The sequence below is a fragment of the Magnolia sinica genome, chromosome 13 (assembly GCF_029962835.1).
Source record: "Magnolia sinica isolate HGM2019 chromosome 13, MsV1, whole genome shotgun sequence".
NCBI lineage: Eukaryota > Viridiplantae > Streptophyta > Magnoliopsida > Magnoliales > Magnoliaceae > Magnolia > Magnolia sinica.
In genome coordinates, this window is record NC_080585.1 from 18,472,213 (window position 1) to 18,544,301 (window position 72,089).

Genomic DNA, 72,089 nt, shown 5'->3' on the forward strand with positions numbered 1-72,089 from the left:
TGCACCCCCAACATGATGATCACCCCCAGAAAAGAAAAAGGCCGATCAAATCATTAGATCAATTGCTTGTGAATTTGGACTTCTGGGTAGTTTATATTGTTTTCTCTAGAGCCGTACACGAGCAGCCTAAGCTCGGTAACTCGCTCGACTCGACTCGGATTGAAACGCTGTTCGAACCGAGTCAAGCCATATTTTGGGCGCTCGGAACATTTCGAATCGAGTCCAAGCTGGATGTAGCTTGACTCGGTATTAAGCTCGACTTGGCTCGACTCGACTTTAAGTTAGTATATAAAAGATTTTTAAAAAACCCTACCCAGTCGCTCGACCCTACCCAGTACGCCCAAACCAACAACCCTACCCGTTCTCCCTCCCTTTCGCCCAAATCGCCCCATTTCTCCCTCCAAATTGCCCAAATCGGCCATCCGTCCGGCTACATTTCCCTCTTCCAGTGACTGTCCGGCGACATTTCTTTCTTCTAGCATCTGTCCGGACGAGCATTTCCTTCTTCCAGCGTCTGTCCGAACAAGCTCCGCCCAATACTCTCCGCCCAGCAAGATTCCCTCTTCCAGCGTCTGTCCGGACGAGCTTCTCTTCGAAAGCGAGTCTTATCCTCCACTCTCTCCATTTTTTCCAGCCGTCCGAGTAATGGAACCTATCAAACCAGCGACCACTAGCCAGGCTTGAACTCGACCAAGCCAAGCACAAGCTGCTGTTCTGAGCTCGAAGGCCAAGCTGAGACTCGAGCAGTCCGAGTCGAGCACGAGCAAGGCAAAGCTCAGCTCGGCTCGACTTGTGTACACCTCTAGTTTTCTCTATGGTGCGTCCCACCTATTGATTGAATCTCCCTGTTTTTTTGTTCTTTTGATCTTTGGTAGGCAAGGTATTCCGTAATGGTAACGGTAGTCGTAACGGCCACAATCATTACCTTTACGATATGGGTTGTAATGGCAGTTAACGGCTGTTATGGCCCTATGTAACTGCCGTTACAATCTCTCTCTTCTTTTTCCTTTTTCTTTTTTCAATTTGAAAAAAAAAAACTCAAAAAACCTATGTCAGCTTCATCATTAACCATGAGGGGGCCATTATGGCCTTTATGGGGGTGTAATGGGCCGTTACGGGGGTTGTAACAACCTTTGTGGGTTATTGTTTTCGTAACAACCGTCACAACCTTTACGATCCCGTAACATGCAACGGTTGTTACCGTTATCTTTACGTAATGTCCTTTATGGCCCCATAATGGCCATTATGGCACACCATGTTGGTGGGCGCATTTGTTGGACAGGTTGGATGGCGTACATATGCCAATTTGGGCCGTCAATTCTCAACTTCACTTCTCAAAGAAAAAAAACAAAACAAAAACCGAATGAGGCATTTTGGGAATCTCACCCCTCCAAGAGCACCACCCATGAATTCCAAATCTTTGAGGCATTATTTGGCAAATTTTGACCTGGTGACGAATTTTGCAGCAAAAGTCCCTTTATTTTCTTATGTTTTATTTCTTGACTTTGCAATCTGGTTTTTACAAAAAGTAAGTTTGATTCTTATTTTATAATTTGTTTTTGCATTTCCCAAGAATTCCATTCCCTACCTTATTGTCAGTACCTCAAACAACTTGCCCCAGCCCCCAGCTTTTAGTTGGGGAATTCAAGCAGAATTTCAGGAAACATAAACACAAGGCCAATTCTAACACTCTTCAGTAAACATAAAAATCAGAACAACCAGACAAGGTATTAATGATAGAAAGAAAGGTACCTGATGGGGTTTGGGCGAGCGGCTAGCACCACGGGTTTGCTCCCTATAGGTGTAGGCTCAACTCCCCTCTTCGGCATTATTCGATGCACGTGGTCGTGGGTGATTGCGTGGGCAAGGACACCCAGTGTTCTCAAAAAATTAAAAATAAAAAAAAGAAGAAAGAAAGGTATTAAAAAAATACTAAGAAAATACTAAAATGTTGTTCATTGTCCATGTCAAGATAGTTCCAATGGCACGACAAATGGTTCTAATTACTCCAAAGGGTAATGATTATCGTATTTCTATAATTCTCTATTGATGTCAATGTAATTTTACCATACATAAATCATTGTAGTTTAGAATGTAAAATAGTAATCTTTACAATTTCCTTTCCTTCGACTGTATTTGAATATTGATTTTTGTTCTGTAATTCTTGTGTTAACAGACACTTTCTAAAGATAGTGATGGCTCATTTACTTGTATTTACACAAGAAATTGATAGTGATGGCTCATTTACTTGTATTTACACAAGAAATTGAAAAAAAAAAAAACATAAGTTGGGTATTGCCGAACCCATAATGTGATGGATGTGTCATGACCACTAAGGCCAAAGTCCAATCCATATGATACAACCAACATCTCACCACTTGTTAGGGTTGTCGGGCCTGACAAAATCAAAATTTTGAATAGGCCCGACCCAAACAGTTCAAAACCCGGACCAAAGCCAACCTCACTTCAAAAACCATGATCCACTTGTTGTATCATGATTTTTATCATGGTTTTTTGACTCTATGACTCGTGGACCTGACTCGCCCAAGTCAGAGGTGAATCTTGATACTGACCCATATTGGTCCTGACCAAATTCATGCTGGATAGGCTGAAGTTTTTTTTTTTTGGTCGAAAGCCCCACAACTAGCTGTAAGCCCACTCAACCAATCTCATTAGTAAACGCATGGTCGCAACTAATAGAAAAATTCAACAACTAGAGAAAAGTCGCTTCTAGTCTTAAGCTTCTTCAGTTGTGATAGTTGTAAGGCATTCTGGTAGGAATGCCGGCCACTACACCAGTACAGTGTCTTAGAAAGCAAGCAGCAAGCATGTAACTGAGTCATTTTCAGTTAAATGAGTGAGGATTCGGTTCCTTCACATCCAAAGGATGTGCTCTTCCCTGCTATAATCAGTTAGTTATTTCACTTTTTGTCATGTGCTGTTGCTCTAGTGCCTTCAAACTCCTGGGACTTAAAACAAGTTTAGTTCGAGTGTCAACCAACTGACAAATCCGTAACCCAAGTGACTCACTGCCTCCCTCTCACCCAAATGAAATGGGATGAATCAAATCAATAAGCTTTTTGATGCGGAGTAAAGCAAAATTCAAACAAGGCTGCTGAAGCAAAATTCAATCAAGGCTGCTGGATGGTGAATCTCAATGGAACAGGAAGAGGAGTTTTAAAAACAGAAAGACCACGAAATCGACTCGATGGGCTAGCAATGATTGTGTGGTAGTGGGTGGACCCATATATATGGTTGTATTCTACCAATTGACCTGTGATGTTGGATCCCGTATGCCATAAGAAAGAAAAGGAAACTTAAAGAAGTTAATGGCCAAAATAAAATATGGGCTTATTTTAAGTTGATCATAAATCACAAATCATACTCAACTGATGGTCTGATTGGCAGATTGGTGGATATCTGATAGACAATCCGGATGAATTACGGGTGGGCAATTAATCTGATTTTAGGGTTATGATCTATTTGCGGTGGGCCCCACGATTCGGACTAATTTTAGTGCAGGTGCATGAACTCTTACGCTGCCGGAGTACCAAATAAGACCCCCAATCATTGAATTTGACGAGTTGAACGGTTGAAGCCATCCAGCTACGAGTACCAAACGGCTACTCTGGCACATGTGGCAGTTTATGCGCGGTCGAGATCATTTATCTTGTGGGCGCCATTTTGTATGTTCTGGTGATCCAAAATCAGATTAGTCCGGTCCACCAGAAGCATCCTGCAAGGGGAAACGGATTAGGTGGGGACCCAAAACCACCCAGCTAGCTGGTGTTGGTTGCTGTGCGGCATATGTTTTATATCCATGCCATCCATCCGTTTTTCCAGTTCATTTTATTGCATGAACCCAAAAATTAAATAGATCCAAAGCTCAGGTAGACCACACCACAGGAAAAAAGGGAGATCATGACACCCACCGCTGAAATCTTCCTGGGTCCACCGTCATGTTTATTTGGCATCCAACCTGTTGATAACGTCACACAGGCCTGGATGAAGGGGAAAACACAAATATCAGCTTGATCCAAACCTTTGTGCTCCCTAGAAGTTTTTAATGGTGCGCATTCAATCGCCAGTGCTTCCTGTGGTGTGGTCCACTTGAGATTTTTATCTGCTTTCTTTTTGGCCTCACGCCTAAAACAAGGCGTCAAAACAGATGTACGGCATGGATAAAACACATACATCACAGTGGGACCCACAGCACCTAGCACCACCACCTAGCTGGGTGGCGTTGGGGTCACCACCGAATCCGATTCCCCTGCAACCAATCATTGTTCATGGAAAATCTATGATGGGGCCCACCAGAAGGTGTCCAGGTCACCAGATCCATTACTCAAGAGGTATGGTGGAAATGACGCGGGACCCAGCTGGGTCCAGCTGGCTCGACGGCTCTACCATAAACAATCTCTTAGAATTTTCATAGATACAATTATTTCATAGTGGACCACATCTATAATAAAGATTCGGCTATTTAAAATTATTTTAATCTCATTCTTTTAATTTTGAAAAGGAGAGATGGTAATATCATTCACATCCAGCAGATGTATATGAACTTCTTACATGCAATCTCCTTTTTCCTGCCAACGTGTCACATGTGTAGAGCACGTGATACACTAAAAAAGGTGGGCCACACCGTGACGTCACTTGGTACGAAAATAAGGCTTATCTGCTTACCGGGCTGGTGATGCGAGTCATACAGTCCGCTGTTCAATGATTTTGAACTTTCATACCGTTCAATGGTCGGATCAGTCTGATTTCATACCAGGTGATCGTCGTGGTGTGGCCCACATTTTTGAACGGGTTGGATGTTTTACACACGTGTCATGTCAGTTAGAAGGAATGGCTGTATGGAAGGTTTACATACATGCTCTTAATGTGATCATGTTTACTTTGAAAACAGACCCTCGTTATCTTAGTCTTACAGTTAAATAAAGAGGAAAACTTTGATACTCTGGCATGAGAGTGGATTAGGTGTGTCCCCGGCCTCACGCAACATGGTGCGTCCTAACCGTGGGCCCACCTTGATGTATGTATTATAGATCCCCACCTTCCATCGGTTTTGCTAGCTCATTTTAGGGCATGAACAAAGCAGATCTAAATCTTCAGCGGCAACACCACGGGAGACAATGGTGATTGACTGTTAAAAATTATTGTGGGCCACTTGGAAATTTTTTAATGGTGGCCGTTCAATCACCACCATTTCCTATGTTGTGGTCCACATAAGATTTGGATTTGCTTCATTTTTTGGACTCATCACTTAAAAGGAGTTGAAAAATCTAGTGGATGGTATGGATATACAACATATACATCAACATGGGCCCATGGTGAGGGCTTCACCGAGTTGGGTGAGGCCCAAGCTGTACCTAATCTGCTCCGGTCCAAGTTATGGTCCCAGATCGGACGGCTAAAAATGCAAAGTGTCGAGCTAAAAAGATAAAGTATCTCTTCTTATTTCAACAAATAAGTGCCATGAATAAGTGGATAGGATTGTTCAACCAATCTTCTTTTGGGATATAGTAAGTCAAAGTAAGTAGACTGCTCAATTTAGTTGGTTTGATTTGAGTTAACATATGGCAAGTGCCTGCGCATCAGGTGTCGTATGCTGCCAGAGTACGAAACGCCTCCCCATTCAACAAAAGCAATAAAGACGTAAAAGGGTAGTTCTGTAAATAAAGTAACCTAAACATTCTCTTTATTTAAAGGGACCATCCGACCAACAACCTCTCTTGCCTTCTACCATTTTTTCACTCCATCTTCCTAACACACAACCGTAAAGTGCACTTACGGTAATCCTGACTGTTGTCTCCAAGTTCACTAAATCAGCCATGTGGGGCCCACCTTCCGTGCCTTTGAGATTGGGGGCAGGTGGATCCCTGCATGTGGAGCCTGCCATGATGCGTGTGCCTTACATCAACGCCGTCCATCTGTTTTGACAACTCATTTCAGGGCATGATCCAAGAAATGAAGCTGATCCAAATCTAAGGTGGACCACACCACGTTAGAAACTTCTTGTAGGCCACAAAAGTTTTGGATTAAGCTGATATTTTTGTGGTCCCTTCGTCCAAGTCTTTGTGTCCTTGGTAACAGGTTGGATGGAAAATAAATATTCCTGTGGCCCCTGAGAAGTTTTTAATGGTGGGTATCCAATCACCGCTATTTCAGTAGTTTGGTCCACATAAGATTTTGATCAGCTTCATTTTCAACATCGTTACCTAAAATGAATTGTCAAAATGGATGGATGGCGTTGATGTGAGGAACATGCATCGAGGTGGGCCCCACAGTTGGGGATCCCGACGGAAGTTAACCCTTGGGATTAAGCATAATATGCTCTAGAGAGTACGACAAACCTTACACATGCACACGATTCACCCTACACGTGGGGCATCACTTAAATAGTAGCTAGAAAGGAAAAGTCAAGGAAAATCGAGCGGATTAGGTGTATCCCTAACCTTGAGCCCATTGACAGATGTCTTAAATTTGTTTTTGAAATAGGGTATGTTGATGTCATCATCAGACTACTGCTCAATGCCCATTGACAGAGTATTTAAAAATTTTTTAGTTGCTCGCTGTACAATTTTGGAGATACTAATCAATGTCTTTGAAAGTAGCTTTGATGTTATTGGCTGGTCTTTGATAACTGTCGACGCCATTTAAGGTCCCATCAACGGCACGTGGAATTGTGCAAGTGCACAAATTGTCCTATTCTGATTGAGATTATATATCGTGTGTAGTCATGATTAAGGCATTGCAAAGGTTTTCTAACACATTCGTATGAGTTAAAATAGCAATGCTAAGGTTTTCACAAAGGGGGTTTGGGGTTGCTAGGATTAGCAAGTTCACATATCTCTTGTAATATTAGTTTATAGTAGATTGCTTTTCGTTTTTATATTGCGATTTTTTTATTATTTTTTTTCTGTGAGAATTTTTTTCATGTTAAATTCATGTATTCTTTGCGTTTGATTTTATCTTGTTTGATTGAAATTAGGTTAGCTTTTGGGCGACCCCAACAATACCTACCTTGATATATGTATGTATTGTATAACCAAGCCATTCATCCATTTTCCTATTTTAATTATAATGGTATATATATCAAGTGTAATCATGATTAAGGCATTGCAAAGGTTTTCTAAAACATTCATAACGGTTAAAATAGCAATACTGAGGTTTTTACAAAGGGATTTCAAGTTGTTAGGATTAGTAAGTCCACACATCTCTTGTAATATCATTTTCCAGTGAATTGTTTGTTGCTTTATGTTGTGGTTTTTTTTTTCGTGAGGATTTTTTCACACGAAATTCATGTATTCTATGTGTATTTTGATTGATATTAGGTTTGCTTTCGTGCGACCCTAGTAAATTTTACCTTAATGCATGTGCGTATTGTATATCCATGCCATTTGTCCATTTTCCCCACCGGATCCAAATCTAAGGTGGACCAAACAATCTAACATTCCCTTTAAAAATCAATATAAAACCCTTCTAATTTTTTTTTTTCTTAACTTCTAATATCAACCACACCCATTAATTACAATGTTTTGTTTTGGTTTTTAAGCCAAGATATTCCCAAACTTCAGCAAACAGTAGAATCAAACAAATTTCAACATTAGGCCTGCGGACCGCAAGCAAATGCGCGGTCGTCCACCAAGCTTGAATTCATTGATCCTTACATGAAGCGCTAGAAATCTAGTTCCTTGTGGGCCACGATTGTAGGTGTTTGGATGATAGTGTTGTGCACTGCATCAATGTCCCAGCCAATATTTGGAGTTTTAAGCTCTTAATTACATAGCCATTTTACTATGTTTGCAATGGGTTGAGTGTGTGTATATAGCTTATCGTACTTAGATGGCATTGTAATTTTCTTACAGACTATCGTAACGGTAGTAACAGTTAGATAAACCTGTTACCGATGCCCCTTTAGTTAAGAAGGTCTAAAGGGCCCACCTGAATTAAGAATTACTAATGAAAAAGTGTTATTAATGTGATTTTATTATTGTATAAGAATATATTTTAAAATTAAAAGACAAGTAAAGAAATCTCTAATCATTGTACTTTTTAATTATATTTCTATGCAAATCTCAAATCTAAATAAAGATGTTAGTATATAAATTTAATAATTTGGCGTCAAAGTATCAGAAAAGTTCTATTAGTGTGATTGTATTGCTTATAATCATCATCAAATACATATATTTTGAATATTTAAGTAAAAGAGTTTATATTGAATATTTAAGAAAAAGGGTTTATAGTCCCTACTCATGACTTAGTGGTAAACTTCTGAGAGTTTTAACACTAACATCGTAGATTCATGTAACCATAGAGCTGGACAGAATCCAACCCGATCAGGCGAATCCGACTCGATCCGGCGAGTTTGACCCGATCCGAACCGAACCGAACCGAAGGCCGGGATCGATGCGGATTGAGTAGGACCACTCAGATCCGACGGCACATTGGATCGAGTTCAAATCGTGGTCAATCCAAACCGATCCAATCCAAAATCTGAACGAATCCTAGCCCCTCTTTCTCTACCTGAAGGAGGTGCCGCACCCACCCATCTCTCTTTCTTTCTCTTACTTTTTCTCTCCCGATTTCCCTCTTCTCCTTCCTTCTCTCTTCTTTTCTCTCATTTTTTTTCTCCCGGTTTCCCACATCTTCTCTCTCCTCATTTCTCTCCCTCACTCTCCCTAAACTCAACTCAATTTGGTTTCCTAAACTGAGTGGGACTCGTTTCAGGTCAAGCCAACAAGGGATCGAATTGAGTCAGTCCTGTTGGACTCGGTCCTAGATCAGATCGAGTTCGGGTAAGGTTCTTGAAAAATCAAATCGAATCGAGTTGGACCCAATCAGATCCGACTCGACTCGATGCCCACCTCTGTGTACTCATCGTGGTAGAAAAAAGTAATTATAATAGTTATCTTTTTTTATGGCATAGCCGAGCAAACGTTAAATTGTAACACTTACCTTGGTGGGTATTACAATTACCATGAGGTTGGCCTTAATGTCTAGTGGCATATCCATGCCGTCCATTTGTCTTTTCAGCTCATTTTAGAATTCATTTTAAATAAAAAATTAGGCAAATCTAAATCTCAAGTGGGCCATGCCACAAGAATCAGTGGTGATTGAACACCCACTATTAAAAAGTTCTTTAAAAACTTCTACCGTAATTACCAACATAATGTTTCCTTTCCATCCAACCCCTTGATAAGGTCAATGAAGGTAAAATGTAAAGATGAAATTGATCTTAAACTTTTGTGGCCCACAAAAAGCTTTTAATAGCCATTCAACACTGCTTCCACTTTTGTTGTCCACCCGAGTTCTATTTCCAATTTATTTTTTGTATCACGTTCTAAAATGATATGTGAAAATGGATGGACAGCATGGATATATATAAAAAAATCATCAAGGTGGGCCACACACGATAAGGGTAGCACCCATTAAGGTGTTACCCGGGTAATACCTAATCCGCTCCCAGTCGTGAGAAGGTTCAACCATATTGAAACTTCCCTACGGGCTATGGGTGATTGGAGGGGACCATTCCTCTTTGATGTCCGTTCACTAGGTTTGTCGTTATTCGTTAATTCAAGTGTAGGTGTATCCGTTGGCACGTTTCATTATTTTTGTATAGCGGGCCTTTTTATCAGGAAGAATTATAATATTCCCAGAGCTGAGGATGCGCAGTACTATCGATCCTTGGGTTTGGATAGGTGGGGCCCACGGATCAACGATACGGATTGCCGATGTGGATGGTGGTTTTCCAACCACCTGATCGAACGAGCCTAAAGTTTCTAACATTGACCTGAAAATAGACGGCTAGGGAGAGAATACAGCACAGATTGGGTGGACCCGTCCTTTCCATTTGAGAGAATTTTGGGGCACTATCCATCTAATTTAGTGCCATTAATCAACGGTCTGGATCGCTGAGATTTGGTCCACTCATCGAAAATCTCTAGGTTCGAATGCACGTGCCTCGTTGGCGTGTGCGATATGGAGGCAGTTTGTCTGTCTCATCGGACCACATAATCACGCGCATGGGAGATTGAAGAGATGAATCACAGCATACGTGTCAACTTGGTACACGTGTGTAAGATTATGTCCAATCATCCCAAAGTCTATGTACAATATTCCATTGTGGCCCACCTGATGAGTGGACCACCATCAGCCTACTGGACGCGGATTACGTCCTACCCAGCTCGTCTCTAGAATCTAGCTACGAACGGGCAGTTCCGTGGGCGGGCCCACCGTGATGTATCTGCTCATCCACGCCGTCCACCCTTCTTTCAAATCATTTTAATATATGCATTTAGAAATGAGGCAGATCCAACGCTCAAGTGGACCACACCAAATAATAAGCTGGGTTGCATTAAATGCACAATCATTGGATGCAAGTTGCATTAAATGCAAGAGTCATCTGTGGTGTGGTCCACTTGGGCGTTTGGATCTACCTTAGTTTTTGTACGCATACCCTAGAATGATTTGAGAGAAGGGATGTACGGCGTGGATAAACAGATACATCACGGTGGCCCGCCTGCAGAACTGCCCGTTCGAGGCTCGAGACAGGCGGGGTACGACGCAATCCGTGTCCGAGCCTACCTAGTAGATTGCCTGGATTTTGCACTTGCTGCAAGATGGCTGCTATCCACTAGTAACTATGAAGTATAGTCCTCCTGAATGTGAAATTTTGGAAGTTTTCTTTTCAATGGTCTACGTTCAACCCTATAAAGTAGTGGTTTGATTCATCCGTTATGCTTGAGTTTTGGACTGTGGCCCATCCACAGTATTCTTGATAAGGTGAATGGTTCAGATCGCAGTGCATGTCAGAAACTCAGCGATCGGGTACAATGTAGGGTGTAACACGGGCAAGATCTGAGTCATCTTTAAGGTGGACCACACCAGGAACGTTGCTTGGCTCAAAAATAGGCGGGCACAGTTCATTGTGGACTGTTGGTATCATTCTAGCCATCCATTTTTCTAACTCACCTGTGGCTCACCTGATGACTGGACGTGATTTAGGGACAACATCTTTACACTAAGAGTTGCCTGATGAATGGCCTTCGCTCCACACACGTGTGCCAACCTCTGCTAACTTGCTGAAGAGTCACAGTCGACTATACAAGTAACCGAAAAGTTACGAGATGGACAGGGCATGGGCCCACCCCTCCTATTCCGTGTCCTTTGGCGAGCCCCAATGAGTGGCCCTCATTGTAAAAAATCACACGAACAAACTATCTCAGCCATACAATTAATAAACTGTGAAGCATTGACCATTGATTAATTTCAGGCCATAGAGATGCCCACAGTTCATCCAATATTGATTGGTCTAACTCGCTGACAATGGGCCATGTATGGCGTGTGTGTGGGAAAAAAGGTAAGCACTGTGGGCCCCACCGTGATGTTTGTGGACATCCACACGATCAATAATATCCAGCCTTCCATAGTGGACGTGGCCAGTAAATCAGACTAATCCATAACTTAGGTGGGGCCCACACTATAGACAACGGTTGAAAATGGATGCCCATCCATTACAACCTTCCTAGTTGTTTATAAATCCATGTGGTTAAGATATCCAGCCCACCCATTGTGTTTGTCCACTTAGATGAGGGGTCACACTAACTTTCAGGTCAATCCAAAACCCAAGAGCACAACACCAAATGTTTTTAGATGTTTCATGAATGATTTCGTAAGGTTTCAGATGGTGTAGCCCACTTGCTGTCAAGATCCATATTTATTTTTTGACATCCTATAAGCTAGAGGGGACCCACCAAATGCATGGTGTGGATGTCTGATACATCACAGTGGGACCCACTAAATGCATGGTGTGGATTTCTGACACATCGCAGTGGGACCCACAGAGCTCGACCTCCCCCACTTCCAAATTTGCAAGTGGGGCCCATAGTTTAGTAATAAGACCGTTGGTCCTTTTGTTTCCACCGCCTATGGAGGATGCCCAAAAGCACCGTACATCGGCAGACTCCAGTTACCAATTATAGGACCCGTTATTTTCAAATGAATGATACTCATTGTTCTATTTCTCCCACCAACCGTCTATCCACACCTGAGCTGCGCATCATGCATTACTCGTCTTGGATGGGCCACTTTCCCCAAGTGACACAAACAATCTTTAACTGTCCAAAACAAGGGACTTAATGGTACTGCAGATGGACGGTTGCATGGGAAGTGGGATGGCTGTTTCACCGGATTGTTCTTCTGTCCTGATCCCTGAACCGTGGCCCATCCGATGTGAATCCCACTCGATGAATGGTCGAGATCTTGTACCCATGTGCCACGTTTGCAGGATTAGAGCCAGTTATACAGGTTGTTCAGGAGAGAAGGAAATTAATACTCCCGGAGCCCCGAGCTCTGTGGGCCCTACCATGATGTGTGTGGTCATATCCACTCCATTCATTCGTCTCACCGGATCATTTCATTCGTCCGTACAAAAATTTAGTCATATCCAAAGCTCAAGTGGACCACAACACAGGAAACGGTGGGCATAAAAGTGCCTACTGTTGAAACCTTCCCGGAGCCATCGTTATGTTTATATGCCATCCAAACCGTTCATAGGGTGACTTGGACATACATAAAGAAAAAACATATTTATCAACTTGATCCAAAACTTCGGTGGGCCCCAAGAAGATTTCAACGATGGGCGTTCAATCTCCCTTGTTTCCTGTGGTGTGGTCTGGTTAGCTTTGAATCTGTCTCGTGTCTAGGATTTGCCGTAAACTGAGCGGGAGAAACGATCAACGGAGTGGATATAACATATACATCACGGTGGGCCCACAAAGGATATTCACGAAATCGCAGTACAGGTGTCATGGTTGCACACGTATTCGGCATGCAGGGAATACATCACATGGGCCCCACACCTAACACGACCTGGCCAAAATATTCCGGTCTAATCATCGACAAGTGGGAAACACGTTCACGAGTCCCGACTTTTGGTTCCTGGAATTTTCAAAGCGCAGCCCAGTCGAACGGAACGGATATCTCCCACGTGCGTACATACGCACGTGTGCCGCGGGTTCTATCTTAAAAACGGGAGCGGACCATGTGTTACCTAACACGGTAGTTGGTGTTTCCCTGACCGTAGGGACCACCTTGCTATTTGTGTTGTATATCCATTCCGTCCATAGATTCTTAAGATTATTTCTGTATATGCTTTTAAAAATAAAGCAGATTCAAATCTCAAGTCGACCACATAATAGAGATTTAATGATCACTAACTAAAATTTCTTTGGGACCACATAACTTTTATATATATATATATATCAACACGTTGGATGGCAAATAAATATTACGATGGGTCGTATGAAGATTTCAATGGTAGGTGTTCGATAGTTAAGATTTGGATCTGCATCAACTTTGGAATCAAGCTTTAAAATGAGCGGAAAAAACTGATGAACGGCGTGGATATAACAACACATACATTAAGGTGGGTCCTACAGTCAGGGAAACACCCACTGTCGTGTTACCCGGGTGACACGTAATCGGCTCCCGTTCAAAACGCCCACGCGCGAGTGGCCTTTGTGTTTCCGTGGTTGCCAACAAAGACGCACAAACGAAGACGAGGGATGATATCATCCTCGGCCGAGGACATTTTTCACCATGTCGAATCGGGGCCGTGTTTCAGTAATCCAAACCGTTGTTCATGAACAACGGCGCGAAAATCTCAACGATTGGAAGATCAAGACCTTCCTGTTTGTGGGCAGCAAATGGATGGTCAAGATGCGAAATACAACAATGGTCCACATTCGACAGAAAATAAAGCCCAAAACTGGTTGCTGTGGATTTTATTTATCGGTTACTTTTACATCGACGTCCATCCACGTTGATTCCCTGCAGACCGACGGTCTGGATCCATCGCTAAATGATGGACCACAGTCTTACAAACTAAAAAAACCGTAAAGTGTAGCCGGAAGGGAAACTTTCGTACACGGGCAGATTGGGAAGGATGATACGTGGGAGCTTAGAAATTAACTAAAATTGTACGCGTTATACAATTAATTTAAATTAAACCGTACAAATTATGCTTACCAGTTTAGATATATTATGGACCAAAAAATTACTCTTATTTAATCATCTGGCTATCAGATTGGTGGACATTCATTGGACGGTTGATAATGAAAAGTACCCTATGGCCTTATTTCAAGCAAGTGTCCCAGAATTAGATATTAGGATGTTTCAAACGATCTCCGAAAGTGGTTTCCACAATTTGTTTAGCTTAAATTGAGTTAATAAATGCCACGTGCACCATTTCTAAGTGCCTGCGTATCAAGTGTCACACGCAGGCGGAGTATCGTATCAATAACTCCTCTCCGTGGATATCCTCGCGCCGAAGGGAGAGAGTGGGAGAGAGATTGGAAATGGCGGGCGAGTATTCTAAACGCGGTTTCGTAGGATCGTGATTCAATCAACTGCATCATCATCATCTCCTCAGAAGAGAAAATCCCCATTTTCCGTTCGCAGATTCTCCTTCCAGAAGATAGATCTGATCTGATTTGGTCTGAAATGAGATCTCGTCCGTCGATCTTGATCATGCCCCCTTCCCCAAAACTCTCAGAGAGGTGGAGGTAGCCCCAAAACGAAAAGGAAATACTTCTCTACTTTCCTTCCAATTTCCCTTCGGATCGAGATTTCCTTGGCATTGAGATAGAGATAGAGAGTTTGTATAGAGAGAGAGAGAGAGAGAGAGAGAGAGAGAGAGAGAGAGAGAGAGAGAGAGAGAGAGAGAGAGAGAGATGGCGTCGGGGAAGTCGTCTCGATCGTCTCGTGCGTCGGCCGGCTTGGTGTCGAAGGGGAGCGCGGGTGCTGCACAGGACGCAGATTCGCAGCTGGAGGATAAGCTCAAAGGCTTCAGGACCGACCGCTTCGATCCTGATGGTTACCTTCAGTCCAAATGCCAGACCATGAATGAGAAGGTGTGCCCTTTCACCAGTTCCCTGGTTTTTCTTTTTCTGCAATTATGTCTTTGAATTCGGTTACATATCTTTTTCGTGCGTTTGCGATCCGATAATTAGGCTAATGTTTTCTGGATGAGCATTCCGTGCATGCGGAGCCCGTCTTCCAATGATCCAGATCGTTTGTCTGGTGGGTTATTCCGTTGGCTAAAAAAAATCTCCTCTGTTGCAAGCTCCCCATGATAATGTACAGAGTTCTTTGCAGCTGCCCATGGACCATTCGCTGTGCTTTTCTCCTTTTATCCGTCCATTTAGCAGGCCAATTATTTGATGGTTAGGATTGTATGGGGGAAGCTTTGTGCTGCAGCAGCGCACATCTGTTGCCCTTACCAGGTGGACGGTTTGGATCGCTAAAAGGTGGTTCTTATCAGTACAGAGTGTGGGCACTGATTAGAATGCCATAATTCCAGCCTATCAGTGTGTATTTCCTCATCATGAATATGGGACTCTTTTTATCTGTACGACTATAAAACGATACAACCACCACTCTGCTGGTTAGTGATCCTCTCGTTAATTCTACAATGCAGCGCTGGCATCAAGTGAAGAACAAAAACAAGCACAAAAGAGAAACCGTGGGATGGGCTAAACATGAAAATTCAAGGGAACCAGATACATGATCTGTGCAGCCAGTTGTGGTCTTCCAATCCGGCTGAAAATTAAGTAGGAGATCCCCTTGAACTCAGGTCTAGCTAGACTAGACAGTCCATAATCATAAAGGATATGCTTCTCTTGATATGATCAACCAAAGCAGAATTTCCTTTAGAAAATTCTCCTATTACTTTAACACGATGAGGCACCATCTTCCATATTAAGTTTTTTCTTGGCTTTAAGGGACCCATGTTCCACCCACTAACTAGTTCAGGAAGATTTCCATTAAGGAACCAGCAGACTTCAAAGATATCCAAGAGGAACCCCTATTAGTTTCAGGATCCTACGAACTAGGTGTCGTGCCTGCTCTGAATTGCGTTTCAGACTCTCTCACCTGCTCCCACTTTCTTGCCTATTTGTACATGCTTACATTCTGAACAGATGCTTCTCTGCTTCTGCACTCCGATTGTAGCCACTTTACTTTGTGCAAATATAGAACCCCAAGATGCTTCTTGCTGCACCTCATTTAGGGAAAAGGTGGTTTAGTGTGGTCCACACTTTCCACATGTTGATGACACAAGAAGCACATGTTGGTAAGGGGCCATTCAACACTTCTTGAGGTTATCCACCATAAGAATCTTATTGGCTGTAGCTAGCCACATAAAAGCTTGCACTTTGTGTGGGACTTGGGCTTTCCAGACTCTAGCATACACAGAGAGCTTCCATCACTAGATGAGAGAGTTGGAATAGAGACTTCGAAGTGTGACAATTGAAGTTCGTATAAATTGTCCCTGCAAATTCTACCATGACAAATGAAGTGTGCATGCATGGCACCCTTCTCGGGAACCTGGAAACATCAAAGCACCCTTAGGGCCTGTTTGGTCCATGGGATTAAATGGTATGAAATTGTATTAGATGGATTAACCCCATTATTGTACAATGATTGCATGTCTGGAAATACCATGGTATTTTGGCCATTCAATCCCCATGTTTGGGATAAAATTCTTGCTATGGAAAAATACTGGATTAAGCAAAATCCCGTTTGGTGGACCATGGAATTGTTGTTTTTTTTTGGAAAAGTTACTGATTATATTAATAGAAAGAGAGAAAAACAGAACAGAAGATAGGAGGCTGAACCACCGAGGGAGTGATTCAGCCTACTACATAGAAAGAAACAGCAAATTACAATCCTTTAATTTGTCAACATTGATCGCCCACTCAACTACTAAAAACCTAGCTCTAGAAGCGACGGAATCCGACAAATTTGAAGTCCCCTTGAAGCATCTGCCATTTCTTTCTTCCCACACTGCCCACCAAACAGCAAGAAGACTCATTCTCCATAGTTTAGTCCTTTTCTTCCCCAATATTATACCACGCCAAGCTTTTAGGAAGTTTCCTGTCGAGTTAGGGACGGACCAAGCCATACCAAAACGTCATAATATATGAGACCAGATGTGGTAGATGAATGGGCAATGGATGAATAAGTGATCCACCGATTCCTCACTGGACATACAACACAAGCAGACATTAGTGATGATCATCCCTCTTTTTCTCAAGTTATCTACCGTGAGAACTCTTCTCTTGCCCACCAGCCAACCGAACCCCACAATCTTAGGAGGGGTTTGATACTTCCAAACCTTGTTGGTGAAGATCTCTTCTCCCTTTTCGGATACATTGTCGGTATTCTTGTAGAAAGTTTTAACTGAGAATTCCCTTGATTTATGGTAGTTCCACACTAATTTGTCTGCACTTTTCTGATCTAACTTGACATTTTGAATGCGGTTCAGCAGGGCAAGAAATTCTTCAACTTTGTGATCTAGCGTAACCAAATTCACTATGGTTGTCTGTCACTTGTACACGTGTATAACTAGAATGTCACGTGTAAAGGGCGCATATGGATCGGCATGCATAAAACACATGCATCAATGTGGGGCCCACATGTGTAGTTGCTTTCAAAATCCACTGGAAATCTTGCATGGGACCAAATACAATTCCATCCCACCTAATCCCAACCCTTCTCGCCCTCCCCACACACCGGATGGAATTTGCACGGGACCAAATGCAATTCCATCCCACCTAATCCCATCTAAGCCCACGCAACAAACAGGTCCTTAGTTTTTCACAGAGTAGATTTGCCATTTCAGATTGTTTGAAAAATGATCCTGGATTAACAGAAAACATTTTGGGTAGTGATCAAATTCAGCATTAATCTTTCCTCAAAAAAAGAAAAAGGAAAAAAAGAAGAGAATTTCAGTAAATTCAAGAGTTGGGTTCGTTTTGCATTTAGGCATCTTTCCTTCTCGTAAGGATTTCTATAGTAATTTCCAAATCCTCGCAGGTGGTGCCAACTGTTAAAAACGTTAATGCCATCTTCCCTTGCTAGGTGGAGTATGAAATAAAAGAACTTCATATGAAATTTTGTATGAAGTGTTTCCCGTAGTAAGACTCAGAAAGTTTTAGTCATTTATGTAATCTTAAGCTGAGGTGAAAAGTCTTTTCCTTCCTTTTTTTGTTATGTAGGAATGATCATGTACAGCTCATAGCCCCTCCCCAATCATATAGCTCAATGTGTTACATGTGTACATTTGAGTTCCATAAAAGGTTGGCCCCACCACGAAGATCAGCTGGCATGAAAATCAGGCTGATCGGAACATTAAAAAAGTGGCCTAAATCTGTGTTCCTTGACTGATTGTTGCCCATCCGTTGACTTCAAAGGCATAGCCTGCTTGATGAACGGACCAGTATGATTTTTGCTCTTTATGGTGGGACCAGTGTTTTAAATAGCGTGTGGTGTATAGTGTAGTGTTTGGCCCTCTATAGTGCGTAGCATAAACTACACGATGTTTAATATTTTAATTGAAATAATAGAAAGATATGATCAAATTTACAAAATGCATAATTCCTACGAGTTCTTGACTGTGAATTGGATCGTCAACCACATATTTCCGTGCAAAATCTGTCTCTTTGCCTTCAAACATCTCTAAGTGTGACTTCTTCTTCTTCTTCTTCTTCTTCTTGTCTCTCTCTCTCTCTCTCTCTCTCTCTCTCTCTTTTATTATTATTATTATTATTATTATTTTAATTTTTTTAATTTTAAATTAAAAATTTTTTTATTGAAACATCACAAATTCACGATATGGACCACAATTTGGATGGTCCAGATTACTCTTCATAGCATTTTAACTATGCTATGCTACATAGTACTACATGGTACGCTATGAGCACTGCTGAAAACACCGTGGGACTCACCCTTTGTACAATTTGGATGCCCTACACATGTTACACATTGGCAGGAAAGAAAGGTGCATCATGCTTTAGCTTGCTATGAGTTATACGTGATCATTTTTCTTTGTTCCGTGGAGTCTTTTGATAGATCCAATCATGTAGGGTGACTTTCCATGGACAATTACTGGCATAAATATATCTTGTGTGGAGGGAAAAATCTAGATCATTGATATCTTAAAAAAAATCTAGATCATTGATATCTTTAAAAAAATCTAGATCATTGATGGGCTTGCTGAAAATCTATCCTATTGCAGACCCCAAAGCTCTTCAAAAGCCTAAATCTCACACTTGCAAAACAATCCTAGATCATGTGGTTTCTAAAAGATTGATGTCCGGCCTTCTACATTGATATGAGAGTGAGAAATAATCTAAAGATTAACTGCTGCTTGTGAATTTTGGCAACCATGGTGTCGTCAACTATTTTTATAGCTGGATCGCTGTATTGTTTTGTTTACAGTACTTTTTATGTGGTAGGCTTGGTGAAGGTAGCAAAGAAAAGGAGAGAGGGTTCCCTTTTCTTGATATCTCTAGAGGATTACTGGGGTTTCCTGTAGAAGCAGCTTCAATTTGGGACCCAATGGTGAGTGGTTGGAAAAAAAAACAGTCGGAAAGGAAGTATCTATGTGAGGAGGATTACTCTTATTAAATGTGTTCTTTCAAACCTTTGGGTCTATTCTATCTTTTTAGATGCCAGCGGTGGCAAAGAAAGTAGAGTGAATTCATAAAAGCTTCGTGTGGAAAGGGAATTGTGAGGGGAACAAATTTCATCTTGTGAAGCGTCGGGATGTCCAAAAGCAGGAGAGAGATGTGGATATAGGGTGGAGATGGTTAGAGAAAGGAATTGGTTATCTTGGCAAAAATGGTGGTGGAGATACAGGGGAAACCAAAATTCTTTGTGGAAGGATATTGTGAGAGGGAAATATAGTGACTTTAGATGATGTTGAGATTTCCTGGCTTGCATTCTAGAAGATTCAAGTGGGAAACCTAAATTCTTTGTGGAAGGATATTGTTAGAGGGAAATATGGTGACTTTAGATGATGTTGGGATTTCCTGGCTTGTGTGGAAAGCAATAAGCTAGCAGGATAAATATATTGGGAGACTGGTAGAGACATCTCTGTACTGTGGGGAGTTCCTCTGAAGAAGGAATTTGCTTTGTTGCTAGTAAGGGAGACAGGGTGCTGTTCTGGTTAGACAAGTGGCCAGAAAATTTCCACTCTATTTTTCACTGTTAGTTTGCAACAAAATGATTGGAGGCTTTCCTGTGTGGAATATTAATCTGAGAAGGAATTTATATGATGATAAAATGGTTTATCTAAATCTCTTGGGCTGCTGCATCAATTATTCATTATTTCATTATCCTTCTGGAGAAGATAATCGGTAAGTGGTCAAAGGGTTGGAAAAATAACTTGAATCTTTTTCCTGAAGTTTCCAGCTATGGGATGTACCATTTCCTCCCTGCTCTGTGAGAGGTTCCAGTTCTGCCAGGACTCAGTGAAAGCCTTTTTTGGGTTATGTTGCTCGGATGTCCTCATCAAGGTTGGACTTGGAGATGACTAACAAAGTCCTAACTTCGGATAATTTCAAGAGGAAGCAAATGGCATTCCTAACATGTCTTGTGTTTGTGGGTGTGATGAGGAATTGGTGGACCATTTGTTTATCCACACTAGGGTCAGTTGGGGTCATATTTGAAATGTGTGTGGTATGTTGGACACGAAATTGCTCCCATAAGGAATTTATTGGGTTGGTTTTCAGGTTCATTCTTGCCTAGAAGAGGCATTCTTTGGAATATATCTCCTTTTTTTTTTTGGGGGGGTGGATTTTGGGATCTGTGGGCTCCTTATTGCAAAAGACATCAGCTGAAGGATTGATGATAACATCAGTCATTTCATGGGTCTCGTTGCCTTTGTAATGAGTTCTTTTGGAATAAAATATGTCATCTTCGTAAATTAAAAAAAAAAACTTTAAAGGTTGAAAGAAACCTTCTAACAACCCATATTACAATTATAGACCATTTTGATTCTATGTATTGTATCATTCCCCATTAATTCAAATTCTTAAATGCATTTGTTTCCAACAACTGTAATAGAGTTATACATTAAAAATAGATTTAAAAAAAACAAGAAAAATTACTAAAAATAGACCACCAATGTTTTCTCACCGACATCCTTTTTAACTTATGGAAACTATTGACATGGTTGTTTTTAACTCTAAGGACTCGTTTCCTTGTTTAATGTTTCAGTCAAGATTTATTTATTTGTACTTTTTTGTGCGCAGTTTCCTAGGCAAGTCTTACATCTTTTGTTATTGCATTACTATGTGCATGAAACGTATTCACATGCCTTTGATGATGTGTGCTGTGAGATTGATTCTTTTTTACCCTCTTCTTTCGAAAATTATTTTTTCAATATGCTATTGTTGCTTTAGTTAACATTCTCATGGTGATAAGGTCAATGGAAGGGAAACCATACAAAGCTAACTCTTCAACTTTTAGTGCATCTATTTGCCTTATGCCTATCAATGTGTATTTGCTTAGTATCAAACATCTTTTACTCTTACAAAAGAAACTATTTTATTTTATTTATTATTATTATTATTTTTGGTGAGGATAACAGTGCTTTGCATTTATTTGCAGGAAATAAGGCACGTGTGCTCTTATCTTCTAGATTTAAAGAAGGCTTCTGCAGAGGAATTGCGTATAAGTGTTTATTCTAATTATGCATCCTTCATCCGGTGAGTGCACTAATGCTCTATGTTAGTAATGATTTTTGGAGTGATAGATGGAGATATCACTTATTATCTCTCTAAATGACCAACAATCCATTCACATTTTTTACTTTGTGAGAATTTCTGATGGTAACCTTCACTACGTTGCTCTCTTTTACTGTCCTTTAGCTTCTTGTTTGAGCTGCTTTGTGACACCTTTCTCTTTTTTGAATGGTAGCTCAATTTTATTTCAGAAAAAAGAAAAACAACTACAAATTAAAAGCGAAAATGAGATGATGGGTGATCATAAAGAAATATACAGATACTCCCCCAACAATAAAAATACGGTTTACAAATCACCCCTCAAACTTGAATCCCATGAAGATAAGATCTAATGAGGAGAAACCCCAATGATGGCTAAGGCTATACATGGACCATTCCAAGACCATACTACCTTCCTTTGAATTCTCCTCTTAAGGAAATTGATCAGGACACATTTGTCTTTGGAATTCTGCAATTTTTTTTTTCCAAGTTCCCCATGGGCCTTCTGTTTTTATATATAAGTTGAGGAAACACCATTTCCATGTAAACAACATTCTTGTTGATTGTTTTTGTAAGTTCCTAGAAACTCTGTTTCCGTCTCTCCAATTCCTAGAAAATACACCATTTAAATTTCCATTCTCATACTTAAGAAACACATTTTTTGTGAATTTTAGGCATGTTTTGATATTTGGAACCGAAGGGAAAAGAAAGGAAAAAATAATAATAATCATTCAATGATAATTTCCATGGGCACTAATAAAACATGGATTTTAGAGTTCTTGTTTGGATAGCAATTGGAAATCTCATAGACCATAGTCCTCTCCCAAAAATCACCTAGTTTCTTGTGCAAAGAATTTAATTTGTGGAAAAGCATGATGATAACTTTGTGGAATCCACCTTTTCCTTTGCCATCCCAACAACACAAATTGTCAAATCAAAGAAAAAACCGTTTTCCTTTTCCATTTTTTGGTATGGAATCCATGGTATCCAAACATGTCCTTAGGAAAAGGAGAGGAAATTACCCCTACCTACAAGTGCCCCACATGGCAGCCACATGTGCCACTGACCATCTTCAAATGGCCACATGTGCAAAATGGACCACCATCCATCTTAAAGTACCATATATGTGCAACATGTGCCACCAACCATCTTTGAGTACCACATGTCCCACACCTTGTCTTCAGGTGGTGTGGTCCACTTTAGCTTTGGGTTCATGTCCTAAAATGATATGATAAAAAATAAGAACGGTATGGAACTAACACATACATCGTGGTGGGGCCCACAAAACTTTTGACATCAACACGGTACCCCACAAAGGTGCCTTGTTAGGAAATCCACTTTGCATGCGGATTTCTTTCAAAAGCTTTTGAAGGAAGTTCCTGCGATGGGAAGCTAGGTGGGGCCCAACATCAGAAATCCACACCGTCTATCCATTTTGCCTACCTTTGAAACCTCCTTGGGTTCCACCGTGATGTTTATATGCCATCCATATCGTTCATAAGGTCATTCCTATTAGCCTGATCCAAAACTTCTGTAGCGGCCCTACAAATGTTTCAATGGTGTATGTTCAATCTTCACCGTTTCCTGTCGTGCGGCCCACTTGAGTTTTGGATATGCTTCATTTTTGGTCTCATGTCCTAAAATGATCTGGAAAAGCTAATGGACGGGGTGGATTTCTCACAAACATCATGTTGGGCCCCACCCTCCCATCGTAGGAACTTCTTGTGAGAGGATTTCCTAGGAAATCCGCATCCTTCCACTTTGAGCGGGAGCGGATTACGTGGTACCTGGGTTTCACGGTAGTGGGTATTTCCGTGATCATGGGGGCCCACTTTGATAAATATATTTTATATCCACGCTGTCCATTAGTTTTTCTAAAAATGAAGCAGATCCAAATCTCAAGTGGACCCCACCACAGGGAACAATGGTCATTGAACGACCACCATTAGAAACATCCTAGGGCTCATCATGTTGTTTATTTGCCATCCAACTTGTTTATAAAGTCATGTAGACTTGTATAACGGGAGAAGACAAATATTAGCTTGATTCAAAACTCTTGTTGCCCCCAAAAAGTTTTCGATGGTGGGAATTCAATCCCTGCGGTGTGGTCCACTTGAGATCAGAATGTTCTTCAATTTTGTGAACATATCCTAAAATGATCCAGAAAAATGGATGGGTTGTGTGGATATACAACACATACATTAGGGTGGGCCCCACGGTCTGACGTTACCCCGGTAACACCTAATCCACTCCAGCTTTGGAAGGATGCCAACTAGGTGGGGCCCACCGTGATGTTTGTGAGAAATCCACCTCGTCCATCTATTTTTCAGATCATGTTAGGGTATGAGTCCAAATTGGGGGCAATTTGGTAAAATTGCCAAATTTCAGACATTTTTACCAAACATAAATTTTTGGATTCAGTACTAAATTTCAGTGTGCAGGAATTTTTTCAGACAATTTAACAATTAGGCATTCCAACACTTATCAGTACTTAAAATTCAGCACACAATGGATCCAAAAATTAATTTCAGACTTTTTTTTTTTTAAATTTTTTTTAAATTCAGTTTACCAAACACACCCTTAGATGATGATGAAACATACTTTTTCCATATTATTGTTTTAGATAAACACACACACACACACACACACACACACACACACACACACACCCACCTAAAGGTAAAAAAAAGGGTCTGAAATCCATTTTTGAGAATGGTTTAATCACCCAACTTGGCCAATACGGCTGCAGATCTATCATACCCAGATCTTTCAAATAGTTGGACTACCAGACTCTAATACTTGTGATAACAACAAGGATCTCCCTTCACTGTTATTTTAAACTTAGATCTTCCTAGATTCGAACTCTACACCTTCAAGGTATTAGAATTTAGAATGCATTGTACCATTTGCATTACAAGCCATATTGAGAATATTGTTGGAAAATACTTCAACATGATTATGCTTATGAGTTGTAACCTGTAACCAGTCCTTAACGTACTGGTATGCTGAGAAGTCTGGGTTTATCCTTGTTGTACTCAATACCTTTACTCAGTTAACGTAGCAGTGAATTTGATGTATGCAAACTAATCGGTTGGCTGATTGACAACTAACCATGAAAAGGTTGCCTGTCCACAGCTTATTCGGATTTCTTATCTCTTTTTCCTATCCGATATTACTGATAAACTAGATAGTGTTGTTTGTTCTTTGCTTGTGATATATATATATATAGTAAATCAGAATATGTGATTTATCCAATATGACTGACAAAGTGGCTAGCATCATGGGTTTGGTCCCCATAGAGGCTTGTTTGACTCCCCTCCCCATGCTTTACCCAATGCACGTGGTTTGCAGGTGATTGCAGGCATTCACAGGGAATAGTCTCGCCTTAATATGGGGTGCGGACACCCTGTTGTCATAAAAAAATCTGATGTATTCTTCCACATGGTTACTTTTCTGGTAACAAATAAGCGCAATCCAAAATTGGGGAGAAGCTTTCTCCATCGAATTAGGAAGGAGCCTGGCAAAGTATCTGTTATTAACTCAAAAATTACAAAACATGAGGATGGATTTTCTCAAAGCCAATTTGGTGAAAATGAAGTTACTGTATTTGTTGTTTGCCTTTAATTTTTGATGGCTAAAAGATCTTCCTGCAGTCGGAAGCAACCTTCAAAATTCCATCACTGGTATCCAATAGTGATGTACTCTTGGAGCAATGTTCAATCTGTACCCACCTCTAATGGATCCCTGTTTAATGCTTTTCTGCTTAGTACTAAACCTTCTCACTAGAAATATCTTCATTGTCATATTTACAAGATGGTCTATGCATTTTTAAATTGTTTATTGACATCAGTTCTTTTTCGTAGACCTTGTTCTTTTGTAGTGAGATCAACAAATCCGTTAAAACTGAGGATTGAGACTGTTGTCTTAATATACCCCTGATAATTGCTTTTGACACAGAGTCGACTATTTCTGTCTATTTACAGCACATCAAAGGAGATATCAGATCTAGAGGGCGAGCTCCTTTCCATCAGAAATCTGCTATCTACTCAGGCAGCTTTAATTCATGGTTTAGCTGAAGGAGTCCATGTTGATTCTCTATCTACTGGTCCTGAAGGCTCTGCAGCACATGATTCATCTGACGTGGAAGACAGAGAACCTACTGACATCGAGAACTGGGCTGCGGAGTTACCTGATATCCTTGATGTTTTGTTAGCAGAAAGGAGAGTGGATGAAGCTTTGGCTGCCCTTGATGAAGGGGAACATGTAGCTGCAGAAGCAAAAGAAAAGAATACATTGAGCCCAGCTGCACTGATGTCATTGCAGACTGCTATTGCTGAACACAGACAAAAATTAGCTGACCAACTTGCGGAAGCTGCATGCCAACCATCTACTCGTGGCGTTGAGCTTCGTGCTGCTGTTTCAGCTCTTAAAAGACTTGGAGATGGGCCCCGTGCTCATACGTTGCTACTTAATGCTCATTACCAAAGGTTCCAGTACAACATGCAAAGTCTTCGTCCATCAAGCACCTCATATGGAGGAGCATATACAGCTGCGCTATCACAACTAGTTTTCTCTGCCATCGCTCAAGCTGCAAGTGATTCGTTGGCTGTCTTTGGCGATGAACCAGCATATGCATCTGAACTTGTGATGTGGTCTACTAAGCAGACAGAGGCTTTTGCACTTCTTGTAAAGAGGCATGCCTTAGCCTCATCAGCAGCTGCTGGAGGTTTAAGAGCTGCTGCAGAGTGTGTTCAAATAGCATTGGGTCATTGTTCTTTGTTGGAAGCTCGAGGGTTGGCGCTTTGTCCTGTCCTTTTGAGACTCTTTAGACCAAGTGTTGAACAAGCATTAAATGCTAATTTAAAAAGAATTGAAGAGAGCACTGCTGCATTGGCAGCAGCAGATGATTGGGTTCTCACCTATCCTCCAGCTAGTACCCGCACATCCAGTAGATCTTCTAATGCACCTGGAATGACTTTCCAGCCTAAACTTTCGAGCAGTGCACACAGATTCAATTCAATGGTTCAGGTGAGTGATTCATTTTCTGTTTAATGTGTAATCTATTGTGACATGGGAAAATGCTCCAATGCTCTCAGAGCACTATAAGATATAGTGCTCCTAGTTGCAGTGGGACACTTAGCCAGTCCAATCCATTGATCTCAACTGTTCATTAGGTCCAAGGCACATTTAATGGGCTGCCATGCAAATGTCACACCGATCTGACAAATATTGACCATTTTATCAATTTTCTCTAATATACACGGTCAGGATTGTTTATCCAATCAAGAATTTGTTCCATCTGTTTGTCAAGGACCACATGGATTGCTTATAATTCAATAGAATCACTTTTATTAGGCAATCACAACCGTCCCTTCCATGGCTTGGAAAAAGGATGGCTTTAGAAAATAAGGCGAAATCAAGGACGGATTGGATCATTTGTTCAGTGTGATTTTTGCATGGTGGCCCCTGAAATGTGTTCTGGATTCAATGGACAATTCAGATCGATTCATTGGAGTGCCCAAGTTAACCGATGCAACTAGGAGCACTATAACTTTATAGTCATCCAAGAGAACTGGACTCTCTCTCTCTCTCTCTCACACACACACACACACACACACACACACACACACACGTGCGCGCGCGCACACTTTTGTTAGCAACATCCCCAAACTTTTTGAATGACATCTGGGATGCCCAATCATCAGCTGGGAATGTTCATTCAATAGTACCATTGGGAGCAAGCCGTGGTGCAAGAATCATGGGGCCGATTTGTTACAAGTGTACATTGTTTATGAGCAACAGATCACGTGGTTAGAATCACTAAATCAAAACCTACTTCGGAATAAAAAGCAATACAAAGTGGGATTTATTGAACAGATCTCTCAAGATGACGATTGGAACTATTTTGTTTCTCCGCTCAATCTTGACCGTCCATTTTCCATGCTATTGATAAGATGTTTAGGATCATCCAATTTGGTGTGATTTTCCACCATGGCTTGCTCCTAGTTGTATGAATGATGAACAGTTCAAATTGGTGACGGGTCATCCCATGTGTCATTTAAAAGCTTTGGCTATGTTGCTGATGTTCCCATGAAAGGTGGTGACATTAGAAAAACCAATATGCATTATGCGTATGTAGATATTGTATTCCCTATTTCGGTGTCACGCCCTTGTTGTTCTTTTGACTTCAGGTGGCCAAGTTACTGGTTTCACATATTACATGTTAATGTTAGCAATCCTGATAGTCTTGGTATTGTAACTGTTCTTTATATAAACTGACTTCGTGATGCCATAAATTGTCAAAATCTTATTTACTGTTTCTCTCATTCATCTGAATGTAGTTGATATGTTTTTAAGAGCTCATTTTCACATTTTAGTTGTTTGATTGTTTAGTTATCTTGGCTATTTGTCAAAGTGTTAGAGCATATGATTTGCTAATATTCCAATATTCTCTTGACCAAAATTCTCATGTTTCTGCACATCCTTCCTTGACATCTTAAAGAATTCATTTATGCAATATCTTTCCACTAATTTCTAACCATGTGTCTCAATATAAATATTTGATGCATATGGGCCTATTTATTATCAGGATTGGAGGTCATTGTGATCAATTTCCATCATTGAAGGTCTTTGACCTGTAATAAATTTAACTTCATGTCATGCATGTTTTTGCAGGATTTCTTTGAAGATGTTGGACCACTATTGAGTATGCAATTGGGTGGTCACACATTGGAAGGTCTATTTCAAGTATTCAACTCCTATGTCAACTTGCTGATTAAGGCATTGCCAAGTTCAGTGGAGGATGATGGAGACTTTGAAGGTTCTGGGAATAATAAACTTGTTAGTATGGCTGAGACCGAAGCTCAGCAAATAGCTTTGTTAGCAAACGCATCTTTATTAGCAGATGAGCTGCTTCCACGTGCTGCGATGAAGCTTTCCCCACTCCAGCTGGCTACTGGCAAGGATGATTCCCGTAGAAAAGCTTCAGACAGGCAAAACCGTCAGCCAGAGCAAAGAGAATGGAAGAGGCGTCTCCAACGCTCTGTTGATGGGTTGCGAGATAGTTTCTGCAGGCAGCATGCTCTTGATCTTATTTTCACAGAAGATGGTGATACCAATTTAAGTGCAGAGATGTACATAAGTATGGATGGAAGTGTATACGAGCCTGAGTGGTTCCCATCTCCAATATTTCAGGTATTTTAATGTGTGCAAGCTTGTATCATGTGCAGTAGATCGTCCCTCCTCTCTCCTATGTTAACCGTCGCTATTTATGGACAGCTCAAGTGAAATTGCATGTTACAGCCAACTTCTATCTCCCAATGTTTTCTCCAGTTCTACCTAGTATTTCCATTTTCACTTCACTAGCAAGTATTCTCATTCTATCTTTATCAAAATTTCAAGTTCCAGCCGTTCGAAAGCTGTTTCCTGACTAAAGGTGGTTGTAATCACCATGTTCTCTTTTAATATTGTAAAGTCCAATGTTTTAAATATCAACGATATTGGCTGATATATTCCACGATATATCTTGTATCCCATTTGTGTGATGTGAAATGCATGGGTAGTGTTGATATATCCCACATGTTCGATCTGGTGAGCATTTTCAGTTTCCAATCCTTTTTTTTTTTTGTTGAAATTATGTTAAATTAGTGGGAAATGGTTGTAAATCCACTAGTTCTTCATGTTTTGCATGAAAAATTATGGAGTTGGGGCTTTGATTTCAATATCCATTGGTTATTCATGTTCTCCAATTTTTTTTTCTTCGAAATTTTCCTTCAACCAGCTGTCAATTAAGACTAATTTCGAAGTGTTTAGGAGTATTTGATGAATGATCATCATATACATTCTAATTTCAAAATTTGAGTGTAGGTGGTCCGAGTTGGGGAAAATTCAAAATTTCTCCAATTTCTCCCAAATTGCTTGTAATGTTGCACTCCAAACATGAAATCAAGCATGTATGAGGGTTGATCTACTGATTTGTTAAGTCCTTGTCATTTTTTGGAAAATAAAAATATTTTTTTAGTTAAAAATTATTAAATTTTTTTTTTTTTTTCGAAATTTCTCTTCAACTTGCAATTGTCAATTGAGACTAATTTCGAAGTATTTAGGAGTAGTTGATGAAATGATCATCACATGCACTCTAAATGTTATACATTCAATTTGAATATAGTTGCATTAGTTCAGTCAAACAACGCACAACTTGGGATCCTATACAAAGGAAACCTATTATGTGCACTTCTTTTTTGAGATGCTATGATTTAAAAGTGTATATTATGGTCTTTGCTAACAATCTCTGAAGTTTTATTGAAAAATTCAACCATTTTCCTAATGTTTCCCCATGTTTCCCAAAAAAAGTGCGATAAATTATCCTATACAAATGATATTATATCCCGTGCGATAACCGATATGTATTTGTATCCCAAAGATGTGATATGTAACGCGATACGGATATTTCAAACACTGGTAAAGTCCTGTGGCAGTTCTAGTTTTTGTAACCCATTCACTGCCGGAACTGATTTTTATCTCTTAAGCCAACCTAAAGACGGATACGTTGACAATCATTTCTACCCACATCCTCAGTTTTCTTGTAAGCTCACTGCATATTGGGTGTAGACATTATTCTGTAATCGAATTCATGTGGGGGCACATTGTATCTACATGTATGTCCAAGATGCACACCCCGACACTTTTTGGAAATCTGAGAATCGATAGATTGACATAATGATTTCTACCCACTGCATCCTGAGTTCTTGTTAGCGTACTGCATATTTAGTTTTCTTGTTAACTTCATATTTTGTGCACACATTATTCTGTAATATGTGGTATGATTGAATTCATGTAGGAGTACATTGTGTCCATATGTATGTTCATGATGCACATAACAAAATTGTTTGAAAATCTGAAAATTGATATAATTGACATAACAATTTTAAAGCCCTTTCTGCGTTGTAGTATAGGTATAGCATTTTGTTTGTTCTTTTTGGAGTTATTTGTAGTTTGCTGTGAGAATTTCTCATCTTCCTTTTGTTTTCTTTTTTTGAATAAAATTATCGTGATTTCAAAAAGAAAAGAATATTGACATAATGATTTCTACCTGCTTCATTCTCAGTTCTTGTAACCTTACTGTATTTTTAGTTCACTTTTTCTTTTCTTTCATTTCCTTTCTTTCCTTCCTTTTTTTTCCCCTGCAATGTCTACCCCTAAAAATAGTCTGTGATATCTCTACTATATATAGTGCCAATAGCTTTGTTCATTTTGCCCTTGCAATTAGTCTTCCCAACATTGGTTAGAAGAGGGTAAATTCGTCATAAAAATGCAACAGATGTACTGAGAAGCTTACTGCATATTTTGTGCAAATTTTTCTTTAATATGTCAATGCTTAGGAGAGAGGAAAAAAAAAGGAAAACGAATCTGTTATATTGCATACATTTGAATTCATGTAGGAGTAACTGTTTGCCCATATGCATGCTCGTGATGCATGCCACGAACGCTTTTGGAATTTTTTATAAATGACAGAGAAAAAACAACAATCACAGAAGTATCCTGGACTAAATTTGCTTCCAAACTCCAAAGACATTTTCTTTTCTGAAATATCTCTCAGTTATGAAATTGGCTACTTAGCTATCCAAACTGAATCTGAGCAGGCCTGTCAGCGGGAATGTGGGAGTCGAGCACTTTGAGGCTAAGTTATCAAATTCTTTCTTGTTTGACTGGAAAAGCTGGAACCTTATTTTCTTATCCATGTTAAAGTTGTTCTTGGGGGTACTAAACATTTTGGATGGATAGAACACTCCAATAAGGTTACTAAATATGTGACATGCATGCGCTTGATCATAGCTATTGTTCATTAGGTAGGTCTGACCATGTACATATTATTGCTCAAAGAATGGACTGGTCCAGGGTTTGTATGGACCCATGTTTATGTTGATGTGGACGGTTGTCAAATTCATTTTAACCATCCACTTTTTCTTCTTCCTTTTTTTTTTGTTTGTTTTGTTTAATGTTTTTGCGATTTTACATGTTGCATTCTATGGTTTTGTGCATCACATGTGCCTTTTTATTTGTGGATATATAAAGATTACACACATACCAACAAAAAAGAAGAAGGAATAATACATGCATACATATAAATGTCATCATCATCATCTAAGCCTTGTCCTGAGGACCATATCCGTAGGTAAACCATGGGTCATCAAATCTTTTCTTACTACCTCCGCCTGTGTTCTTTTGGGCTTCCCCTTTTACCTTTTAGAGCCTTCAACCTGAACCAAATCACTCGGCCTAACTGGTGCAGTTCTTGGTCTTTGTTATGCATGTTCAGGCCATCTAAGTCTACTATTCCTTATTTTATTTCCTATTGGTTCTACTCCTAAGTTTCCATGCACGCATTTCTAATTCTATCCATCCTCATTTTGCCACTCATACATCTCAACATCCTCATTTCAACTGTGCTCATCCTATAAACATGTTGTTCCTTGACTGATCAACATTCTGTCTCATAAAGCGTGGTTGGTCTTATAGCTCAGCACCACCACCATCGTCTAAGCCTTATCCCAATTAATTGGGGTTGGTTAAAAAAAGAAAAACTTGCCTATTTTTTACTGTACTCACTTCTGATCCAATGTGTTGCTTAAGGAACACTCTAGCATGAGTTTGGAATGTCATATTGTTCAGATCCATCATGGAAGTTATGGCATAGGTTTGATGCCAGCTACCAACCCGACGCAACTCTCCTTTATTTGGCTTGGTACTGGCAATGAGAGCACAAAACTCCCGTAGGTGCAATGTAATAGACTATCTAATAGTTTGTTACAATCAAGTGCTATCTAAGAGTCTATTATATAGGTTGATTACAATCAACGAGTTGTCTGGTCTTATGGCTATCCTATAAAATTTCGTCTTTAGCTTCATTCATATGTGGTGATGACATTAAACTATAGAGGCACGGCTCCTCTTCATCCACCCAGCTCTAATTCTATGAGCAACATTCTTCTCAATCTCTCCTCTCCTGATTTGTTTTTCTTTTGAAGGATAGTGGGAAATATTATTAAAATCAGCAAGAATAGAAACAGGAAAAGCCAAAAAAAAAAAGAAAAAGAAAAAAAGAGGAAGAAGAAGAAGAAAGAAACAAAGACAAAACTAGCTCTTGACATAAAGAGAGCTTGACAGCAATAAGAGGACTGCACTGCAGTGAGAGGCTAACATCTGAAAGAAACCTAAAACTACTGAATGGAAGATAAACAACTCATCTCTGCTCACTCCCTCTGCCAAAGATCAGCTTCTGAGTTCTTTCTGTACGTGCTTAATGGAGAATTCCCAACGTTTGCACAGATCACGTGCTTCTTCTATAAAATCAGCAATTCTCCACAAATAAGCTCCACCTCCCATCCATGAGATGACATTTCTTGAATCCCCCTTCAAATAAAACCGGGCCAGATGTATTATCATTGGGGATTCTGCATGCTTGAAGAAGGCAGCCACTTCTGCATGTCTGGAGTCCTGAATACCAACTGGACATGAAAACTTGAAGGTGGTTCAACCACAACAGTTCCGAAGGATACTCCCGATTCCCAAAGGCAATGGGTTTCCTACGAATACCCATTGAAGTGATGTAACCCACTGGAGGAGCTTTCCTAGTCACAGGAGGGTCCGAATAGTGCCTGCCACAATGAAGAACCTCGCCCATCTGACTTGCATTGAGGGTGAAGAAAGACCCTTGAAACTGGCCGTTTGTGACTTCTCTTAAAATATCCTTCTATTTCTCTCTAGCCAAAGAGATCTAACATCTTCCACAACAACGACCTATTCGGACCCAAGCATTAGCAGTCCAACTGGTGCCTTCCAAATTGAATGCAGCATGATCCATGTCATCCCAAACTTAGCGGAAACAGCAGTCCATATTCCCCTCACGCAAATGCAGCAGAGTAAATGTTTGGCTGATTCTTCCTGATGGAGGCAGGAAAAGCAGCAATTTACTATATACATCCCCCTCCTTTCAAGCTGATCAGCGGTGAGAATTCCCTCTCCTTTTAAGCTGATTCTTCCTGCTGTGGTTCTCCCCCAATGCAACAGATGGCTATCTAACTGAAAATAGGGATGCAGCTTGGGTTCGGGTTAACCCAAAGCTGACTGACCTAACACCGTGTTTGGTTCAGGTTGTCAGGGTCCTCGGGTTGGGTTTGGGTTGAAATACGCCAACATGATTTGAATTTGCATTTGGGTTGAGCAAATTTGGCTCTGGTTAGGTTGGGTTGGGAACAATCACATGTATTTGGGTCAGGTTGTGTTGGGTTGGGTCAGGTCGGGTTGGGACAAGTATGGAGGACTTCGGGTTGGAATTCTGGTCGGGTTGGGTTGTGAGATGGGTATTCTTGAGGTTGGGTTGGGCTTGAGTTGACCCTCAACCCGATCCAACCTGCCCGAGTTGCACCCCTAACTGAAAATACTCGGTCAACCTCCACCTGGGGATGTATGCACTAGTTAAAACGGACAGCACTCGAGTAAGGCCTCCAATCTCCTTATATTTAAGATTTCAACAAAAGGAAGGACACCAAACTGTTGAACCTCTGACATGCTGATAAATTGAGGACACCAAGACTCCTTGACAGCTAGAAATGGTGAATAGATCTTCAACAAGATATGTCAAATGAGCTTCAGCAAACCATATGTTTTCCTATCACCCATTCCGACCGTAAAACGGAGAATGTTAGAACTGAAAAGGGGTGGTATCCTAGATATTGCTCTCCAGACTGACGAGCCAGGTCTGACAATGTCCACATTGACATCCCAACTGTTTTCAGCAATCCTGTACTTCCCAATCGAAAGCCGCTATTTTGGGGTGTGTGTGTGCTTGTGTGTGGGTGGGTGGGGAGTGGGGAGCAAGGACAAAAAAAGAGAGAGCGTGCACATCTCTCTCTCTCTCTCTCTCTCTCTCTCTCTCTCTCTCTCTCTCTCTACTGAAGGTCTAAACATGTTGTAGAAGGAATGAATTGAAAAGCACCCGATTTTTCCATGTTCCACACCCTTCTATCTCGTTCTTCCATGAACCACCGGGAAACACTACGGAGAAGCCCCTGTAGCTTCACAAATTCCTATATTTCCTCATCGAGCAGATTCCCACAACATGGTTAGCAGTCTCAACTAATTCCTCGTTTCCACTCCTGTTACTAAAATTGAATTCCATATATGCTATTTTAGGCTGGCTGATTTTAGAACATGTACACTGTAAAGTGTCCCTCCATAGTTCTAGCTTTGCTTGTCTCCTCAATCAAAATTATGTCATCTGCTGTTGATTCATACATATAAATGACAAACATGTAAGTTCTCATGCATATATGAGTATTGAGGAATGGTCACATACATCACGTGTGTGAAAGTTCACATGCAGGTGCGGCCCCATCTTTCCTGCCAACGTGTCATGTGTTGAACATCTGAGCTGTGCAAAAGTTAGGCCACACCAAGAAGGTCCCCCTGTTCAAATATCATGACGGTTCACTAATGGTGCAGGACACACTATTCAAATGAATGGACAGCCAGCAGTTTGACCTAAGTCACTGGTGTGGTCCACCTACCAAGTAGATCATCCTGGTTTTCATCCCAAATGATCTTCAAGGTTGTATCCACCTTTTGCAAAACTTGGATGTGCAGCACAAACGACATGTTGCAGACAGTTCTTATGCATTCACATGTGTAATCATTAAATATACAAACATGCATGCACAAGCTGACATGTTGGGATTTGATAGGTTTTGAGTTTGAAATACTGGAATTATGATGTTATCCTTTGTTGTTTAATTGTAGAACATTCTGTTTTGAAAAATGCTAGCTTGTGGTTTATTCCAAGGTAATATTGCTTCTTACTGACTGTTTCTGGATGGCTCCATGTCATCTGCTATTGCAAGAAAATCTTGGAATACCTCACACGCACACCGCACATCTGTGCTATACGCAAATCTCCTCTCAACTAACAATGGGTGTAAATTGGACAAATAATTTTAGTTTTGGAATTGATGTGAAATCTAAATTGTTCAAATATCTTCTACTCATACACTAAAGATTGAACTTACAATGTGTGGGAATGGACATAAATAATTTTAGTCTAGGCATTGATGTAAATATAAATTGTTCAAATATCTTATATTTTTACACTAAATATCGAACTTTTCAAGTGCTCCACTTTGCAGCATGGAAGGCGTACTTTCATTTATAGGCTACATTCACGTTGTTTTGGTAATTTTTGTTATCAAGCTCTTGTGCCTCAGTGCCATTGCTATTTGTTTTCAGGAACTTTTCACGAAGTTGAACAGGATGGCAAGCATAGCTGCCGACATGTTTGTAGGCAGGGAAAGGTTTGCCACTGTGCTATTGATGAGACTCACAGAGACTGTCATCCTGTGGCTTTCAGACGACCAAAGCTTTTGGGATGATATTGAGGAGGGGCCAAGGCCTTTGGGTCCTCTTGGTCTTCAGCAGGTATATGGGGGTGATTTGCCTAACCAGTTTCCTGCTTGGCGCTTGTTCCATGGACTGACATTTTTGTTCGTATGGATTATTGTGCAGTTCTATCTGGATATGGAGTTTACAATGCTCTTTTCAGCCCAAGGAAGATACTTATCTCGAAATTTGCAACAAGTTATCAAAGACATCATATCTAGAGCTCTGGCTGCATTTGCTACAACTGGAATGGATCCATACAGGTAAACTACTTGCTGTTAGCATATAGATAGTATATCAAAATTCAGTGCCTTTTTTTCTGTTGTTTTCCTGTTTGATTTAGTTGTATGTTCTGGTGCCTGGTGCTAATTGCATTGGAGGAATCAAAGCATAGGCTGAAATGGAACAAGGAATGAACTGCAAAGACGTGGCATGCAGTCCTTGCATAACATTCAGCAGCAGGGGTCATCTACCCATGGTTCCTTTCACTTTCACCTTAATTCCATCGTGACACTCTCATAAAGATCTGAGCAAAGGGGAAAAGGGGGTCATTGTGACATTGGTGGATGTGGATGTCTTGGAAGATTGGCGAAGTATACGAGTGTTTACTCTAACCTGGAGGGGATCACTTTCCATCTTTCATTATTTGTTCACGGTCATTTAATATATCGTTCACCTAAAATGCTTGGAGCCTATCACTTTTAGGGCTGTCAATGGGTCAGGTTCAGGTCGGGTCCTATATTACCCATACCTGGGCTAACCAGGTTTTGGTCTTGCTGGGTCCAGGTCTTGTTCGGATCAGGTACACATCGGGTCTCTTAATCTAGGTTTCAAGCTGGGTGGGAAGTTTAAAAGCACTTATATGGTTGGCCCACCCAATGGATGGATTAGATTGCGCATGTGCCACTTTGACACATGTATGGTGTGTAAATGGGCTCTTAAGAAACCTCATTTTGTTGCCAAAATCATCTACACACACAGAATAAGAGACCACCCGTACTTGACCCGACTTTTATTGGGTTCATGAGATGGTCCTAACTTGAACCTATTTAGACCCAATTTTAACCAAGTCCAAAAAGGTGAGACCCAAACCTGACCTGAATTCTTAACGGGTCCAAAAGATGGGACCCAAACCCATTGAAATCAGGTTAGGTCCATCAGGGACCTGCAAGTCCAAGTACCATGCATTAATCACCCCTGGTAAGGAGTCTCGAACACAAGACCTCCCACTCTAATACCATTTTGATGCAGGACAACTAATCACTTGCTCTACAAGCTCAAACTGATAGAGTGTGGCAAATCAATCCCATTATCTCATAGCCCAGGCCTCACTTCACATGAGTTAGGCCCTTGGCCGAACCCTCCTCGTGGGCCCCACTTCACATGGGTCTCATTTCACACGAGCCATCCACCTCACATGGGCCGCCCACCCCGAGTGTGCCCCCGCTTCACACAGGCCATCCCACTCAAGCCCGGTGTGAAAATGCCCTTGCATTATAGGACATGCCCCTAGAAAACCTAGCATGGCATGAATCACTTGTTTGGCATGCATTACCATTTTTATGCTCCAGGACAAAGCTCGGTTCTCCTTTTGTTAGAAATGACCAATTTCGCTTATCAGAAAACTCCATCTGTTATGTTCTCCATAAACGTAGATATGCTATATCTTGTATGATTTAAGAAAATAAGAAGGGATACTACAAAATTTTCTTGATGCCAAGTTTCTGCCAAGGTAACTAGAAGGGTTTAGAAAGAGGATAATTAAGTCATTCTTTTTTCAGCAGTGCATGTCTTGTACTGGCATTCAGCTTCTTAGATGACAATTTACAGTGACAAGACTAGTTGCTAGTTTTGTGTTTTGGCGGGTTTGGATCAGTTCCTAGTTCGCGATTCTCGCCTGGTTTGGTTCATCATCAGTTCATTCTATTGGCAGCATAGATAGGCAAAATCAATCTAATTGAAGTTATGGCCTCTGATTGAGTGGAATTGCATTATAGGATTCATGTACCCGATCCCAATTAATTGGGATTAGGCGTAGGTTTTTTTTTTTTTTTTTGAAAGGTAACAGTACCAGGGATGATAAAGCGTAGATGATGATGATGATGATATATGCAAACTTCAAATACTGCATTCATTCAATTTATAAAACTGAACCGTTTCTAGCTCAATGTCATTGTCCCTGTGCTTCCCCAAGCGTAGACTGTGCGGCACACTCATCTCATAGATCCATTGTGAACGAGTCAGCCCCCAAGTGCACACGCCACGAGCTAAATACCACAACTCACTAAGAAGATGAGAGACAAATGTATGGAAGAATGCCTTTTATGCCTTTTATTTTGATAGAGCTCTCAAACTGTGAGTTTTCTTGGCTTGGTTATAAATTTGGGCCTCCCCTTGCATATAGGCTCATGTATGGCTATGGTTGTGTCACATGGCACTTATCCAATGGCCAAGAATTCTCTGGAAGCCTACTAGAACATTTCACACTTCTCCACATAAGACTTTACCATAAAACTCCGTAAACTTTTAGAAATCTCTACACCACCGTAGATTTCTTTACAATTCTCCATACTTATATTCAATTCTAGATTTCTCTACACTTGTGTACAAAACTTCCCTAGTATATAAGGTGAGCATAACTTTGGCTAAGTCCACGGCATAAGCCCATGAGAATGAACAGTCCGTGACACCAAGCTCCAAATCAACAAGCAAATTTTGGCAAGTTCAAGGATTTGTGCTTTAAACTTGGTCACTTGGTAAAAACAGTGCATGGAACTCATATTCAGTTCACATAATTTGGAGCAAATATCTATCTAATCAATGTTAGACTGTGCACCAAATCGACTCGGCCAGTTTGGAGCTTGATGTAGAGCGGGTCGCAGACAGTTTTATGGCCAAGATGGATCAGAAAAGGCCCGGACGACGACAGAAGTGATCCGGACCATCGGACCTTAGATTGGGCGTATCTCGCAATCCAGAATGAGTTACCTGACGTAAAGAATATGATTTTGGGGTAGAACGAGCTACTTTAGCCAACCAACCCCGCTACGCCGGGTTGCGCAGCCCGGAATTGTGAAAAACCCCTGGATCGACGGTCGTTTCCCTGTTTTAATTTTGTTTTTACTATAAATAGTAAGTTTTAGTTTGATTATAACTCTTCATCCGTCGGGCTTTAGGAGTTGCGCCCAAAGTGAAAAGAGCTTAGAATAATTAGGAGAACGGTTTAGTGAAGCCAAATAGGACACTTACTATTTTTGGCCAAAAACCTTGCGCACTAGTAGACATCACGACCGTCTATAAATAGTAAGTTTACTATTTATAGTAAGTCGCGGATTCTAGGAGTTTGAGTTGTAGTTTGATTATGATTTCTTTCCCATTGCTTGGTACCCCTATTTAAAGGGTTGTGAACTCGTTTTTATTAATCAATTAATCAATTTCGAATTTATTAGAATTTATTCCTATTTTCTACTTTCTTTCCTCGTGGATTCGAGAAGTCTCTGTGAGGAGTCTAGAGAAGCTCCGTGGATTCAGAGTAGTTATCCCCATCACGTTCATCCCTGCGTCAATTGGTATCAGAGCGAGGATTCCCCTCGAGCCGATGGCAAACAATGAAGTTATGAATCAAAATCCTGTGGACGGTGATCCAGGGATTCTTTATCTTTCGGAAAGAATGGAAGCTTTCCACCGGGAGAGTCAGTTGACCATGCAAGGGCTGCAGGTAACTCTCGACCGTCTTGCGGATGCGCTACTTCCTCCCCGAGCCCTAGGCGGTGCTCCACCACCTTTGGTTGCTCCCCTACCCATGGTGGCTCCACCACCCATGGTTACTGTATGACGCAACCCCGATTTTCGTAGAGCACTATCAGTGGCAAACCGTAGGGCTACACCAGATGATTTAAGTTCTAGCGACGAGGACCGTAAGGTTTTGCCCGACAACCAATCCATGGAGGTGATCATCTAGATCGTGTTAAAAGAGATTATCGAGGTAAGGCTGAACTTCCTAGTTTTAACGGTTTATTACGTATATAAGATTTTCTCGATTGGCTAGCCGAAGTAGAGAGATTTTGATTACATGGACGTGCCAGATCATAAAAGGGTAAAATTGGTAGTATTTAAATTAAAATCTGGTGCTTCTGCATGGTGGGAACAATTACAACTCTCACGAACCTGCCAGAACAAGGCGCCCATCTCATCATGGCCACGGATGAGACGTCTTCTTCGATCACGATTTCTCCCCAGTGATTATGAGCAGATATTATTCCAGGAATATCAAAATTACAGACAAGAAAATTGAACAGTCACAGATTACACTGAAGAATTCCAACGGCTGGCTACACGAAACGATCTGTCAGAATCTGAGTCACAGAAGGTAGCATGATTTATAGGTGGGTTGTGACCAATAATTCAGGACCGAGTTCAGATGTACCTAGTCGGGACTGTGGATGAAACAGTTCAATTGACGGGTAGGGCAGAAACACAACTTGCAAGAGCTCCTGCTCGTCCATATACTTCAACTCGACCCTCCATGATGGGTCCCACGCAGGATCCAGTGCTGCCACGAGGAAAAGACCTAGTACCTCAACTTCCTACAACCGCAAAGCATGATACGGAGAGCGGCTTATCCAGACCTCAACGTGCAACACCCACAACAGCGGGTCCGATTAGGATTCCAAATCCTTATGGTCGGCCAAGGTCGAACAATTGTTACAGCTGTGACCAACCAGGCCACTTATCAAACACTTGTCCTCAACGTCCCGCAGCACACTTGACTATAAACGAAGGGGGCACTGAAGATGAGGCCGCAGAAGAAGACCATCGCTTTGATGAACATGAACAAACCACTGAAGAAATAGCAGGTGGCGATGAAATGACGGGCGAGGATCGTGGCGAATTTCTAGTTGTGAGGCGATTGCTGTATGCCCCACGAAAGGAATTACATCCACAACGACACAATATATTTCGTACTCGGTGCACCGTCAATGGAAAGGTCTGTGATGTGATCATAGACAGTGGTAGTAGCGAGAACATCGTCTCGAGAGTGATGGTGGACAAGTTGCGACTACCAACGATGAAACATCCTTCTCCGTACTCAATTGGCTGGATAAAAAAGGTGAATGAGACCAAGGTAACTGAACAATGCACTATCTCGTTTTCAATTGGCAAAAATTATAAGGATCAAATACTTTGTGACGTGGTCGATATGGAAGCTTGTCATATGTTACTCGGTTGACCCTGGCAGTCGGACCGCGATGCGACCCATCGGGGATGAGATAATGTTTACATATTCGTCAAGGATAGTCGAAAAATAATCCTTGCCCCCATTGCACCAGAGAACCACCCTGAAGCCTCTAAAGTAGAGGGGAGTTCCCTCTTGACCATTCGAAATTTTATGGAGGAATCCAAGGAAACCGGCGAGGTATACGCTGTAGTGGGGAATGGCGAGGAAGAGGAACCCTCAAACATCCCTCCAAGTTTAAGACTGTTGTTAAAAGAATTCAAAGAAGTCTGGCCTGAGGATTTACCTGATGGATTACCCCCCATGAGGGATATCTAACATCATATAGACCTCGTCCCTGGGTCTAGCCTGCCCAACCGCCCTCATTATCGGATGAGTCCGAAGGAGTGTGAGATACTTCAGGGGCAAGTGGAGGAATTGATCCGTAAGGGTCTCTTGAGAGTGAGCATGAGCCCATGTGCCGTACCAGTATTATTAACGCCAAAAAAATATGGAAGCTGGCGCATGTGTGTCGACAGCCGGGCAATCAACAAAATTACCATCAAATATCGGTTCCCAATACCACGGTTGGACAACATGCTCGATATGTTAGAAGGGGCCAAGGTGTTTTCTAAACTAGATCTAAGGAGCGGGTACCATCAGATTCGTATTCGACCCGGTGATGACTGGAAAACGGCATTCAAGATCAAGGAAGGGTTGTATGAGTGGCTGGTCATGCCCTTCGGCCTATCGAACGTACCAAGTACTTTTATGCGTTTGATGAATCAAGTTCTAAAACCGTTCACTGGCTGATTTGTGGTAGTATATTTTGATGACATATTGATATATAGCCAGGATGAGGCGGAGCACAGGAAACATCTCAGACAGGTGCTGCAGGTCCTACAAATTAACAAGTTGTATCTCAACTTGAAGAAGTGTAGTTTTTTAACTGACAATCTGTTGTTTCTAGGATTTTTTGTAACGTTCACAGGCATTCATGTGGACGATGAAAATGTGCGAGCTATTACGGAATGACCGATCCCGACAAACATTCATGAGGTGAGGAGTTTTCATGGGTTGGCGACTTGCTATCGTCGATTTGTGCGAGATTTTAGCACTATAGTCGCGCTTATAACAGATTGTATGAAAAAAAGACCGTTCTAATAGACCGATAAAGCTGACAAGAGCTTTCATGAGATCAAGCATCGTTTGTCTACAACACCGATCTTGGTGCTTCTTAATTTCGACAAATTGTTTGAGGTTGAGTGTGACGCTTCATACGTCGGAATTGGAGGAGTATTATCACAGGAAGGCAGGCCGGTAGCTTTCTACAGTGAGAAGCTCAGCGAAGCTCGAAAGAAGTAGTCGACTTATGAGTTTGAGTTGTACGCAGTTGTTCAGGCGCTGCGACATTGGCGGCATTATCTGATTCAAAGAGAGTTTGTTTTGTACACTGACCATCAAGCATTAAAGTTTATTAATAGTCAGACTAACGTGAATCGTGTGCATGCTAGATGAGTTGCATTTTTATAGGAATTCACGTTCGTTCTGAAGCACAAGTCAGGGCAGCAGAACAAGGTGGCTGATGCACTTAGCCGTCGTGCATCACTACTTGTTACGATGAGCAACGAGGTGGTCGGCTTCGACTGTCTCAAGGAGCTATATGCCGAGGATGAGGACTTAAAAAATTCTTGGATGAAGTGCCAAGAAGGTCACCCCAGTGACCTTTATAGGACGATTTTCTCTTCAAAGGGAATCGATTGTACATCCCCCAAAGTTCTCTGAGGGAGCAGATTATTCAGGAGCTACATGGAGGTGGCCTCGGTGGACACCTGGGGCGAGACAAGATGCGAGCTCTTGTGGAAGAGCGGTATTACTGGCCGCAATTAGTACGCGATGTGGGAAAAGCCGTACAACGTTGCCATGTTTGTCAGACCTCCAAGGAAAAATCTCAGAATACGAGCCTTTACACCCCGTTACCTGTGCCTGACGGTCCTTAGGAGGATTTATCAATGGACTTCGTGTTTGGTCTCCCACGAACACAACACGGCATGGATTTGGTGTTCGTGGTGGTAGATCGTTTCTCCAAGATGGCGTCCCATGCAAGAAGACCCTCGATGCAACACACGTGTTGAATCTATTTTTCAGGGAGGTCGTACGGCTACACGGGGTCCCCAAGACCATTACTTCCGATCGTGGCACAAAGTTCATTAGCCACTTTTGGCGGATTTTATGGAATCGATTCGATACAGGACTTCAATTCAGCAGTGCTTACCACCCACAGACTGATGGGCAGACCGAAGTTGTGAATCGCACGTTGGGAAACCTCCTTCAATGTATTTCAAGAGAAAAACCGAAGCAGTGGGATTTGGCTTTGTCTCAAGCAGAGTTTGCATTCAACAATATGGTAAACCACTTGACAGGCAGATCACCGTTCCAGATTATTTACGGACGAGTGTCTCGCCACACACTTGACTTGGTCCCTTTGCCCAAGCACCTAGGCACGAGCATTGCAGTAGAACATATGACAGACAAGATCATGGGCATCCATGCAGAAGTGCAGACCAAGTTACATGCCTCAAACGAGAAGTATAAGGAACAAGCGGACAAGCATCGACGACAAAAAGTGTTCGAGGTGAGCGACCGCGTTATGGTCCATCTGCGCAAAGAGAGATTTCCGACCGGGACGTACAACAAGTTGAAAAATAAGAAGATTGGACCCGTCCCAATCATTCGAAAGATCAATGACAACGCTTATGTTGTTGATCTTCCAGATGACATGGCGATCGCACGGACTTTCAACGTCGCGGACCTGACCAAGTATTATGAACCAGGGTAGGATGAGAACTCAAGGACGAGTTCTTTTGAAGTGGAGGGGACTGATGTAAAGCGGGTCGTGGACAGTTTTATGACCAAGATGGATCAGAAAAGGCCCGGTAGACAATAGAAGTGATCCGGACCGTCGGACCTTAGATCGGGCGTATCTCGCAATTCGGAATGAGTTACCTGACGTAAAATATATGATTTTGGGGTAGAACGAGCTACTTTAGCCAACCAACCCCGTTACGCCGGGTTGCGCAGCCCGGAATTGCGAAAAACCCCTAGATCGACGGTCGTTTCCCTGTTTTAATTTCGTTTTTACTATAAATAGTAAGTTTTAGTTTGATTATAACTCTTCATCCGTCGGGCTTTAGGAGTTGCGCCCAACGTGAAAAGAGCTTAGAATAATTAGGAGAACGGTTTGGTGAAGCCAAATAGGACACTTACTATTTTTGGCCGAAAACCTTGCACACTAGTAGACATCACGACCGTCTATAAATAGTAAGTTTACTATTTATAATAAGTCGCGGATTCTAGGAGTTTGAGTTGTAGTTTGATTATGATTTCTTTCCCATTGCTTGGTACCCCTATTTAAAGGGTTGTGAACTCGTTTTTATTAATCAATTAATCAATTTCGAATTTATTAGAATTTATTTCTATTTTCTACTTTCTTTCCTCGTGGATTCGAGTAGTCTCTGTGAGGAGTCCAAAGAAGCTCCGTGGATTCGGAGTAGTTATCCTCATCACGTTCATCCCTGCGTCAGAGCTCATAGGGTAACCAGGCACCTTTACCCTAGAATCGAATGGTTGAACATGATTTGTGTTGCTAACCCTAGCTAATTGTGGTAAGGCTTAGATGATGATGATGATGATGATGATGAAGAAACCAGTTAACTCTTTCCTCCAATTCAGGAAGCAAGCAACCCAATAATGGTGTTTCAGGATCTAGTAACCAGACTCAGATTTATCAAGATTCCTGTGATGCCACTGTCATCCTATTGATGCCACTGTCATCCTATTTGCTGTTATTATCATTTTTCTCATCATCACATTCTTACCATGCTGATACTTTGCTCTTCATTTTGGCTGTCGTCATGCTGAGCTTGTTTCAGAAGTATCTGTAGGTTCCTGGGACTGGCTAATGATCCAATGTGCTTAAGGAATCTTATGTGATTGTTCTTTTCATGTTTAGTGCCTGTATTGTGAATAAATTTGGATTTTGATGATGTTCCAATTGATTGAGTATATTTAAAATTTGAATTCAATTCAGGATGCCGTTTATATCATATGATGTTTAAGACGCACACACAAAAATGGCGTCCAAGCAAGAATAGATCTCAGAAGGACCTTGGGGCCTGTTTAGATGCATCATCAAAGGGTGGCATTGACACCAAAACAACATTTTAAGCCAAAACCCCAGTTTTTTATTTTAAATTTTTACACACACCCACACCCACACCACATGGGCACTTGATCCCATGATCTTAGTGTTGAAACAGAGTATGTCTACCACTGAGCCATGGAGCCAGACCCAAGCCAACCCCAGTTTGTTTGCGTTTGAATGCACTTTTGCAAACCAATTGTCTGATCCCGGCTCAACAAATTGCGGGAAACCTCTTTTGCCGGAGTCACATACAAACCGTCCCTTATGTTCTTCATTGAACCTTTGCACTTTTTATTTTTACTGAAGTTTTCTTTCCCATCCATTTTCATGTGTTCGTGTCCACTTTTTAATTTTTATAATGAATTGAGAAAAAGGGCCCTTGCAATCTCACCCGTTGTGTACATGCTTGCTGAAAATCTAACTTTTGTTGACAGCGTATTGCCGGAAGATGACTGGTTCGTCGAGATTTCTCAAGAAGCCATAAACAAGCTAAGTGGAAAAGGCAGATCCATCAACGGAGATCGGGATCTTAACAGCCCGACTGCTTCTGTGTCTGCGCTATCCATTTCATCAGCCAGATCTCATGGGAGTTCCTGATCTGCTAAAGCTTCTTCCCACCCATGTAAATTCGAGAGACGAGGACCATGCCTGTGGAGCTCTTCAATAATCCATCAGGCCGTTCTATTTTTATTTTGATTAGATTGGAGGTCGAAACGCATCTCTCATAAAATGTCTACTCCTGTTGGCGGTTGCGAGCGGTTGCACCACACAGATCGTTGTATAATCGGTAAGCATTTTTTCTTTTTGAATGTTTATTTTTCTTTTTTTGCCCTTTTTTTTAAATTTTAATTTTTTATTTTTAACATTTTAGTCATGTTTGTGGAGTGTCACACTTTCTTTAGGTTGACAGCTTAGGAATTCTTTGCATCTGTTCTCTAGGTTGGAATGTTTTTTGAGCTTGTAAATGCTTGATGATGATGATGATGCCAGATTGTGCCATTCTTGCACCGATTTGGAAACAGGGTTGATTGATGTTGTTGTTGAGCTTTTAATTTAATTATTTTTAATTATTAAATGCTGACAGGCTGCACGGAAATGAATCATCTTCCACTGGAATTCTGGGTGTTGTTTAAGAGCATTGATTCAAGGCTGCCTTGTTGTTAATGTGGATGATGAGATTAAACAAACACTATGCTTAATTGATGCAAGGGGTAGTTTCTTCTTATTCTCCCAGGTTTCCACCTTTCGGCAGCTTATGAATGATTTTAGCTGTCTGATGAAAGTGGACACTTATAGCTGACGGCTCGCATCTAGTGGAGCGGGCTTTTTTGGATGGTTAGGTCAGCTGGTTATTGGGTTGAGAAAACTGGATTTCACATCGATATCAGATCTCTATCCGGAGTAAACAGAAGCTGCCCAGCCTCCATTGATGATTTTGGTTTTTTTAAGGTGGGTATTCTCACATCTATCTCCACCATCAAGTTGCATGCTGTTAATGGGTCATGTGTGCAAAAATTGCCAGAAGGTTTAGCTCTACGTCCAAGATCAGCAGGTCCAAAAATCAGGCTGATCCAATTCACCAGGCGTTCAACATGTGGTATGTTTGAGTAAATCCATGAGCCATCCATTGTTTTCTATGGTGGACGGTGTGACCCACATGATGTATGAATGGATTGTCCTGATTTTTGTAGCGGTTAACGATCTTCAAGGTGGGCCAACCTTCTTTTTACCCAGAGCATTGGATTATATCCAGACCACTCGTGGCCATGTGAGGTATTGAGTGCACAATGGCCTTGACTGGATTATCGTCTGCATTTTGAAAATGGACGTGAAAATTCAAAATTTGAAATGAGCCTACATTCCCACCAACCATTCTCAAATGATGGGAGATATTGGGCGCACTGACTCTCGGTGAGCCGACTGTGCATTGAAGTCGTGCCTGTAAGTGGTTAGTTTTATTTTGATTCATTCGGAGATGAGTAAGCCGTCTGAATAGTGGACCCCACTTTAGATGCCTCAAAATCAATGTTTCACATCGACCTTGTATGTCATAACAGGACGATGGGTGGACAAATTGAAAGCAGTTAACGTTCAATATTCATCTATCCATCTTTGATTAATCAGGTGAGGACTGTCCTAACAAGTGGATTGTGAAATTGTGGGCCCTACAATTTGAACGGTTTAATTTGAATCATACGTGTGCCACACGTTCAATTCTAATGGTGTGTTCTAGAACCATCCCACACTGCCAGCTTATCAAATAGCTCTTCAAGAAGATAGGAGAGGACACATCCTCGGCAAACGTTTGTGGAATGAGGTGGAAGCTTACTCTACAAGTGTTTTCCTGTGTGGGGTTCACTATGTTATGTGTAGACCATCCAACCCATGCATCAAGTGGCTCACCATGATGATCGGATGCCCCAAAAGTCAGGCCTTTTAAATCATCAGGTGGGCCACATCATAGGAAAGCAATGGACGACCACCCAAAAACCTCCAGATTCAAATGGTGGCCCACATGGTTGGATCGGCCTGCTTTCTGGGGCATCCCACTCTCATGGCCCAAAGCATGCAAAAGGATTCGGCTCGTACATATCTCCCAACCTTTGATTTACAATAGTAAAATCTCTATGCTCTTTGGGCGCATTGAAGGTGTGCGCAAATTAAAATCTGTATTTTCATTTTTCAGTCAAACATTACTATATACTCTGTCAGTCTGCGCTTGATACACAGGCGTTCAGAAATTATACATGTGGCATATATTAACTCATAACACACATTACTTACGTATGACTAAACAGCTGAATGCATATGAATGGAACTGCGCCTTAGCCCAGGCCCACTCCTATCTGAATCATCAGGGCCCAACGGTTAAAAATTGTGGGCCCAAATCAGCCCAATATCCACATATATAGTTGTTACATTTGAATCACGGTAAATGTTTCACATCCATCTCACTGGACCATATAGTCAGGTGAATCCATTCATCAAGTAGGACACGTGTAACATTGAGATTGATTGCCCGGAATGTTTGTATCCGTTCTTTTCTACGATGGGGTCCATCTGATGAATGGATTCGCCTGATTTTTTTAAAACAGCGTTCTTCAAGTTTGGTCGTACGTCTTCAACGGCTCGGATATCATATTTGGGTGTATTCGCTCGATGGGTGACAGATGTGTGGTCCATTGAGATGGACGTAAACGGTCGTTACATCCTGACGACATCCCACCGTTGAAAAGGGTGGCCCCACCAAGAGGATCAGAAGGCCAATGTACACATCTGGTGGGCTGCATCCGTACACTGAGTCAGACCGTTGCTGTTGGTTGATTCATACCTCACGGCCTGCCTGCCCGCCTGTTGTTCTAACTGTTCTGATCTTTGTGCCAGCTGATCTTGGTGATGGGACCCACATTTTATATGGCTCAGATGTTGTAATCAAGAGACACGTTGGTTGCAAAGATGGGGCTGTATCCTAAGTTAGCATGCAAGCAGCTGTAGGTGATCAGCTGTAGAAGATTCAAAGGAAAGACTAGGTTATAGTTTGAAAATTGAAAGAACGATGTGAAACAGGGAACCCTTATGGTGATGTGGAAAGAGACAACAGTGACATGGCACATGATAAGGTCGTTGATCTTGACTTTGACTCATGCGGACACAAAAGAAAAGGGAGTAGGATATCAGCGGATTCCAATCCTTTTACGGTGGTGTGAAGACTCCATGCCACATGTATGTGTTTTGTTCATGTTGACCCGTAATTTTATTGCATGAGCCAGAAAATGAGATAGATCTAAAGCTTTCGAGTATATTATATTAAAAGAAATTATAAAAAAAAAAATTACCTCTATTATTATAATCTTCTCAAGCCATGCAATGACCTTTATTTACTATCTAACATTTTCATAAAGGTCAAAGAGACTTTTTTTTTTTATATTGTTTTTAACACACGCACACTTACCCTACACACTCACACCTTAGTGGAATTTCACCACCTATGGGTATTCGAACCCTTGACGGTGTTAAAACTTCTAAAAGTCTACTACCCTAGTAAGAGTAAGGACCATAAGGTTACAGAGACTTGAATGAACCAAAGATGCAAATATCAACTTGATCTAAGGCTTTCTTAACTCTAAGTAGGCGCCTAATTCTTACTTATTTTTAGCGTGATCTACTCAAGTTTTAGATATATTTTAATTTTTATCTCCTAATTTTTAATGAAATGAAAAAAATTAGAAAAATATGCATACTACATGTATATTGAGGTGGGGTCGAAAAAGTCTTCCTACTATGGTGGAGAGTTGTGAGGGCGCACCTCAAAATCCACATCCCGTTAGAATTAGCTAGGGTGTAGCTAGTAATGTGTTATATGTGCATGACATCCTATCCATCAAAAGATTTGTGCCACATTAAAGATCACTTAGCTTGATAATCAAGCCAATCCACTCATCAGGTGGGCTATACATGTTCTTTAGATAAGATCTATGGTTGTTTATTGTTCTCCATGGTGTAGCCCATGTATTGAATGGACCAGCCTAATTTTTACACCAGTTATTCTTCATGGTGGGACCGGTCTTTTGGACGGCTTGGATGTTGTGCACCTACAACACCTTGCTATTTACATCCTATCTGTATGTTAATTTTATAGTCCAACTGTTGCCAACCGTATAGACTGTCACATGTGCAGGAAATCCGACTGTCGAAAAAGATAACCTCATCCAGAACGGAAGCGGATTGCGTACTCAGTACGCTTAGCGTACTAAGTAAACTCTGTGGGGTCCACCTTGATTTGCATATTTTATCTACTCCGTCCATCCACTTTAACAGATAATTCTATAGCTTGATCCCAAAAATGAGATATATCCAAATCTCAAGTGGACCTCACCACCGGAAATAGTGTGAATTGAAATTCTACCGTTGAAAATTTCTTGGGCCCAGAGAAGATTTGGATCAAGCTGATATTTGTTTTTTTTACCTTCATCTATCTCTGTGTAATCTTATGAACAGGTTGGATGACAAATAAAAATCACTGTGGGCCCTAGCAAGGTTTCAACGGTGGAAGTCATTATTCTCATTGTGTCTTATAGTGTGGTCCATTTGAGCTTTGGGAATACTTTTATTTTAAGCTCAATCACTAAAATTATCTCCAAAAACAGATGGACGGCCTGGATAACCCACATACATTCATAGTAGGCCCAGCTGAGTTTACTCAGTACGATAAAAGCGTACTGAGTAACTCAGTACGCAATCCTATTTCATCCAGAACGAAAATCAGTCCCATCACCGGCCATCCATTGTCTTTTACGGCGTGGCCTTCAGCCTCCCTATAATAGGCTAGGAATGATTTCAGGGCCAGATGATTTTCATGATGTTTTCCACTTTTTACATGGTTAGGATGATTTCAGTTGCACGAGCGGGGCCATGCCCTGGGTCCCACGTGCCATGTTTAAAATTAATAAATCCGCGTCATTCAAATTAAACTGACCAAAGTATTTATTTATTTTTTAATTATCATTCCTCTCTCTATAAATTTGCTTGGAAGATGGTACTGTGAGGTGGACTTCAGGGGAGTTTTACCATGATGTTAAGCTCCGTGGACTACACCGTAATATGTATTGGACTTCCATATTGTGCATTTGGTGGGTTCCTTCTTAGTAGTGTGATATTTCAAAAATCAGTCATTTTCAGAACTCACGCAGGTCACACCATCTGAAATAGCGTGAAATCGTGCTGAAAACATCTAAAAGCACTTGTTAGAGTCTACCCGAGTTTTGGATTTGAGTCTTCATCCATCCAAGTGGGACACACACAATGGATGGGCTGGATTTCTAAACTACATCTCAATGGCCCTGTAAATGGTCATGAGGATTTCAATGGGGTGGATATTCACTCTCAGCTGTTGTTTATGGTGTGGCCCACATTAGCCATGTATTTGCCTGATTTTTAAGCCTGTTGCCTATCATGGACGGATGCATTTGATTGATGGGGTGGATATCCGTCATGCATGACGTTGGGGTCCACAGAGCTCGACCTTATGGGAAGCTTCCCATGACATCAGGCTCTGTGGGCCCCACCATAAATCAGAGAAGTGGTTCAAATATCCAGCCCATTCAAATTGTGTATTGACTTGGATGAAGGGTCAGACCAAATTTTAGCCATGTCCAAAAAACACAGGTGGGCTCTACAAAGTGATTTTAAATGTTTTATGCATGATTTCACACTGTTTCAGAAGGAATGGCCCTCTTGAATTCCGAATACAGCTGATTTTTAGGATATCCAACAAAACACCCACCAAATGCAGATCATGAATGTCTAACACATATCATGGTGGGCCCATAGAGCTTGACCATCAGAAGCCATTCAACTTGGGCCATCTTTCAATGACCAAAACGGTTACATGACTGTTTTTACTTGAATAGAAAAAGCTCTCTATACATTGTTTCCAATAGTGCGGTCCACCTGACCAATGGATGGCCCTGATTTTAGGGCCATGACTCTGACACGAGAAGATGCACCTACGGTGGCAACCCTTCTAATATGAAATAACTCTTCTCTGTAGTATTTATTGACATTACTTAATCCTTAAAATAGTCATTTGAGTGTTTCTCTATACCAATGACTTAAGGGCCTGTTTGGCCAGGTGCATTAAGTGGTATTAGATGAGATGGTATTCATAATCTCATCTAATATAACTGGTTGACATGTTTGGAATGGAGGATGAAAATCATTTTGAGATTGGTGCCCAAACACAATGGTTATGGGTGGGATTTTGCCATCCCTCGTTGATTCTCCGAATCCCACCTCTACGAGTTGTAAGGGAAGGGGCCTCCACTCGTGGGTCCCAACTTGATGTGTATGTTTCATCCAAGTTGTCCATCTAATTTTTCATTCTGTTTTATCCTTAAAACCCAAAAATGAAGTCTATCCTTATCCTAGGTGGGCCATAGAGACCGAAAAACTCCTACCTCACACTCGCATGCATAGAATTTTATAATAGGTTCCTACTTATGGGACCCATAATGAGGTAGCTATTAAATCCACATTATCCACCTCTTTAATTAGGTTATTTTGACCACTGGAATAAAAAATCAAGCTGATCCAACCATTAGTGGACCACACTATAGGTGACGGTGGGTTGGTAAGACCCACTCACGTCACTGCTCGCGGAGGTGGGGTGGGGTGTCCCACTCGTGACCCCGCCATGATGTATATGATATATCCACACTGTACACCGGTTTCTCTATATCATTTTAGGCCATGGGCCAAAAAATGAGGCAGATTTAAGTTTCAAATGGCCACACAGAGGGAAATAAACTCTTGCTGTTGAAACCTTTCAAGGCTCTCTGTGAGTTCCCTGATCATCCAAACCAGTCAAAGTTAGGATCCATAAGATCCGCTCGAGCTAACCTACTTAGTGAACGGGTCGAATTGTCCAAATGGAGCCCACCTCAATGGTGACACAAAAAAATATAGAAATGATTTATACATTTGCAATCCCATGATTTATCTTTCCCAAATAGGATTTGGCTCCAATCCTGTTGGATAGAAGTTACTCTCATATCTTCCAAATATGCTATTAAAAAGCATGGGATACACTCAATCCAAAGACAATACCTTACACATGCATTTAATGCTACTTTTTCAATTCCATCCAGCTTAATCCCACCTAATGCAGGTGGCCAAATAGGCCCTAAAAATGTACTAGAGAACAGCCCTTGCTAGCAGGGCTTAGTAGTCTTATATCAGATACATTCATATATCTCGGTCCCAGCATGGAAATGAAACTGCACCCATTAGATATCCCTGTACATTAGGTGGGTCATTAAAATAACGGTAGAAAATGAAATTAACTGATTGTCAAAGAAAAATAGTGAACAGGATTGTCTCATAGATCTGATTTTTGAAGCATGAGTCATTTTTGTTAGGACCCAGCAGATGGATGGATCCGATTGATACTTCAACCTGCCACGTGTATGATCAGATTTCATGCGACTCCCACAAAATATTTATGTTGGTTGTAAGAAACTCATAAACGCAATACCCGCGTTCCACTAACTTTTCGGAGATTTCTACGATGCAATGAGTGGGAATCCAATAAATGACAGTCACGGATTGGCTACTCCCGTACAAATAGCCAATGGCTGATGGTGGGTGCTCCCTGGAACTCAACACGATGTATGTGTCTCATCCATGCCGTCCATCCATTTTAACAGATAATTTTATGGTATGAACCCAAAACTGAGATAGATCAATATCCCAAGTGGGCCACACAGTGTTGATTGAGCTCTCACCATTAAAAACTTCACGGGGCTACAAAAGTTTTGGATCCAGCTGATATTTGTTTTTTTGCCTTCATCCATGTCTATATGACCTAATCTACGGGTTGGATATCAAATAAACATTACAGTGGGCCCTAATAGGATTTTAGGGGTAGACGTTCAATCAGTGCTGTTTTCCCATGGTGTGGTCCACATGAGATTTTTAATCTGCCCCCTTTTCTTTGAAAAAGTTATAATGACGTGTAAAAATGGATGGACGGTGTGGATAAAACACAGAGATCATGGTGGGCCCATATAGCACCGACCACTAGCCAAACCGAGTCCGGATTGGATTCCAGTTTGGACCTGGGTGGAACCATGGTCCAGTGATCAAGACCATTGGTCAGTTGGGCCTCACCAACGAAGCGCATGTGTAACATCCGAGCCATCCATCAGCTGACGCCCGCAGCGTAGATGGGGTTACACAAAAGAAGGCCATTTCATCTATCTCATGGGCAACGGTATTCGGCATCTGCATGGCTTGGGCAACCTGATGGACGGCTTGGATGTCGCACCATCTCGTTGCACCGGTACCTGCTTAATGGTGCGAGGAGCTGGTTTAGACACGTGTGCTGGATTAGCCCGACCGCTTTGGTACACTCCTCGGAATTGCCAATGCAGGCGCAGAAAGTGGGAGCATCCGAGAAACCGAAGAGGTGGGCCCCACCATGTGGATGTCCCGGCTCAAAAAATCAGGTTGCCCCCTCTCATTTCAGTTGGGCGAGTGCTAAACCGTCCATCTCTTTCCCTGAACTGTGCCCCACCTGGGGAACGAACTGGCCTGATTTCTGGGCCAGGGCATCTAAGCAACCGTCCCCAGCCGTTAGACGGCAGGGATGCTGCACACGTAATCTGCGTTAGTACGTGTGAAGGAAATGCACACTAGTAACATACGATACACATACATACAGAAGCTGTAGAAAAGCTTCATTACAGCACTACAGTACTCCTCTATACATACATCAGGAGCCGTAGAAAAGCTCCATTAAAGCATTACAGTACTGCTCTTTCCTTTCTTACATGCAGTTTTTATGGAATCAAAAGATCCCAAGTCGTGATTTTTGGACATTTTTATCCCTTCTCTATTCAATACAACCCCACCAAGACCACAGAAGAAGAGGGGTATTTTGGGAAATAGAAAGATGTTTTTGATGAGAATACAAGGACCCAAGTGGGGATTTTTGGACATTTTACCCCCTTTCTCTAATTAATACAACCGCACCAAAGCCAGAGAAGGGGTATTTTGGGAAATAGGAAAGATGGTCAAGAGGCCCCTTTGAAGATGAGGAAATTGAGAGTCTCCAAACAGAAGTAGATGAAGGTTCCTTGAGTGTGTGTGAAGAAGCAACCGAAATTCGAGCCCACCACGCATTGCCAACCAGACCCATATTTTTTGTCGAATTCCTACACAGATTTTTGGCTACACGTGAGAAAAATTGCAAGAATGTATGGTTTTTTTTCTTTTTCAGGAGATGATATTTCCACGCCCAATGAGTTGATGTTTCCACCCCAGCAGAGATTAGTTGGATGTAGGATTTTAGAAGTAATGGTCAAATAACGCTTGTGGGGTGTTGGGTGGACGTATCAATCTTTGGGGGGTGAGATGTCAGTTTTTGGGAATACCTTTTTGATGTGGGCAGCAATGCTTTTGCAATCGAGAACATCGTAGAGGTCGAGAGCTTGAGAGGCAGCGGTCATGGCTTGTAGCTGCATCTTCACTGGCATGTCTGTGTCTTGGACTAGAGCTTTCCCTTCCAACATCTCTCTCTCGCTCTCTCTCTCTCTCTCAGATAAATGAGCAAAACCCAGATGGGATTTTCACCTTTTCTATACTAAAACACAGAAATCTCTCTCTCTGTCTCTCTCTCTCTCTCTATTCAGATAAATGAGCAAAACCCAGATGGGATTTTGACTTTTTCTATCCGAAAACATACAAATCTCTCTCTCTCTCCTCTCTCTCTCTCTCTCTCTCTCATATACACGTTTCAAGCGGCAATAATGCTGAGGATAAAGATGGTGAGGCAGAAAATAAATCTTGTATTTAATTAAATGGGAGAAGTCGTCCAGTGCTCTCAAGTGCACCATAAGTTATTGTGCGATTAGTTGCATAATAACAGGTACACAGTCCTATCTGTCGATCATGACCGTCCATTAGGGTTAATCACCAAATAATACTCCATCTCAAAAATTTCACACTTGATTGGACGATTCTAACCATCTGATGAATGTAAAATGGACTAACTGGGATTTGTGAAAACCCAAACAACTCTTACCATCCACCTGATGGGCCTCATGGCCGATCATTGGATGATCCTAACCATCCCATTCATGGCTTAAAAAATTGGATAGCAGTAACGAAAGAAGGCCAACTTTTTTATAGCTAGGATCATCTGCCTGGTTTGATGATGGTTGGGTATGACCCAACAGAGAGTCCAGATCGATTGGTTGTTGTCCAAGAGTCCGTACGCAACTGGGAGCCAAGTAATGGATGGGCTAGATTCATATGATCCCGTTCAAAGACATTTTAAAAGGTGATGACTGACTGACCGTACACGTGGCTATTTGTACGGCAGACAAACCTTCCAAATCACTGGGGGAGTGGATTCGGGCCGTGACCGTGGGGCCCACCTTGATGTATGCATCGAATATCCACACCGTGCATCCGTTTTTCCAGCTTATTTTAAGGCATTGGCCGAAAAATAAAGAAAATTTAACCGTCAGGTGGACCACACTAGTTGAAAAAAGTGATGATTGAATGCCTACCTTTAAAAACTTTCTAGGACTCGTAATAATGTTTATTTGCCATCTAAGCTACCGATAATATTGCACAGACTTGAATTGGACGAAGTAAAAATACAAATATGAGCTTAATCTAGACTTTTTGCAACTCATAAGAAGTCATTAGCGATTGATTGTTTCCTATCGTGTGGATCACCTGAGATTTCATCTGTTTCATTTTCCATATCGTATCTCATCATGAGGTATGTGTTATATCCAAACCGTCCATCCATTCTACGAGTTCATCCTAAGGCTTGAGACAAAAAATAAGACAGATCTAAAAATCAAGTGACTACACTGCAAAAAGAAGTGATAAATTGAACATCCACTATTAAAACCCTTTTGGGGGTCACTGAAGTTTTGGAACAATATAAAATTTAATTTTCCTCTTAATAATGGTACTTGTGACCTTATGAACAGATTAGATGGAAAATAAACGTTACAGTGGACCATACCAATTTTTTAATGGTGAAAAATCATCATCCCGCTGCTATTTTTAGCGTGGTCTATTTAAGCTTTGTATGTGATTATTTTTTTAATAATGCCCTACCATGATCTAAAATAAATAGAAAAATATTGTGAATATGCTAAATACATCATGTTGGGGCCACAGCTTTGATCTCCTTTGAACCGTCCGTACAACTTGGAGCTCGAGGAGCGTCGGTGCTCGTTTTCGCACGACACGTATCTCACCCGCTATATAGCTGATGTGTGTTACACCAGCCAATCCGCTTCCAAGATAGCAATCTGCTTTCGAGATAGCCCCGAGGTCACGACCTGTCGTAGACAACCGAGATAACCGAATAACCTTTACTTACAAGATAACGGCCTTCTCCTGTCGTTGCGAAAGTATTGGTCGTCTCCTTAAAGTCCTGTTCGGGAGCGTGGATTTGGAGCCCCTGGAGGATTCTGAACTCCAGGATTGGAAACCCCCTAGATTTGTAATCCTCACCATGTGTTTAGCACCTTAAAGTGTGAATCAACTTTAATCCAAAAATATCTATAGGGGTTTGAATTTAACCACTAAATCAACTTTAATATCTCTAATTAGTGAGATATATCATTTTTGACACTATGGTTGCAATAAGCCTGCTGAAATACATGCTTTGTCTGAAAATGATGAAATTCCAAGTCTTGGAAAGACTACAAGCACAAGATCATGTCTGAGTGACTAACCAACGATTTTTAATCATTGATTAATATCGACAATGTTTTGATGGTGCTGGACAATGTTTGGATGGTGTTGATCATCATTAGTGGGCCATGTGTAATAGTGTACAGTGAGACACATGTTACACTTGCAACTATTGAAATGATTTTAGGTGTAATCCAAGCTCTAACTGTGGATTGCAAACCCCCTTAAAGAAGGGATTAGAAACCCCATGGATTTGAAACCCCCTAGTTACTTTATGCTCCCAAACAACCAGGGATTTGAAACCCCCTCCAATCCACGGTGCCAAACGACCCCTAAGTGCAGTGTGGAATACACTGGCCTTAAATCAAACTGTTTGCATAATGGGCCCATTTTAAGATAGGTCATGCCTGAATTCTTATGATAGGACGATAAGAGCCCGACTAATAGATTTTTGTTAGGACTCTTAGCTAATTCCATTTGATGATGGCCAGATAGACGGGATGATCCACGGGCACATTTTGGGTTGAGCATCTTCCACTGCCGCATACGATTTGGACGGTTTGGATCGAAGGTCGAGACCGACAAGTTCAAAATCCAGACTAAACCAACCAGGCCAGTTGGTCTAATAGCCTAAGTTGACTGTTGACCATTTCTCATTCTGACTGTTCATTTGATGATCACTAATCAGGCAACCGAAATATTCAACCAGTGTGATCCATGGGCTTTGATTGTCAGAAATGAGGCCACTGTTTGAACAGTTGGGATTGAGGTACATTAATCCACGGCAGTGTACATTTCCATATGTGCTTTAGAATTCGAATCTTTGCTTGCCACGTACAGAAAATTTTTGTTATTGCAATTTAGTTAGGCTACATCATCACACACTAAGGACCAATCATACTGTAGGAAAATAGAAATTTCTATCTGTAGCAAATAAAGAATCCAGATTTGTTGCATTAATGGTCAGTGGAGAGTAAAAGCCGACCATGCTCCCTTAGCTCAGTTGGATTTGGCTGGACAAAGGTCAAATTTAAACAACGCATAGTTTGAAAGTTAGCCTGTGCTTCGGGCAAATCTCATCCCATTAGGAGTGGAAGAAAGTGGGCTAAACATGGCGGACAGAGCTCCCTCCAACCTTGACATGGTGGGATTTGACTTAACGGTAGGTAACCTCAATAAATCAAATCCCTATGTCAAGGTGGAGGGACCATAATACGATGCTATGGTTGTGGTAGTAGTTTTAATTGATAAGGTGTTTATACTTGACGGATCACAGTTATCTCTAATATAAAGGATGGGGACATCAAATCAAATCCCCATGTCAAGGTGGAGGAAGCACTATGACTATAATACAACAGTATGGTTGTGGTAAGAGCTGTAATTGATATGGGTTTTACGATTTACCTATCACAGTCAACTCTAATAAATAGGATATTAGTATGCTTTTACCACAAAAAAGAAAGAAAGAAAGTACTCATAAGCTGAAAAATAATAGTGAGAATTTGAAATAACCCTCTACCATATGAGTATGTCATACCTAAAATGTCATAACATTTAGACACATGTGTGAAATAACCTTCTACCATATGAGTATGTCATACCTAAGATGCCTAAAATGTCATAACATTTAGACACATGTGCACAACTAAAACCTTAAAGGCATCTTCCCCATGACATATGGAAAGAAAATGCAGATTGCACATGCAAATAACACACAAAGAGCATGCATAATTTGGTGTAACATTAAGGTGGTGACATCTGATGACACATGGACAGATTTAATTGGCCATGCACAATTGTAGATCTTTAAGCGAAGCATTGAGAAAAGAAAGCCATATAAAAATGTAAATATTGATGGGGATTCTCGATCGGTCGAGGGTGGTGCTCGACTCAAAGTCCAGCGACCAATTGAGTTTATTCTTCCGTACTGCTCGACCAGTCGAGGACTTTACTTGACTAGTCACAGTTACGCAGATTCATGTCCGAATTTTGTGTGGATTGCATAAATTTGAGGTAGTTTTTACCATGGTGCGAAAAGGAGTTGCCTAAACTATAAATAGGAGTTCCCTAGGCTTTTCTAGGTAATGCAAGAGGGTTTTCTAAAGCTTTGTAAGGGTTTCCCAAAGGGTTTAGGGCTATTAAATGTGTGTGTGGGAGAGGGAGAGAGAGAAAGAGAGAGAGGAAGCTTATGGAAGGGAGGTTATGCTCGTGGAGGTGTTCTACTGTACAATCAACATCTCAGCACTTCTATGTCCTTGTGATCGGTGAGATCTCTTCATTTTTTTCTTTTTTTTCTTATTGTCCATCCGCTCTTGCGTGAGTGAAGAAGATTTGATTCAAGCGGTGTGTGCTTGTGATCGGTTATGACGTTCTATTTCATAGTGGATTGTTGATCTGGACCAGGTCTCGTGGTTTCTACCTCTTTGAGGGTTTTCCATGTAAAAATCTCTTGTGTTGTATGGTTTATGCTTTGATTTATTTCATTCCTTTATTATCCCATAATTCTAGTGTTTTTGGGAGCTAGATCATAAGGTTTTGTGCAACGACCCCCAACAAAGTGGTATCAGAGAGTTCAGGTTGGTTGAACAGAATGGGATCGGTTCTGAATTATGGAAGGTGGCTCATCAAGGATGATCAGTCTCAATGGTTCTAACTGGACCATATGGAAGGCTAAAATGGAGGACTTACTTTATTGCAAGGACTTGTATTCTCCAATTCAAGGTATATCAGTAAAGTCAAAGGATATGACAGATGATGCTTGGAAGAAATTGGACTGTAAGGCGGTAGGGTTTATTAGACAATGGTTGGACGATTCCGTATTCCACCATGTGTCTACGGAGACCTCAGCTGCTAACCTATGGCTTAAACTGCAAGGGTTGTATGAGAGGAAAACAACTGACAATAAGATTTTCCTGATGCAACGACTTGTGAATCTCAAGTTTAAATATGGTAGTTTTGTAGCTGAGCACATGAATGAGGTCAGTAATATATTGAACCAGCTCTCCGCTATGAAGATGGTCTTGGACGATGAATTACAAGCTCTGCTATTACTTAGGTTATTGCCTGATAATTGAGAGACATTGGTGGGGTGTCTCTAAGTAACTTCGTACCAGACGGAAAGGTATTCATGGAACAGGTAACTAGCTGTCTTTTAAATGATGAGACAATGAGGAAGTTTCAGGGGTCTACTTAGCAAGAGACCCTTGTGATACAAGAATGGGAGAGAAGAAAGAACAGAAAGGGCAAGAAGGCCCGAGATAAATCAAAAGACAAGTCGAGCACCAAAAGGGATGTTGAATGCTGGAATTGTGACAAGAAGGGCCACTATAAGCATGAATGTCGTAAGAATAAGAACGACAAGAAAGGAAAATGAAAGGAGAAGGAAGATGAATCAGATTTCACTACGGTTGCTTTAGATGGCGACGTTGTAGTTATTTTTTTTGCAGATCATAATGTTTATCTTGCGGCTACGAGTCAGGATACCGATTGGTTGATAGACTAAGGAGCCTCGTTTCATGCGATTCTACGCAAGATTTCTTTACAAGCTATAAGTCAGGTGACTATGGGACCGTGAAGATAGAAAATTCTGGCATATCGAAGATTGTAGGGGTCAGTGATATTTGTGTGAAGATCAATGTGGGTTGCACATTGGTTCTCAGGGATGTGAGGCATATCCCAGACCTTCGCCTCAACTTGATGTCGACGGGAAGGTTGAATGATGATGGTTATGAAAGCCGATTTGTTGGTGGGCGATGGAAGCTCATCAAGGGTTCATTGATTGCAGCCAGAGGAAAGAAGTGTTGTAATCTTTACAAGGCAAGTGTCAATGTGTGCAAGGGTAGGTTGAACGTAGCAGAAGATTCAGTTATGGACATGTGGCACAGGCGTCTAGGCGACATGAGTGAAAAAGGGCTTCAGGTACTAGCAAGGAATTGGTTCTTTCCAGACGTGATAGGTATACCTCTCAAAACCTGTATTGATTGTTTGTTAGAAAAATAGCGTAGAGTTTCATTTGTTAAATTTGCTTCTCATGTTAATAAAGTGCATACATTAAATTTGGTTTATTCTGATGTTTGTGGTCCTATGAGGATAAAAACCTTAGGTGGGGCATTATATTTTATCACTTTTATAGATAATGCATCTAGAAGGGTTTGAGTTTATACATTGAAATCCAAGGACGAGGTCTTTGGTGTGTTTAAATTATTTCATGCTATGGTCGAGAGAGAGACATGTAAATCATTGAAGTGCATCCACACTAACAATGGTGGTGAATACATCAGTGACTTTCATGAGTATTATAAGTCCCTAGGTATACGACATGAACAGGCGATTGATTGCTTCATGTCGTGTGGTCCACGTGAGATTCCGATCTATTTCATTTTCAGTCCCATGACCTTAAAATGAGCTAGAAAAAGGAATGAACGGCATGCACATACAACGCATACATTAAGATGGCCCCAAATTCACGGCCTGACGTAGACAACCGAGATAACTGAAAAACCTACACTTACAAGATAACGGTCTTCTCCTATCATTACAAATGCACTGATTATCTCCTAAGTGTAATGTGAAATACACTAGCCTCAAATCAAACCGTCTGCATAGTGGGCCTGATCAGAGCCCAACTAATAGATTTTTGTTCTTAAGTTAGGACTCTTCATTAATTCCATTTGATGATGGCCAGATAGACGAGATGATCCACCGGCAAATTTTGGGTTAAGCTTCATCCATAGCTGCCTACAATTTATACGGTTTGGATCTAAGGCTAAGACCAACAAGTTCAAAATCCAGACCAAACCAACCAGGCCGACTTGTCTGACAGCCTAAGTTGACTGTTGACTGTCGACCATTTCTCATTTTGTCATTTATTTGATTAGAGTTGTAGACGAGTAGACTAAGCTCAGTAATTGCTTGACTCGACTTGGATCAAAATGCTATTCGAACCAAGTCGAGCCATATTTTGTGCGCTTGGAACATTTCGAGTCGAGTCCAAGCTGGACGTAGCTCGAGTCGGATCGACTCGGTTTTAAATTCGACTCGACTCGACTCGACTCGACTTTAAGTTATATATAAAGTTTTAAAAAAAAAACCCTACCCAGTCGCCCGACCTTACCCAGTACGCCCAAACCAGCAACCCTACCCGTTCTCCCTCCCTTTCGCCTGAATCGCCCAAATCGACCCATTTCTCCCTTCAAAACGCCTAAATCGGCCTTCCGTCTGGCTACATTTTCGTCTTTCAGGCTTCCAGCATTTGTCTGGCGGCATTTCTTTCATCTGTTCGGACGAGCATTCCTGTCTTCCAGCATCTGTCTAGCGGCATTTCTTTCGTCTGTCCGGACGAGCATTCCTGTCTTCTAGTATTTGTTCGGACGAGCTTCTCTTTGAAGTGAATCCTATCCTCCGACCTCCACTCTCTCCATTTTTTCCAGCCGTCCGAGTAGCAAAACCTATCCGACCAGTGACCACTGGCTGGACAAACCTGTTGAATGTTGATTAAGTCCGACCAGCGACCACTGGCCGGACAAACGTTTGGTACAGGCCGTACAATCCACCGTCCTCTCTAGTACAATCGAACGCCAATGGCCCGGTGGCTGTGGGCCCCACTGTTTATAATATTATAATATATATATATATATATTATTGATTTAATTAAATTAAATTGCTTGAATGGATTATTTGCTTAGTTGATGAATGAATTATTTGATTAGTTGATAAATGAATTATTTGAGTAGTTTATAAATGATTATGGATTTATAGGAATGGGAGGATGGTTGGATGAATGATGATGGATGTATCATGTATGGGAGGATGGTTGAATTTATGGATGATGAATGTTTGGGATGGATTTATGGATGATGGATGTTTAGGATGAATGATGAATGATGATGGATGATTATGTTTGTTAATTTATAATTAATTGTTATGTTTGTCAATGCGATAGTGCTTTTGTTTATGAGTTATGTGTGTTAACTGTTAAGTGTTATATTATTAATTGATATTTGTTAAGTTGTTTTTTATTTAAATTGTCTTTAATTTATTTAGATAGATGTAAATGTTAATTTTTTTAATTAGTTGAGTTATTTTTTATATGTTATTATTAGATAGATAATCAGTTACGCATTTAAGGATTTCTAAGTTGCCATACATAGATACAGTATGCTCTTGGAGATGGAGAAATTCTCAAATTGTCCCTTTTTGGACAGTTCAGGGTTAAATAGATTGTAATGTCTTCATTTATTCCAATTTAAATGCATATGCCTATTCTGGTTTTATCTCTCCTTTTTCTTTCTAGATATATTTCATGTATTTATTTCCGTCATCAAATGTCCACACTTTGTGTTGATGATTGACATGGGAATCAAATACAAGATTAATATATTCTGGAGAGATAAGGGGAGATGCTGCTGAAATTTCGGCGTAGCATTTAAATTGAAAAATGAAGACATTACAATTTATCCAACGTTGAATGGGTGACTGATTTAAATAGTTAAGTATGCCCGTCTAGCGGTATAACATATCAAGAACTTTATTTTATAGATGACTAGTCAAGACGAAAGCCCAAATACCCCTGGAATGGGTGCATCAGCCACATCTCCTCTAATCGTAGAGGGAGACATATGGACGGAGTACGGATTTTGGACGGAGAAGAGATCAGCAGTGTTTCAACAAGAAAATAAATGCGTTTGATTTGGGGAAATTATTCAATGATAAACAAAGAATTCGATAAGAGAACAATGATCATAAGATATCTTATTTTGAGTTCATTTACATCTTCACATTCCCTTGATTCTGAAGACAGAATACAATGAATTAACATAATGAATGAAAGAAAAGATAGTCTAATGGTAATTTCGGCAGCATTTCAACGCTTTTGTTGTTCATCGCCAAGGCAGACAGGTTGTGTGGGCTTGTTTATGTGAACTCAAAGCCCTTGATTCTGAGTTGTGCAGGTGCACATTTGAGAAAACACTTGTGAACACATGGTACTCCATTAAGAAGGTTGTGCACAACCCTTGAAATGTGGAGTGCACACCCTTGAAATGTGGAGCGCACATCCCTTGCTTTAGGACGAGTCCCCATGGATAATGGCACAACCTTCGTAGTACCCCATTCTAGGCTCCCAGCGTCCATACGCCAGATTCCGATCCTGGGATCCTACAAGGAGAATTTTTCAATGTACATTTAACTTGTAATAAGCATAACTACAAGTTTACCCAAATCACAAAAGCAACATCATCATCGCATATCCACTAATATAAATATTTGAATACAGTGCCGAAAGGAAAATACATATGTCAAAAATCAAAGCTCCAATGGACGTCCTTGGACGTAGAACTTCCCTAGGACCTTATTCTGTTGTAATTAGGGCATAATTTAGTTAAGTATTAATAGCTTGGATCACTTTCTATATAAACTACAAAGGCCCAAGTACCACCTCTGGCAGAAATCACCCAGGACCAAAACCTTTAGGAATTAGGTCAATATTAGCAAGTGCTAAACTAGAGTACTTATGAAATTAGCACTAATCATTTTAAATATGATCTATAAGACCCAAACCGTGCAGTATCATTGACGCTACATTACCCTGAAATCTAGAATCCATCCCTAAACCTGGTTGCTCTCGGGAGCACATCGAAACTCCGTATCGGACCTGGACTGCACGTCGAAAGTCCGATAACCGCAAAACTATACAGCTATGACCGCATTATTGGACTTGACAACCCCCTCGGAAATCAAGTCTTAATTGTGTCTAGAAATGCACAACTTGAGACTGGAGCAAAGTATGTGAGGAACGTGGATATCTTTAGAAATAAAATCTGAATTTAAGTAATTTGAGTCGTGTTGCTTGCGGGCCAAATATAAGGATTCGGACCGTCAGAATGACCCAAATACACCCCCAGATCAGAAAAAATGTCTCATACATGGCAATGCACTTGTGGCCCTGATCGAGTGCCCATGACCGTTGAACTAAAACTGGTCCGCCACGGTCGATCTGTAAACCCGATCGGAGCGAAAACTCAGCCTGACCTAGATCCATGGTCAGGGAGTTTAAGTCCAACTGCACGTGGAAAAGGGGCCACCAGAAGTGCTCCGTTGGGCTGAAACGGACGCCCTTTGGATATAACCTAAGTATACCTTGGCCCTGCCATCAATATTGGGCCTATATAAGGGCCTTAAACTCTCTCTCTCATATTCCATACGAATTCTAAAACCCTAAAAAAGAGAGTAGAGGAAAAGGAAAGGAAAGAGAGAAAGTGAGAGAGTGAGTTGGCGATTCTTCCCGCCGCTCGATCCCTCTACTCCACGCACTAAACCACCCCATCTGTATCAAATTCGGCGTTTTCGACAACGTACTTGGGTAAGGAATCCTAACCCTAACCTATTTTAGGATTTCTAACTATTGGAATAGGTAAAATAGCTAACCTATTCCCGATATAGGTTGTTGTGGTGCCGTAGACAAAGAGTTAGTGTTAAAACGAGTTCGTTACGCGTTTACGGCGAAAGGTGCGGACTATAAACATATAGGTTATGGTTTTTAAGCCTTTCAATATCGGTTAATGATTTATTACTGATGTGGGTGCTATTTCACATGCCAAATGCGTTGTTTGTTTCACGTTTCAGATATATATGAACTATATTGACTATAATGTATTCTAGGTAGTTGTTGAGATGATTGAATGCGTGTAGAATTGGGATTCGTGTTTGCCATGATTATTTGTCATAGATAGGGGATAGTTGCATTTGTAACAACTCCTTGGTAAAAGGATCCGCCCAAATACATGTTATGACCGATGTACGTCATGTATGTTGAAGGGTGTAGTTTAAGTGTTTGTTGAAATGACTGAATAAATATGAAATCATGATTTGTGCCTACCGTGGCTATGGGATGTATATGCATGATGATGGTGTATGTGACAACTCCTTGTCAGAAGGATTTGTCCAAGTATATGTCAAAAATCAACATATGTCATGTATGTCAATAGGTGTAGTATAAGTGTTTGATAAATTGTTTGTATGAGTAAGTAATTGGTGAATTGTATTGTATATGGGTGTTGAGATAAGGTTCTCAACTACCTTAACTATGTGCATAAATCCCTCTATGTACCTTATAGTATATTGTCTGATTACTTATGAAATGCATATGTGTGAATTCATGTTTATATTGTATTTCATAAAATGCTTAAATGGTTGTAGGATTTGAATTACTTACTGCTTGATTATCTCACATGAACTCTTGTTGGTACTGAGTGTGGTTGGGACTATGAAATAGTCCAGGCAATCGGTAACAGGTTCTGATTTGGTGGCTGAGGTTGTTTTCGCCCACAGGATGTGTTTGATGAGTCCGAGCCGTACTTCAGTTGTCGACAGTGGTTAGGCCACACAGAGTGCTCGTGCACTTCATATCGATCAATTCGATGTGCGCTCATGCTAGTTGAGCTCGTCAAGTAACCCGATTGACCCGATGTATGTTCACCATGTATGGACGCTCTTGTTTGAATCTAAGGTACCAAACTCACCGGTGGAAACCCCTTTAACCTTAGTACCTCGATGCGCTAAAACTCATGAGCCGGGCATGGTAGTATGGGACACCATGGTCGAGTGGTCGGCCTACGTGGGGTGACGAGCCTCCCCGTAGTGTCCAGTGAGTAACCCAGACTCGTGAGCCGAATACGGTGGTATGAGACACCGTATTCGAGGTCGGCCTACCCTTGCGCACTGGCCGTGGTCCCCAATCGGGTTGGTGACGAGCCTTCGAAAATAGAGTGCAGTTGGTAGAGTGTGGGTGGTAGTGACCTCGAGCATACTCTAAGACTACGTAGAGGCGACGAGTCTTTTCGTAGTGATTAGAGTATAAACTAGGCCTACACTGATCAGGTGATGAGCCCTTTATAGTGACCTAGAATCACAGCATCGTATGAGAATTGCTAGGACTAACGACCCTAGAATGGATCATTATTTGGGAATTGATATAAGGGAGGTACCTTAGCTTCCCAATCCTACTATATGAAAAGGACTAATAAGAACTTGGTAATCACGTTCATGCACCGAATTATGTGTGCGTTTGGCATAACAGGTCAAGCACTGAGAAAGTGTTTCATGCACGATCATGAGATGAAGTCACTAAGGGAGCGCAGGCAAGGGCATGCATTATTATTTCATATCATTCTTAAATTAATCACGGTACTTAGGGATGTTTGCTGGTATTGCATTATCATTATTGCTTGACTGAATTGATAACATATTAACCTTTGCTTTATTATTCCACTGAGTTGATCACTCACTCCCACGTTATGGGACGGTGTTTTAAACAACCACCAGACCCTGTTTTAGTTTCAGATGATGGCGATGCGTATGAGGCGGAGCCGGACTTTTATGATAATGAGAAGGGTTTCTCCTATATACAGCTATCAGGCGGGTCTATGTAGACCATGTTACGATCGGCAGATTACAGGATCTTGGTTAGATGTCATTACACTTATTATTTTGTACTTTTGGAACACCATGTATATTCATTTTATCCATTGTTGGAGTATACATGTATATATTTAACCTAGTAACATGTTCACACTCTGGAGACTTACGACAGTTTATATATTTTATATATCCATCACAGTCTTCCGCTTGCGAAATTTAACGGTCTCGGAGTATGATATGTTGTTTTGGTATAATCTCACTCATGTTTAATGCACTAATGTGAATAACATTCAATCATCATTATTTATGTTGCGTAAGTGATGCGTTGAAACTCGGAGTCGAGCTTCGCTCGACCCTCGATTTTCGGGCGTTACATACATATATTAAAAATCAAAGCTCCAAAAGTTAGACGCTCCAAGCTCAACGCTACGCAACCTAACGCCACTCGCACGCATCTATCGTGCATAAGCTTATAAAAGCTTAGAGGGTGGTGAAAGTGTGTGCACAAGATAAGTGCCAAGTATTTAATATTAGAGTAATCGAGTAAGCGGAAATCGACAAGTCTATAAATGCTATCAATAATACGGGCATGTTAATAAATCATATAATATCGAGTAATACTATGGAGGCTGTCCGCACCAGATTCGGTGATCAGAATTCCTGTGAATCCGATTTCTGGGTTTGGGGCGTGGCACCCTTATCCAGGCTATGCGATACAAAATATAATAAACCAATATCATATATAGGGAAGCAATGTAGATCAATTATGCAATGCGGAGACAGTAAGCCAAATACTATGTACTGAGGAGCAATGCAATATGCGATGCAAATGAAATGACTAAGCTGGAGTGTGGAGTCGGGATGATAGTACGTAGTGTCACAGGTTACGAGGTCCATCACAAGGGACTTATATCCAAACTAGTCCCATACATAAATTTGGATAGCCAGACTCAATGTAGTAGACTCTTGATCTCAGGTTAGTCGCGCGCCCCAACCGAAATCCTTGCCATTACGAAGGTACACAATAATTAGTTGCGCACCACCACTGAGTGGATAGTGAATGAATGAATATGCAACTCCTACTCAATAAGTCCACATATCGGTATGGTTACTCTCGAAAAATCACCGGGTCTATTACACTCTAAACCAGATTGCCGCCCATCGCGTGCAACAAGGTGAGTGGAAGAGACCTCACTATCCGCCTGCAATATCGGGCCCACTTGTCGATAGCGGACCCATTCCTCGAGGGTCGACTCGGCCTAGCATTTTCTCCTCCTTTCGGGCGGTAAGGCGGACCCCCTTCCAACCGACCACGACACGGTGGGAGACGCGGCTAATGGTATACGACCCTCATGTGCTTATGCATCCACTCGGTCAGACGTTGGAGCAACCTCTAGAACCAAGAGGGTTTAAGGACTTTCACCCATGGATATCTATAGCACCCCATGTAGAACAGATTTCCGGTGTCCCATTTGGCCATCCACGAAATACCTGTGAAGGCTACGACCCTAATGTCGTTAGGTCGTATAGTAGTCACAACACACAATGCAAGATGCATGAGTCATACAATCCAGTCATGCATCAATCCTGCGTACACCGTGTACTCATGTGAGACAATCTCCACCTATCGAGGAGTCTCATAACAACATGCCCAATGACATATGCAATGGTCAACCACATCTCATAACAAACATGCAGATGATGCGTATAGGTATGTATCGTGATTTTATACTGTCACATACTCATAATCGGTATCAATAACCGGCATCAACAATCGGCCTCGACAATGTGGACATTTAACTAACATTGCCCCCAAGGAATGGCCACATAGAGCCAAACATATAATGGGCCATGCCTCACACAGAGGCCTAATATACAACACAATGGGCCTTACTCAAGGGCCACATATACACAAAAGGTGGGCCCTGCTCATGGGCCTCAAATACATGACATGTGGGCCCTACACATGGTTCTCATATGCATCAAATGGGTCACGTATCTGGGCCTCGAATACATCAAATGGGCCATGCATCATGGGCCTAATACATATCACAATGGGCCTTACCCATAGGCCACAAATACATCACAATGGGCCTCAACTACGGGTCGCATATACATTATATAGGTCTCAACAATCGGCCTTGGCCTCGATACTCGGCCTTGACAATCAAAATTGGCCTATACAATCGACCTCGGCAAATCGGAATCGACCTCGATACTCGGCCTCGACAATCGAAATCGGCCTATACAATCGGCCTCGACAAATCGAAATCAGCCTCGGTACTCGGCCTCGACAAATCGAAATCGGCCACAACAATCAGAATTGGCAATCGATCACGTCAATCGGAATCGATCGATAATCGGCCTCGATCGATAATTGAAATCGGCAATTAGCCACAACAATCGGAATCGACAATCGGTCAAGATAATTGGCCTCGATAATCAGCCTCGATCAATAATCGGTCAATCAGCTACGACAATCAGAATCGGCAATCGACCACGTCAATGGAATCGATCGATAATCGGAATCGGCAATCAGCCACAACAATCGAAATCGGCAATCGATCACGATAATCGGCCTCAAGCGATAATCGGTCAATCGGCCATGACAATCAGAATCGGCAATCGACCTCGATCGATAATCAGAATCAGAATCGATAATCGGCCTCGATGAGAATGGACCGAACAAGGCCTAAAGGAAGGTCATGACATGGACATTAAACCATCATTCGAATCAGAATCGATAATCGGCCTCGATGAGAATGGACCGAACAAGGCCTAAAGGAAGGTCATGACATGGACATTAAACCATCATTGCCCATCAATGTGGCCATTGAACCAATATTGCTCCCAAGGAGTGGCCAACATAAGACAGAACACATAGTGGGCCCATGGCCACACACGCAAGGGCCTAACATATATCACAAGGGGCCGCTCACACGGGCTTCATGTACTTCACATTGGGCCTCGCTCATAGGTTCAATATAGATCGCAATGGGTCTCTGACACGGGCCTAATATACATTACAAAGGGTCACATCACATGGGTCTTATACAGCACATCGGGCCTTATACAACACATCGAGCCTTATACACGGCCGCATCACAGTGGGAATTTTCACTGTTTTGGATTTTCAAAAATTCTTGAAATTTTTTTTTATTAACTAACTTATAATATCACTTAATGACCATTAGCACTCAATGATAGTTTAAACACGAGTGGAACCAATAAAGAACAGCACAAGTCCGTTTAATCAACCGTAGGAAGCCAACAAATCCGTCCAATCACTTGAACATCAAGTTTATCCTCATGATTCATTCACAGAGGGCCCAAATCTAACCAACCCATCGCTAATAAATCAAGACAATCATAACTAAATTAAATATCCAACCGAAGCCGAGTTAGACAAGGCCCGAATCTTGGCTAATAGACCAAATGAACCCCATTACTCTTTTAGCCTAAAACCGACGGTTTAGAGTGATCATGACCAAATCTCCACTTCCACTAGTTATAAATAGGCCACCCTATAAATATAGTTAATCCAAACCGTAATCATTGCCCATGAGAAATCTCAATACCTAATTCATTCTAGAAACGCCCCAATTTTCCAAACAAGATCTAGACCGCTCGTTGGTGGGCCACTAGTTCCAAAACTATAGAATAATGTCCATCTCACTGGGCTTGACGTTCATAGCGGGAGTTGGACCTGGGTACTACCTAGAACCGCTCAACTTGAGCCAAAGGATGAGTACATAAGAAGTGCAAATACTCCAAAGGAAGGAGGTGGAACTTAAGTGAATTGGGTCGTCCACACTTATGCAAAGTTGAGGATTTCGAACTATCGGTTTACGACCAAACTTTACTCATGGAGTAAGGATATTTTTCTCATATTTGTAAAGCCGTGGCCTCGATCGACTATCGGTGACCATTGAACAGACTTCTAATCATATCTGTCGATCAACACATCTAAATGGCGGGCCGATCATATACATACGTAGATCATCATTAGGGATAATTATCCTAC

The 72,089-nt window shown here is 41.3% G+C and overlaps 2 protein-coding genes across 2 annotated transcripts; one reads left to right on the top strand and one right to left on the bottom strand.

Moving 5' to 3' along the window:
* Positions 1–14,335: 14,335 nt before the first annotated feature.
* Positions 14,336–46,502, top strand: LOC131223064 (exocyst complex component EXO84B-like). The gene is made up of 7 exons (XM_058218351.1): positions 14,336–14,921; positions 21,466–21,563; positions 25,562–26,606; positions 28,254–28,772; positions 35,859–36,047; positions 36,135–36,271; positions 45,862–46,502. Exons 1-7 carry the CDS (start codon positions 14,742–14,744, stop codon positions 46,022–46,024), a joined length of 2,331 nt encoding a protein of 776 aa, XP_058074334.1. The 5' UTR covers positions 14,336–14,741; the 3' UTR covers positions 46,025–46,502.
* Positions 46,503–54,642: 8,140 nt separating this feature from the next.
* LOC131223065 (dynein light chain 1, cytoplasmic-like) lies at positions 54,643–55,667 on the bottom strand. Its single transcript, XM_058218352.1, has 2 exons — positions 55,360–55,667; positions 54,643–55,140 (listed from the first exon to the last, which is right to left on the bottom strand). The coding sequence occupies exons 1-2, from the start codon at positions 55,495–55,497 to the stop codon at positions 55,000–55,002; spliced, it is 279 nt and encodes a 92-aa protein (XP_058074335.1). The 5' UTR covers positions 55,498–55,667; the 3' UTR covers positions 54,643–54,999.
* Between the last annotated feature and the right edge of the window lie 16,422 nt (positions 55,668–72,089).

What these genes read in the sequence shown, in the direction of transcription:
- LOC131223064 (XM_058218351.1), top strand. Translation starts at nt 14,742, where the DNA reads ATGGCGTCGGGGAAGTCGTCTCGATCGTCTCGTGCGTCGGCCGGCTTG. An exon ending in GCCAGACCATGAATGAGAAG is followed by an intron (nt 14,922 to 21,465) that starts GTGTGCCCTTTC and finishes ATTTATTTGCAG; the next exon opens with GAAATAAGGCACGTGTGCTC. An exon ending in ACTGGAATGGATCCATACAG is followed by an intron (nt 36,272 to 45,861) that starts GTAAACTACTTG and finishes TTTTGTTGACAG; the next exon opens with CGTATTGCCGGAAGATGACT.
- LOC131223065 (XM_058218352.1), bottom strand. Translation starts at nt 55,497, where the DNA reads ATGTTGGAAGGGAAAGCTCTAGTCCAAGACACAGACATGCCAGTGAAG. An exon ending in TTGCTGCCCACATCAAAAAG is followed by an intron (nt 55,141 to 55,359) that starts GTATTCCCAAAA and finishes AAATCTGTGTAG; the next exon opens with GAATTCGACAAAAAATATGG.